The sequence below is a fragment of the Sinocyclocheilus grahami genome, unplaced genomic scaffold (assembly GCF_001515645.1).
Source record: "Sinocyclocheilus grahami isolate Dianchi unplaced genomic scaffold, SAMN03320097.WGS_v1.1 scaffold202.1, whole genome shotgun sequence".
NCBI classification, from domain to species: domain Eukaryota; kingdom Metazoa; phylum Chordata; class Actinopteri; order Cypriniformes; family Cyprinidae; genus Sinocyclocheilus; species Sinocyclocheilus grahami.
In genome coordinates this window covers 1,102,038-1,174,126 of record NW_015505381.1, presented here as the reverse complement: position 1 = coordinate 1,174,126, position 72,089 = coordinate 1,102,038, and the positions used below count along the sequence as shown (strand labels likewise).

Below are 72,089 nucleotides of genomic sequence, written 5' to 3'. Positions count from 1 at the left end.
AAAGATGCCACATGCACAAATGGACAGCAATTTAAAACTTGTTATTGAGTATACTGAGTAAATATTAGACTCATGAAGTTGCATAAAATGACCGTTTTAACCTCCTCCTTTTGGTTTGTTATAACTTTTCTCTTTTTTAAGTCGCTTTGGATGAAAGTATCTGCTGTCGTGGCAGTTTAACTCACTTTAACTCAATATTTATACCCTAATCAAATCCGGATACTTCTATCTCATCCAATAGTACTGCACATTCAACAAATGTGTCCTTTTAAGGTATCTATGTCCCCAAAGATGCATTTTAAGTATTTAATGCAAACCATCTTAGAAACTAGGATGTAAGGTCTGTAAAATAGAATTTCTTGTTTCACACTTTTCTTGAACCTTCGACCCTTGGACTGCTTTTAGTATATCAAAACAAATGATGAGGCATTTAGAGAGAAAAAAACACTCTTTGTAGAGTAAAGCAAATAAAACTAAGAATTGTCATATTAATTATATTTCAGATAAAAAGTCAAACTTCCTCCACACTGCTAAATGCATAAATATGATTTAATAGTGCAAATAATGCATAGATTAGTGGGTGTTCTGTTGGCATTATGTTAATGTGTTTATTAAAAATTGAATATGAAAAATAATTTAAAAAGACATTACATCAGATTTTTAACTAGATTTGTACATTTTTACACTGAATAAACAGGCTGTTATGGTCGGTTGCTATGTGGTTGCTGAGGTGTTGAGTGGTTTTTAGTGCATTGCTAAGGGTGTCTTGAAGGTTGTTAATCTAGTAAATTAATCGGGTTGTGATTAAAACAAGAACAATTACATTTATTTTTTAAGATGTTAATATAACTTAAAATTATTTTTTTAAATAAAATATTTAATCAGTGATAAAACAGTCACAGAAAATAAATGTTATAATGTTGACATCACAATGTTTTTTCTTCAGTATTGTAACATACAAAAAAAATTGTGTTGAAACAATTTTCAATTAAAAATTTTTAATACAAATTAATTACAAAGAAACAGCAATTAACACACTGAATTAAACAAGACATTTTTAAGTAGAAAGTCTGAAATATATTTTCTTAGAAAACATTTTATTAACAAAATCATTTTTACAGTGCAATTAGCAAAACAAATATTTTGAATTAGAAAAACTGAAATTGTATTTTCATGTCCAACTTTTAAAATATTTTTTATAGTGGAAGCTGAATTTTCATTTCATGCCATCTTTAATACTAATGCAAATAATTAATTTGTAATGCATTATTTTACATAATATTATACAATATTATTATGAGTTTTGTAGATGATGTTATGATGAACGTGCCAGAATAGGGTATTTTATATAAATAATACAAATAGAAATAATGGAATCTGAGGGTGCAAGAAATCTAAATATTGAGAAAATCGCCTTTAGAGTTGTCTAAATGAAGTTCTTAGCCATGCATATTCCCAATCAAAAATTAAGTTTTGATATATCTACGGTAGGAAATTTACAAAATATCTTCATGGAGCATGATCTTTACTTAATATCCTAATGATTTTTGGCATTAAAGAAAAATCTATAATTTTGACCCATACAATGTATTTTTGGCTATTGCTACAAATATATCCGTGCTTCTTAAGACTGGTTTTGTGGACCAGTGTCACATATCTAGGTCATGTGAACTACCTTACAAAAAAATGGATTTGAGCATTTCCCCAAATCTAGCCAAAGTACAAAAAACCCCCCTTAAAATGAGAAATGAGTGGTTGAACCCTTCAAAAACACATACAGACTGATCAGAGCGTTCTACAACTGTTCAGATCTGGATCTTTCCAGTCTCACTCAGCCCTGCTGACCTTTGACCCACAGTTGCTGGGATCATGCCCCTATGAGGGTGGCTGTGGGTTGAGTGGCGACAGGATCCCGCTATAGCTGTGCCGTCCTAAACACTTCCATATGAGCGTCCATCCTAAACCATGGGAAAAAGTAGCTTGGGTCAAAAAGTCCATCTAAACATTGTAAAATGTCTCTTTTTATTATTAGTAGGTCTTGCTGTGAAAAGCATCACGGCTACTACCGATTATGTTTTTAAACCCTTAACCCTAAGTATTCAGTTCTGGCGCATAATCTTTCCCACACAGACATTTCCCCCCACATTTCAATTGAATATTTCCCCCCACATTTCAATTGAATATTTCCATAGTATCACTATATAAGAAAGTGCAGTCATTTAATGCCTCATTAAAACGACTCTCAACAATCACTGGTTAAACTCTCATCATCTGTGCAGCCACTTTCAAAAAATAGCATCTTATATTACACGAAAAAAAAGAGGGAAAAAAGTCTCCCGAGGGGGAAGCAACCCCACCAGGACAGAACAATGGCGTTCCTCTCCTGAGTCCGTGATTGAATGCTGCCAGGATTCAAGTACAAACATTCCAGCGTACAAAGGGAGCAAAGCCAGGAGGGACGGGAACGGGGGAGAGGGGGAGCGCAGGTGAGGAGACAAGTCTGAACAACACCAGTGAGTGACAGTCTACTGTATCATATCTGATACGCACATTTCCAGTGCCTCAAAATGATCTACGTGATCAAAACTTGGCTGAAAAACCTGTTGTACGCAATCATGCCTTCCGTCATCTGACTGATAGTTTATCATTTTAGCAAGAGAAAGTGTAAAAACGTGGTTCATTGTATTTTGCTGTGAAATCTCATTATCAGTGAATTGCATTGCATTAAATGCTTTGAAACTATAGAGTTTTGATCATAAAATTAAGTATTTAACTACGATCTCACTAAGACATATGATTGATAGATTTAGAGTGAAATTTTTTTTTTATCTTTTAAGCATCTACTATATTGTTATAACAATCTCATTGATTTATATTACAAATAAAATTGAGGTGTTTTTCCTCAAGTTTAAACTCCTTGTTCTCACTATATCATACTATATGAGTCATAAAAGTTTGATGTATCAAATATGATACAAAGCATAAAACACATATGCAAACATTTTTATTTAAAAAAAAAACATCTTGCATAAAGTTTCAATATACTGTTTCATTTTTAATTTTCATTATTTCATTTGATATGTCACGCTGTACAGGGTTAAACATGCATATCTGAAATACATGATTGTAAGAGATATGTGAACTTGAAATGTCCACCAACAAACCACAAAAATGTTATTATGGGTAAAGGTGGAACAATAAATTAAACCGCATTAATATCTCCATGTTTCTCCAAGACAGCAATGAAAATAAATAGAATAGATAAATAAAGTGGTCTCCACTAGAGATAAACTGAAAATGGTTGTAAACCTAAAATTGTCTCTCTAAACACAATTCAAAATATGATCATTTCTCCTCAAACTCTCCCAAATCACTTGAGCTGCTATTCACATTCATTTATAGCTCTATACTCTAAATACCAAGTGTTTCGTTAGTGGCTATTTTTATTTCTCTTAAACATTTTTAAGAGAAACATCAAAGTTGATGAGCTCTTGAATGAGCAACCTCTGAGCAAATTCAAACAGACAAAACAACAGACGCCACAATAAAAGCAGCTGCACATGTTCGGCCTGCATGTTCTCCCAGCAGAATCCCCTGTGTTTTTTCAATCCGCTTGACAAAAGGCTTGATTATTAGGCAAACTGGTTAGCTGGGCAGCTTTTGTTGACTGGCAACATCCAACAGACTCTTTTGTGTGTTTCCATAGCTTTTCTTGGTATGCTTTGATGCAGTTCCCCTTTTGTAAAAATCCATACAACCTTACAAGTCATTCTCACAGGAGCAGAGAGACAGAACTGAAATCAGTAAACATGAAAAAACGGGGTGGACTGTTGAATTAGACTTATGTTTAAATACAAAGCAAATGTTACAGATAAGTGAGAGATGACTTATGCCATGACATTTAACACGTGGGTTATTTACAGAGATAATATGGAGTCTCTGTGACGCTGTTGGAAACACAAGGTATGCCTCACTGGAATGCCCTTTAGGGCGTCTCTCTCGCCCTCTGATGAGAGCAGTCACCTGACCGGCCCATGTGCACCGAGCTAAAGAAAGTAAACATGGGAATTTTTCAGGTGGTCAGGTGGACGTCTGTTTACATGGATATTTTCCCCTCGCTCTTATACTTCTATCTGAGAGAAGAATATCTTTTGTTCGTAATGGGGATTTGAATAGTTGATTCTTAAAATATCACATAAGGTCCACCCATTATTGAATATATGGTTACACCCAAACTTAAAGGAATCGCTCACCCAAAAATGGAAGTTTGCTGAAAAATGTATTCACCCTCAAGATATCCAAGATCCAGATGAGTTTGTTTCTTCATCAGAACAGATTTGGAGAAATGTAGCACTGCATCACTTGCTCACCAATGGATGCTCTGCAGTGAATGGGTGCCGTCAGAATGAGAGTCCAAACAGCTGATAAAAACATCACAATAATCCACACCACTCCAGTACATCAGTTAATGTCTTGTGAAGCAAAATGCTGCGTTTGTAAGAAACACATCCATCATTAAGACGTTCTAACTTCAACCATTGCTTCCGGAGAAAATACAAGTCCTCTCTCCATAAAGTCATCTGCTGGATGCAAAGATCAAGCACCGTTTACAAGCCAAAACAGTTCTAACAAATACGTCAGTGGATATTGACGTGAGAGGACAACAGGTGATGGACTTTTTCACTGGAGGAAGTATTATGGACTCATATTTTAGCCAGAAGTGACGGTTTAAAATTAAAATGCCTTGATGTATTTGTTTCTAACAAAACACAGTTTTTCCACTTCATAAGATGTTAATGGATGAACTGGAGTGGTGTGGAATATTATGCTTTTATCAGCTGTTTAGACTCTCATTCTGACGGCAGCCACTAAGTAAATTTTCTGCACATTTTCATTTTTGGGGGAACGATCTTGGCCAAATCATGTCAGTTTAAGAAGTACTAAAAGCAAGAAAATTCTACATTTATTACATCATTTCAAATGAAGCCAAAACTAGTATAAACCCAGAGAACAAGATTTTTCTTTGGTTCAGACAAAAGCCACATTTATGACTACAAGGATCAAGACTCCAACTCTACAATCTATAAATAAAAATAAAATTGGTTTCTGCGATGTTCCGCAGATGTTGCGGTTTGTTTTATTTTTGGGTCGCACAGATATTTCTTTATGTGGTTAAATGAGATCTCTATTAAACTTGTTTTCGTGTCATAAGAAAAATCAAATATTATATTATACATAAATATTCAAATAATGCTGCTATCAGAAATCTCTGCATGGCTTCTTGCTCCTTTGGATATTACTAAAAGAGAATAAAATAAAGTTTTAAAATAACTCTATTGCCTACCGGCATAAAACTTCAAGCAGGCCCTCAGTGTGGGAAGTGAATGAATGGTGCAATGCCTCCCCCTTACGGCCGTTACAAAAACACATCAAAATTACGTCAAAAAATGGCCTGTTTATACAGGATTACACAATCATGCAGTACTAGTTACAACACTGGATTGGCAGGTCATGTTTCATTCCAGTTTATTGGTGATTCAGAACAAATGCATTGTTTTAAAGAGGAAGCTCCTACCTTACGTAACACAGCTTTTATATAGGCAGGTAAAAATAAAAATTGCATGTTACTTGCATGATGAACATGTTTAAGCGTTGTAACTACTTTTGCATTATATCCTTTCAGTTGTTATAATGCATAATATTATTTGAATGACTAATTTCTTCAAATTAAAACTTAAAAATAATTTATATGAATTTATTATTCATTTCCTGTAGAAATAAGTGATTTAGTCCCTAAAGCAGCAGCAAGATGCAAAGCAAGACGTCCAAGACACCAAACGTCATGAACAATCCCCAAAAAGCCATTTTATTGAGAGATCAGATGACATCGCATCCTTGCATTGGTGATCAGAATTATTACTTGGCATTGTGTAAGTTTGCATATATCAGTGAAATCAAACCTGCGGTCTCTGGGATAGACCTTTGGCAACTTTCAAATGTAAACCAAACATAACAGTTATCCCAAAATCAAACAAAAACAAAGGAAACAGAGTAGTAAATCACAGAATGAGTCATGCTCCCATGATTCTTAGTCAGCACACGTTGTTCTGGAGAAAGAACAAACATCATAAATCCTCAATAACACAATAAAGTAGAATTGCTTTTAGATAACATCTTCATTACTGCTTTTTTTTTTATTTACTTAAAATAAATCACTTTTTTTTTTTTTTTTTTTTAAATGTACCCAATATCCATCTTTCGCACTGCTTCAATTTGCTTCATTAAAGGTAATTTTCAGGTGTACATCATCTCAGTCATGTGCGACATCTTGGGGATGTAAAGGTAATATTCCATGTATCCGGAAAGGTCCTCTATCGTGATGTCATCCACGTAGGCGCGGGCCTGTTCGGAACAAGAGCGAGGGGAGCTGGACATCCCAGTGGAAGTTCTGCTGTTAGGCGAACTGTCCTGCGGGCTGGGAAGCTTCCGCTCACATTCGGAGATCACATCTCGAAGGCCGGTGAATGAGTACACCTCGACCCCCTGCCAACCGGGACACCGGCATTCCTGCTGCCCACACGGGCACTGACCGGCCTCCTGCAACTTGGACAGAGTTTGAAAGTCAGATGGAACAGCATTACCTTTGCCCGCCTCCTGAGATCCCGGCCCACATCCTAAAGCGGGCCTGTTTTCGGGAGCGCTCTCGTCATCCGAGGGCATTCTGGGACTGAGGGGCGATTCCTGACCCTTTGGAGAAGGGAGGTGGGTTTCATAGCCGACGACACCGAATACAGTGGAGCACGGAGATGAGAATGCTACTTCGTTCTTGACAGCGCCGGTGTCGTCGGGCTCTGGCGGGGTCTTGTGTTTGAGCTGTCCAGGAGGGGGAGACATTTTGCTGCAGTAGGTGAACTTCGGAGGATGAAGGATTGGCGATTTTGATCGTCGCCGTCGCTGGCTTCTCACAACTCCTCTGGATGACTTTCTTGTGCATCTAAAGTAAAGAAAACAGGCTAAAATATTAGTATAAAGTATAGCAATGTGTGATTGTTGTAATCCTATAAAGTCTATTTGATACATGAATCTCAAAAGCCTTTACATGTTAAAAAAAATGCTGAAAAACTTAATGTACTACATGCCTTCTGTCATTTGATTGAGTTTATACTTTTTTTTAGCAAATAAAAGGCCTTTTAGCATAATTGTAAAACTGTCCATCTTCAGCACGTGCTTGAAAATCTTTACTGATTTTTATAAAGTAAACATAAGAATAACTTTTATATTGTTGGTAATATTCTGAGATGAACATTTACTGGACTTAAATCTCGTGGACTCAGTCATGATTGTATTGCACTGTATTATACGTTTTGAAACTACAGAGCTTTGATAATAAAAGTATTTAAATATAATCTTAAAAAAATCATACTGAAATAAAGAGAGACAACTGATGTGCATTTAATGCTAAGTAGTCAGATATACTATTCTACAGATATTCTAAAGATGTCATTGATTTACATTACAAGCTATTACAATTTCATCTTACTTTTTTGGCCTTATAAAGAACTTCATCTGCACAACTGCATATTTTTGCTCAGTTTAGGCCTTGGGAGTAACATTTTTCATTCATATTCTCACTATATAATATCATATGTGCCATAAAATCCTGATGTATCAAAAATGATGCTCAACGGAAAACGTAATCCTGTAAAACTGTTCCATTTAAAAGCAGAGTTTTCTGACTATTCTTTCTTATGTCAGGCTTTACAGGGTTAACTAGGTCAGAATCCTAAAGCGGTCCTCACCCAAGCCAGTTATCTTTCGTGGAGCTCATCTTGGATTTGGCTCCTTCCGGGGTGCTCCGAGCAACCAATCTGGAAGCCAAAGACTCAGAGACGCGGACTGCGGTTGTGGAACTGGAAAGGAATACAGTACGAAAAAAAAAAAAAGTGAGCATCCATTTCACTTGTCAGACAAACTAGCTGAAACAAAATCAAAAGACGACAAACCTTTCAGCATCCACACGCAGTTTCTTAAAAGCGGTCTGAAGTGTCTCTTCCTCACACTCCTTTCCTACTTTCTCCACAGCAGCCATTATGTTAGACAGCCTTAAAACTGAAACCAAAACCATAGAGAGTAATACAAGTGAGCAGCAATAGCAAACCCAAGTATAGTTATTATAACACTCAGTAACTTTATTTTAACCCACTCAGGTACGTTTAACCATTAACATAAGCTTCAAACTATTAGAAGAATATAATATAGAAAACCCGCAGTGGATGAAACTTTATTCGAGAATTTAGAATAACCTCTGCATAGAGGTTATAAAGAACTCATTGAGTATCATGTTATAAAATACAGACTTACAAGCACAACCTATTATTGTAATTTCCTTTATCATTCAAATGATCACAATGGAGTAGTTGACAAGTTGTGATTTATGTTATGAAACGCTGATCACATGAGCACTTCGCATTATGAAGCTTAGCTTAGCATTCTGTTCATCGCAGTCGGCGCGGTTTGCATTCTGTGTCTCTTTGCTCGACCAAAATATATAAGCAACAGAAACAGACCATTAGAGAAATATACTTACGGCCAAAGGACCCAAATCCGTGTAAACCCCGGACATACAGGAGTTTGTTTCTCCTGTTATGAGGGTCTGTGTTCACAAAGCTAACAGGCTAACGTTAGCCAGCCAGTGTATAGAGACGATATATGTGAGAAAACTCGCTTTAAACCGCCCGATGACGGGCATAACGCGATCTAGATATTACGTCTGTACGGTCAATAATCACAAATAATAGAAGAAATCAACAAATCATACACAATATTCTAGATTTTTCCCTCGCTAGTCTCTTGTTTACACTCGACCACTCAGACTCAGAGTGACTCTGCAACAACGCAGATCTTGATGACGTAGTACACGTACACATAAACGTCAGCAGATTACGAAAACGCTTATAGAAGCTTCTCGTGTTGTGCCCTCTATGGTTGTGCCTTTTAATTAATTCATTTTTTTTTAAATGATGCAATATATTTTGTCCAGATGTAATATTTTAATGTATTGTTTTATTATATTTTGTTCCATTAATAGATGGATCTCACATTAGATCTCATATTAATAATCTCGCTGGACATTCGTAATTCGTACACTAAAAAGTATAATCATTTAAAGTAGATATTATATAGATTGGTATCTGGGAAACAGATGGAAAATACAAGTATTTAAACAAATAAGCATTATTTAGTAATCGCAAAAGAAAAAAGAAAACACAAGACAATGCGGTCCTACATTTTCATTTCCCTTAATATAGCCTATTGTATGAACATTTTAATTAATTAATTAATTGATTGATTTTGTAAGTATTTAAAGAGGCCATATTCACAACTAAATTAAGTGAATTTCAATTTCCCTACTTTATTTTAGCAGCTTATACAGGTGCATCTCAATAAATTAGAATGTCGTGGAAAAGTTCATTTATTTCAGTAATTCAACTCAAATTGTGAAACTTGTGTATTAAATAAATTCAGTGCACACAGACTGAAGTAGTTTGCCTTTGGTTTTTAATTGTGATGATTTTGGTTCACATTTAACAAAAACCCACCAATTCACTATCTCAACAAATTAGAATATGGTGACATGCCAATCAGCTAATCAACTCAAAACACCTGCAAAGGTTTCCTGAGCCTTCAAAATGGTCTCTCAGTTTGGTTCACTAGGCTACACAATCATGGGGAAGACTGCTGATCTGACAGTTGTCCAGAAGAAAAAAAAATGCTAGGAAATGTATTTAAAAATTGTCCAACCTTTTCTCCCATTTTTAAAATAGGTAGCCTATTTTAACCCATTTACAAATACAGCCAGGGGCCAAAATAATAATAATAACAATAATACAAAAAATCTGGTATTATGTAAAAATGTAACTGACCACTAAACTATGACCACTGTATACAGTTTTTCCCCTGCTAACAGAAACAAGCACTGCACGCAGCTTAATGGCGTCCTCGAATTGTCTCGGGCGTCCTCGAATTGTCTCGGGCCTCCATATGCGCACCTTGCTAAGCCTGTTTGCACTTGAAAACAGATTGGAGTTGTGAAGAAGCCAGACACAAAGTGCATCATAACGATGGAATTTATAGCGAGGCTGCCATGGAAGAACTGATTGCATTACTGTACAAAAAAATATAACCAGATGCAAAGCACATCAAAACCAGATCCATGGGGAATGGAAAACGTTTGCTGAGTTCTTGTTTACTCTTTTCTCCACATGTGCATGAGTTTATGTTTGGAGAACGCCATAGGAAGCCCTAAAACCTCAGTGTCTGGTTCTGACCGTTAAATGTGGCAGATGTGTGCAGGATCTCACACACAGACCACGTCTTTTGCCACAAATACTTTACATAACAATTAAAAATGCATTTTTATCTTCCACTTTCCTTGTTCTTCTCTCCATGTTTGGGGTTGCTCTTGCAGCAAACGTAATGATGTCTGAAGAGAAATGGACCGTGTAATTCTAAGCCCAGCTTGTTCAACTGTTTAAATTGCAATGCCAAGACTTTTAAAGTCCTTCATAAATAAAACCATGTTTACACATACAGTTACTGGACAACATTTGCTGGACTATAAATATTATACAGTTTGTTAAGGCAAATATTTAGAAGTTAGAAAGTGGGACCTTTCCATGTACAGAACGAAAGAAAGAAAGATTTACATGTTATGTATGTACTAGGAAACTCCAGGTGTGAAAAACTTGTTGCATCTTTCCCAAAAAGACTCATGGCTGTATTAGATCAAAAGGGTGCTTCTACTAAATACTGAGCAAAGGGTCTGAATACTTAGGACCATGTGATATTTCAGTTTTTCTTTTTTAATAAATCTGCAAAAATATCAACAATTCTGTGTTTTTCTGTCAATATGGGGTGCTGTTTGTACATTAATTAGGAAAAAAATTAACTTAAATTATTTTAGCAAATGGCTGCAATATAACAAAGAGTGAAAAATTTAAGGGGGTCTGAATACTTTCCGTACCCACTGTATATATGTATATGTTTTTAATGCTTAGGCATTGTCAACTTTTAGTTTAAACTTATTTTATTTGTTTATTTGTTTATTTATAAGTTTTGTGTTATTCATTTACAGTCGGAGACTTTGAAATAATGTCTTATGATGTAAACTTATATACATGGGTTATATTATTATTTAAGTAGTGTTATATATAATGCCTTGGCAGCATCAAAATTACATTATTATTTACAAAATCTGGGACTTTGAAATGATCTCTTATCATGTAAACTTTTATATATTCTTTATATTATTATTTAGTTAAGTAATGTAATATGCTGCTTACAATGTTTTAACATTTGACAAGCTTTTCACCACAAATTAAACATCTTGAATATGTGGTTTTGTTATGGTTAATATTAGTGCTAGACTTTGTAAGATTGATACAGTGTAGCCTAATTAGTGACTTCCGTTTATACAATATTATATAGCTATTTAGATCGAGGACAGTGTGTTGTAGTTTGCAGCTGTGGCCTGCAGATGGCGCTGTAGTGCAAGTTAAACTCATTTGTCCTTGTGAAGAGGAATCTTGGCTTGTAATCTGTCATGTGTTGAAAAGATGATCTGTTCTCTGCAGTAATCAGGAACGAGGTTCTTCCTGCTCCAGAAAGTTCCTCACGTTATTGAATTTGATCCCATATATCACATTACATTGTTACGCACAATCAGGAATCCTGGGCTTCAGAATTACAGCTGATGGAGGACAGCTATGCCTAGCTTGAAAGATTGACACTAGCACAATCATTATGGGTCCCAATGAAGCGTTTCGAGGTTATCTGTTGTGTAATTTCCACGAGTCCAGGTAAGGACACACGCGGCATTGTGGAGCCCCTGAGCTTCCCGGATCCTTCATTCTAGTCGAAACGTTTGTGAAAACAAACTTAAGCTGTATAACCCATCATTTCTCAATTTATAGAAATGTCAAAGCATGGCGCATACAGACTCTATTCATGAACACAATGGCGGCCTTTTCTCCCAGAGCTGTTGTAGATTGTTCTGGTCAAAAGAGCCTAACCTCGAGTCTATTCTCTGGTCTTTAGATATTCTTTGGCTCACATCCCTCCTTCATTATAAATCTAGAGATTTTAAGAGATTTTTTCTAGCCTATAGTAATACCACACCTCTCCTTGCACAATTTGAGTTATCATTTACATCCAGTGTGCAAAGTTTTGAAAAACCCCTATCCTTATGTATGAGCACCAGTATAGTTTTTACTTCAGCAGGCATCGCTAATGAAATAAAACTGAAGCCCCAGGCACTGTATCCAGTTGGGCTAGTATGAGGTTCCTGTCTGTTACTCGGGTGTTAGTTTCTGCATACCTAATAAATTATTTATTAAAGACCTTCATTTTATAGAATTACAGAGCTCCAGGTAAATAAAGACAGGGAACAGTTACTATGAAAACATCAGAGCAAAAGAAAGTGACTTAACTGCGCTACATGGACAATTTCAACCAAACCTTCTGCCCTACCTATTCAGTTATACTATTTTTGGCTGCTGAGCTACTGGCTATGCGAAATGAATATTAAATGAAAGACTGCATTTTACAGGCATGTCCTCGACATAATCAAAATTCATAATTCACTTTTGACTGTTTTGTGCTTGTTTCCATTGGGAGAAATATTGATGGTCATGCTTTGCAGACAACAGGAATGGGAAAATATTCACTCTTGATCTGTCTGCTAAAGCTTGATTATGGCCTTCCAGTTGTTTTTAAAACGTATATGCATTTTTGAGAGACCTCTTTGAAATATTACCTGTATAATACTAGCTCAGCGCTGTCAGAATATGATCTGATATTAACAAAGCTGAATTTCCATTCTGTTCCATGCTTTCAACAAACATGCCAGTCACCAAGCCAATAATGTCTGTGTAAAGAGCAAATAAATATATCAATCAATCAATCAATCAATCAATACAATACAATCACCACAGAAATAGTCCATGACATGTTTTATTTTTTATATTTTTATTTTTTCCCTAAACTGATTTTGTTATATTTAATTCATTTATTCATAATATTTATTTAATTTAATTTATTTATTTATTATTGAGGTTGTAATGTTATGTCTCTGTCCTGGTTAAAGCATAATTGCAATAAAAAAGCCAGAAATCATTATTACCTGATCTTTCCATATGCAATAGCGCTCAAAACTCATTTAAAATGCAATTTGAGTATTATGTGTCTTGCTGTATCAAGTGTAAATCAAACTGGTTTATTAACATGCTGCGACAAAATCAAAGTTATACCACAAGTAATATTCTGCACAATTTCCATGCTATTAACATGACAAGCAATAAAAGATATATATATATATATATATATATATATATATATATATATATATATATATATATATATATATATATATATATATAAATAATAAATACAACATAACTAACCCTTAGTAAGAGCAAAGTTAGGTCACATGGTCACATTAACCTGTATATTGAATACTGGAGTATTTCCACTATTCTGTGCTATAGTGAACAAATGTTGGAATGTTCTCCAACCCTTCAAACAAGTGGCTCCTAAGAGCCCACACACCCACAGCTGCCGGTCAGACCTACGGGAACACGCTCCTGTACATGTGAGTGTGCACGCTGGGCTGGGGTGTAGCAGAAAGGCTTATTGACTCTGAAAGGGGACCTGCTTCCTGAGAGGAAAGAGATTCCCACAGGAATACACTGCCGCAAAGAGGAGGTACAAGGAAACGAGAGCCAGAGAGATGAGGTTCTGCTCTGGACTTAGATGTTTCTCCCTTGAAATCTCATTTCGGCCCACAGGAAAGGAAAATCACAAATGGGATCTCTAATATCTTGTTTCTCCTGGATAGAGTGGGCCCCAAAACGTATGCGGACACTTACCAGAAAATATCAGACCAAGTTTGCAATCAAAATCAGACATCTCAATAAGAATATTTCCCATCAAATTTTTCCAAGGCTAAAGAATCTTCACTGATATACACATTGATTTTAATACAGTGGCTTCTTTTCTGTACGTTAAAGCCTCGCTTTGTAACTTTTGTCCATCTAGCAGCTGAAGCATAAAACTACAAGTTACTCGCGGAGGAACATTGTTTAGGTATTTTGGTGAGTTGTGCTTCGGCTCCACTAGTCTGCGTGGATGAATCTGATGGCTTGAGTCACAGCTGTGCTCACTGCTAATGTTTCCAGATAAGGACACCAAAATTCTCCCAATAATCAAAGGAAGAAAATTAAAGAATCTGAAAATTGTCTTATGACCAGGTAAGTAGCTTATTTTCCATTGTTGTTTAGACATACTGAAATCAGTTTGTTACAAAACTTTGGCAACGCTTACATTAAACAGAAAGATTGCTATTCATATCAGATAAAGGTGTGAACCAGAACTATACAATTTCAAGGCTATTTATAGGCAAGCAGACCAATGTAGTTACTGGTTTAGAGAATGACACTGTCACCAACAAACACATTGTTTTGTAACCTAGTCAGTGCATGGCAAATGTGCAGCTATGTAAACTGTGTTGATTCATGTTTTATTACGGGTATTGTCGCTTATCCTTTTTGCTTTCAAACACTTCTCGATTCGAGGTTTTCTTTATTTATGAATATGACATAAACAAGCACTGTAGAATGATTAAAGTGCAATATGCAGTTTCCCGAGAAATCCGTCAGACAACTAAGGCAAAAAGTGAAAAACAAAACTAAACTAAAGATCATTATCAAAAAAGTTACTTAGTGTAGCTTTAACAACTGTCTCATTTCTTTATTTCTCCTCGGAAATTGACTTCTGTGAGATCTAGAAGAAACACCTGACACTTAAATGGGCTCTCCATTACCTCACCTGAGCTACAAAACAGAAAGCTCTTGTCATGATTACATGACAATGCTGACATTTACACCAGGTACGCTCTTTAACAAACCCTGATGCTGAGGATGCTGGAAAATGTTCTCATTCTGCATGAACAAAGCGGTGTTCTCTTCAAAGTTCTGGGCTTTCCGCCCATGTTTTTGATCCACTTGGATTTAAGGCATTCTGACAACATGGAACATTTGTGAGATTGCTGTACTAGGGAGCGATTCTGTTCCGGCTGGCGGAAGGATGCAAGGTCAGCTGGTTCCCCTTCAAGTCAGGCATCATTACAGACGTCCTGCGGAGGCAGAAGGGTTTTCTAGAACGGACCGTTTCCAGGTTCTCATGCAGTCACAACAGAGAGCTCACAAACTCCATTTTACTTAGAGAGCCATGTGATGTCAAATCAATGTACTGGATTTAATAAATGTTCACTTTTAATCGCATCTTTACCAAAGGCCAAGCATTACTTCATTCAAGTGTCCTCTAAAATGCTTTAAAGTGTACACTGAATTGCCATCAGAGTGGAAATGACCTTTTAAGGCTTTCTAGGTCTTGGTTAATGCCTCTTTCTTGTTGGTCTGGCAAATAAGCCTCATTCTTCGCTGTCTAGTCACCTAGTCTGTTTGAAAAATCTGCCAGACATCTGGAATCGGTCACTATACATGTCAGCTTGGCTAAGTCACATCTTGATGGTGGTCATCTAGGGGAATTTGGGTCATGCATACCTGTCACAGCTGATAAATGAAGATTATAAGATCTAATTGTATCATATCAGGCCAGTTGGTGCACAAGAATGAGTTAGGACGTCATTTTCACATAACTTAAGTTACCTGCTGAGGAAAGTTGCTGTTAATGAGAATAAAGCCTCACGAGGCTGTATATTAAAGTGATTTTACAGTCATAAAATCACTGTAATTCTTCCGTTAAAAAATATCTGAGGTCAGTAACTTTTTTTTGTGTTTTCGAAAGAAGTATGCTCACCAAGGCTGCATTTATTTGATCAAAAAAACAAAACAGTAATATTGTGAAATATTGTCGTTTAAAAGAACTGTTTCTATTTGTATATATTTTAAAATGTAATTTATTTTTGTGATGCAAAACTGAATTTTCAGCATCATTACACCAGTCTTCAGTGTCACATGATCCTTCAGAAATCATTCTCATATGCTAATTTGCTGCTCAGGAAACATTTCCGATTATTATCAATGTTCAAAACAGTTGTGCTGCTTCATATATTTCTGTGGAAAGCGTGATGCATTTTTTTCAGTATTCTTTGATGAATAGAAAATTCAAAAGAACATTATATAACAGTGATATCATATGTTTTTAAGGTCACCTTTTCCATTTAATACTGAATAAAAGTTTTTTTTTTTAATTGAATGGTAGTGTGTATTTATTTATTTAATTTAAATATTTTAGAAGTATTAAATGTTGTTACTCACTTAAAAAATATTTAGATATCAGACTTATTTGTGGTTTTTGAGTCAGAACTATCCATTCCATTATAAGCTTACATGTTTTGTTCTTGTGCGGTGTTCAGGAAAAAGAAATGTAGAGGTAAAATTCTGGGTTCATGTTGTCAAACATGGCAAATCCTTCAAAGCATTTATAATAATCAATTTCTTAAAGGGATAGTTCACCCAAAAATGAACATTTTATGTTTATTTGCTTACCCCCAGGGCATCCAAGATGAGAAACAAAGTCACCTACATCTTGGATGTCCTGGGGGTAAGCAGATAAACATCAAATTTTCATTTTTGGGTGAACTATCCCTTTAACCTCTTTGCAAAGTCTGTCTACTCTACCGTGCTCTACCTTGACGCACTAATTGGCCCCTGAACACAAAAGTCCCTGTGAACAATGAGTACAGACATAGTTTTCATATTTTTCTCATTTTCTCTGCCCAGGCACTGGCCTCTCGGACCTTAAAGGGCCTTTCTCAGAGCTGTAAAGGAGCTGTCAATCACAGGCCAGATCCTTTCACTGATTGGAGCAGAAGGCTGATCGGCGTGGAATGATGGGAGAGTGGTGATATATTAGACAAACGCTCGGCCAAAATAAACGGACAGATGTTTCTTTATGCTCAGAGGGAGTAGCATAGGAGACTTGATGCGCCACGTACACGTGCCCAAAGTTTAAGCCGCTCTGAGAGTTTCATTTCAAGCAGGAAGGCAAAGCTGAAAGAAATTTCCTTTTTATGGTATTGAATACAATCCTTCCTGTTACATAAGAGGTGTGAAGAACGGATATAGATAGAAGAATAGGTCACTTCATATCTCTTGTCTGCGAGCGGAATGGATTGATGTGAAAATAAATTCCAGGGGCCTGTTGGCAGTGGAGGACACATGATAAAGATTAGTTGATGTGCCGATGTGCCGGTCCCTCTCACACATATTTGCTTCAGTAATTAGGAGGTGGAGGAAACAAGCCAAAGACCTCTAAGACCCTTCAAAAATGTGCACACACACAGTTTCACACGTTTCAACACAATTTATGGGGTATGTTCTTAGCTTTCATCCTTTGAAGATGATCTTGAATGTGGCAGCAGTGCTGTATAATAGCCGCCTTGTGTAAAGTTATGTGCAGCGCTATGTAAAAGATACCAGAAGCAGTAAAGCAGAGTAAGTTTAGATAGAGGACATAATAATATGATAATGATAATATACAAGTCATACTGATAATCTTATTACATGCCAAAATACAGTACTGGTGTTCGTTATAGTGTAAAGTGGCAGGATCGAAAGCTCTGTACACAGTCACAAATGAATAGGAATAGCTTAAAAGTGCTAGATATTTTAAAATTATCTGTCTAAATCTGTGTTAGTGAGTTAGTGAACTCCTTTGCCGAGATAATCCATCCACCTCACAGGTGTGGCATATCAAGATGCTGATTAGACAGCATGATTATTGCACAGGTGGGCCTTAGGCTGGCCACAATAAAAGGCCACTCTAAAATGTGCAGTTTTACTGTATTGGGGGGTTCGGGGGTGGGTCCGAAAACAAGTCAGTATCTGGTGTGACCACCATTTGCCTCACGGAGTGCAGCACATCTCCTTCGCATAGAGTTGATCAGGTTGTTGATTGTGGCCTGTGGCCTGTGGAATGTTGGTCCACTCCTCTTCAATGGCTGTGCGAAGTTGCTGGATATTGGCAGGAACTGGAACACGTTGTCGTATACGCCGATCCAGAGCATCCCAAACATGCTCAATGGGTGACATGTCCGGTGAGATCCTTGCAACATGGGGCCGTGCATTATCATGCTGCAACATGAGGTGATGGTCGTGGATGAATGGCACAACAATGGGCCTCAGGATCTCGTCACGGTATCTCTGTGCATTCAAAATGCCATCAATAACATGCTCCTGTGTTCGTTGTCCATAACATACGCCTGCCCATACCATAACCCCACCGCCCCCATGGGCCACTCGATCCACAACATTGACATCAGCAAACCGCTCACCCACACGACGCCATACATGCTGTCTGCCATCTGCCCTGTACAGTGAAAACCGGGATCTTGGAGGTGAAGATGCTGGATGTGGAGGTCCTGGGCTGGTGTGGTTACACGTGGTCTGTGGTTGTGAGGCCGGTTGGATGTACTGCCAAATTCTCTGAAACGCCTTTGGAGACGGCTTATGGTAGAGATATTAACATTCAATTCACGGGCAACAGCTCTGGTGGACATTCCTGCAGTCAGCATGCCAATTGCATGCTCCCTCAAAACTTGCGACATCTGTGTTATTGTGCTGTGTGATAAAACTGCACATTTTAGAGTGGCCTTTTATTGTGGCCAACCTAAGGCACACCTGTGCATTAATCATGCTGTCTAATCAGCATCTTGATATGCCACACCTGTGAGGTGGATGATTATCTCGGCAAAGGAGAAGTGCTCACTAACACAGATTTAGACAGATTTGTGAACAATATTTGAGAGAAATAGGCCTTTTGTGTTCATAGAAAAAGTCTTAGATCTTTGAGTTCAGCTCATGAAAAACAGGGGCAAAAACAAAAGTGTTGCATTTATAATTTTGTTCAGTGTAGTAAGGATGCATTAAATTGATTAAAAAAGAAAGTAAAGACATTTATAATATTACAAAAGTTTTCTATTTCAAATAAATGCTGTTCTTTTGAACTCGTAAAAAAATCATATCACGTTTTAAAGTATCTTATGCTCACCAAGGCTGCATTTATATGATAAAAATGCAGTAAAGACACTAATATTATGAAATATTATTACAGTTGAAAATAACTTTTTTTATTTTAAAATACTGTAAAGTTTAATTTATTCCTGTGATCAAAGCTGAATTTTCAGCATCATTACTCCAGTCTTCAGTGTCACATGATCCTTCAGAAATCATTCTAATATGCTGATTTTCTGATTTCTTATCAATGTTAAAAACACCTGTGCTGCTTAAAATTTTGGTGGAATCTGAAACTATGAACAGCGAGTTCAAACGAGCAGCATTTATTTAAAACTGAAATATTTCATAACGTTATAAATGTCCTTACTGTCACTTTAGACCAATTTAATGCATCCTTGCTGAATAAAAATATTCATTTCTAAAAAATGTATTCTTACACACTTATACACTAGTTTATGCTGTGAATCCATTGATTTTAATGTGGATGTTGCACAGCAAGGCAGTATAAAATAAAAGTGTTTATTATAAATGATGCTCAGTTAGAATTTAAACGTTTGCTGCAACAACCTCTGACATGAGCATCTAGTGACCAATGAGAACTTCACAGAGGCAGGTCCAGTTTCATGAATCCAATGAACTGTATTCCATCTTTATTGCAGACCGACCCAGTTCTTTCCACAGCGCTAATACACAGATCTTGTGCATTCCTACATGTCAAACGCCCCGTCAGAGCTGTCTCTAGTGCGTAAGCTCCCTAAAGCTCTATGTGATTGCATGCTGCGAGAGTTTTTCTTGTTAGTGTAGGTGTTAACAAGACTAGAATGTGAGCCAGGACTGGACATAATCTGACATGAATATTTGTGTGTGTGTGTGTGTGTACTGGTTTATATATCCTGGTGGGGACTTAAACCTGACTACACACAGACTCATGGGGACTCGTGTCATGGTGGGGACCTAAATTGTGGTCCCACGGGTACAAAAGCTTATAAATCATACAGAATTAATGTTTTGAAAATCTAAAAATGCAGAAAGTTTCCTGTGAGGGGTAGGTTTAGGGGTAGGGTTGGTGTAGGGCAATAGAATATACGGTACAGTAGAAAAACCATTATGCCTATGGAGAGTCCCCACAAGGATAGCTGACCAGACGTGTGTGTGTGTGTGTGTGTGTTCTCAGCTCTGCATAAATAGATGAAAGTTCGTCCGTGTGAACTCCTGGTGAATGGTGTCTATGAGCGAGTTCGAGTCTGCGGTTCTCTCTGTTGTACAGTTTGTTTGAATGGGGGCGCTGTGCTCTGGTGTGTAAGTAAATGAGTATGAACTCCTGTAGATCAGCCCGTCCAATCGGATCAGGGATAAAGGCACTGTGATTGGTTGTCTCATCCATCTCCACTCGTCACTCAATATGGATACATCAGGAATGACACACAGCAGAGACCTGGCGGACCTGAGATAAATTAAGTATTAGAAGTATTAGATCTAGTGTGCAACAGTTTTTTTTTTCAACAAAGAACTTGTTAGCAGACAGCATTGGTTTTGCATGTTTTCTTTCCACTACAAAGAAGGCATGCTATGGAAGCAAAATGGCCCAAAATATCAAAATTGGCCAGGGCATGAAAAATAATAATTTTGCCTGTTGTGTTTTAGAAAGTCTTAATTTGCCTGTCCACACTTTAAGGCCTTGAAAAGGTCTTAAGTCAGAAAAGGAACTCTTTTAATTGATAAAGTCATGGCATTAAAGGGGTCATATGATGCTGCTAAAAAGAACAGTATTTTGTGTATTTGGTGTAATGAAATGTGTTTATGCGTTTAAGGTTCAAAAAACACATTATTTTCCACATACTTTACATTATTGTTTCTCCTCTATGCCCCGCCTTTCTGAAACGAGTCGATTTTTACAAAGCTCATCGGTCTGTAAAAGCGAGGTGTGCTGTGATTGGCCAGCTATCCAGTGCGTTGTGATTGGCCGAATACCTCAAGCGTGAGACGGAAATGTTACGCCCCTTGCCATATTGTGATGATGCCCTGTCAGTCCGGAGCGATGAGACAAAATCATGAAAACCCATTATAAACGAGGCATTCGTTGCATCCAGTGGGGACATAATTATGGATTATAATGACTTATACTGTCTTTTTACGCGTTGCGTTGCATCGCGCCGCGTAAACATAAAACCATGTCTGCATTTGTGATCGGAGAAATGACAAACAACAAGCCCTACTCTACACTGCCCAAAAAAACTCGCTTTAAATATATAAAATATAAAAACTCTTTAAATATAAAAGTCTACTCTTCAATGAGCAGAGGCCGGGGGCTAGCGTGAGGAATGGCGGGAGGGTTAGAGTGAGGAGAGGTGCGGGCTTGAGAACGGCTCGGCCGGCGATTTCAACGAAGGAGCGTCCGTAAGGACATGTGAATAAAAGTTACGCCTTCTTTCTTTGTGTGAACATTTGGGCGGCGTTATGCAAATCTTCCCACAGAGCGATGTAGGTATGTTGGGGCGTGTTAGAACGAGCCGTTTTAGGTAGGTGTGGCTGACTCTTAACTTTTATAAAGAATATCTCTTTGGATTTGAGACTTTAGTCTTTGCAACTTTACAGATCTTCTTTATGCACCAAGAGCTTGTAACACTCCAAAGAGAAAGGAAAAATTGAAATCGCATCATATGACCCCTTTAAATGTTGCATGCATTGCAAAAATAAAATATCATCCTCTGTATTTTTGTTTTCCAATATAAATATATAAACATCCTTAAATCAGTATGCATTTGTAAATGAGATGTAAATGTAACAAAATCAAAGAAGTGTGTCATGACAGTCTTATGCACACCCCTTCAAGTAAAGTGTTACCAGTTAATGCTTAAAACAAGAACAAATGTCTGTCAGTGGGAAATAAAAACTTGTTTACCCTTTGAATTTAGTTGTTTTCTGAGCCCAATGGCAGATATTTGTTCTTGTTTAAATAAAAAACTTACTCTATTTTGATCAATTTGTCATAAAACAAGACTTCTTGTGTCATTTAGCATCTCAAACATGTATTTTTATGATATAAGAATTTTTAGATATTTTCACTGGAAAACAAGACAGTAAGAACATCACTTTTTTTGTAGTGTGCTAATGCAACTCATTATGTTCTCCATAGACATGTACATTAAACATATTGCTATATTGTGTTTACACATTTAATTTATTACTTATACTTGGTCTTAAAAGTCCCCTTCATAAAACCCTTTTTTTTTTAAATAGTATTGAAATAAATAGTTGCAGTGACTCTTATATTATTGTAATTCAGTGCAATTGTCAAACTTTGACTGAAGTATTAATCCGATAAATGTTAAAGTCCTGTAACTTAAGATGACGGAAGTTACACCTCAATAATTTGCGGTCATTTCAGTTGCAGATCACTGCTGACCTTCTGACATCTGACACTTGACGACAGCTCAAAGAACCTCCCTAAAAGGACCTGAGAGAGACCATCGTTCCATTCTTGCCTGCTGAGACAGGAATGTCGCACCACGGCATCCCTGGAGCCTTGGCAAGATGGTCACAACGAACTAAAATGATTGCACAGGGAAATGTTTAATAGGAGTATGAAATTGGTTTTGTGTCTTGCAATGAACTTGCAGACATTTAGAACCTCATTGCAGTGTATAAAATAGACAGTTCGTGATTAGATAAGCCATGTTCAAAGCCACTTAAAAATATCTGCATGCCTGCATCCACACAGTTTATTTCAATATCAAATGGGTATGTTTTTAAAAAGACTCTACCAAATCATTGGTTTTGTTTTTGGGCTATATTTTGTTTCCGTAACGTCTTCTTTCAGATTAGTTGGAAGAAAACATCCAAAACACACATTTATGAGTACATAATATACTTTCCTTTTTTAGTCTTTCAGTTAATACATGTCTTTAAATGTCACAAATCTCCACTTCAACAACACCAACTGATTTATATAAAATCCCCAACGAGGGAGAAGAGAGAGAAATCAAGACGGAACACTGCTACTGAATACAGGCCACATTATAACAGTACAGAAGCCTTACTGCGAGATAAAGACCTCCATATGTTAAAGGAATTTACAACATCTGTGCCATCAGATTAGTTTTGTTGTAAAGTGGCGTTTTTGCCTGCCTCTAAACAGCACTTGAAAGTAAACAGCATACAGTGATGGTTTCCCTCCTGTTTAGTCTGAACAGCCTTTCTTTCATTTGTAGTCTCGACTGAGTTTTTTTTATTTTATTTATTCCATTCCTCTTCTGTGTGGTTGCAACCTTTGGTCTGCTGACCGGTTTCAGCAAGGTCATCTAGTTGTCTGGCTTTGTGTCGCAGGACTGTGGTAGATGCAGGGACCTCCACTATTGTGTTCTTACACACACCTACTTTAAAACACCCCCCCCCCCCCCCCCCCCCTAAATACAGTACATGGTGTTTTTTGTTTGTTTGTGTTTTCTGGCTGTTGACAGTATTTTCTGATTTAAAAAATATCCAAAATCCTCCGTACAAATGTTTAACTTTAATATGTCAACAAAATGAATTTTGAACCTGGCTTTATCCGATAATTTCTGGTTTGTTATTGATTTCCAAAAAAAAAAATACAAGAATGAATGAATGAATGTTCTCATATCTAAAAACCGTTAAATGTACTTCCTCACGGATTGATTCAGTATGAATAGTCATTATTTGTGACATTTGTGCTTTAATGTGTGATAGGACAAATGATGAGATCTGTGGTTTGCAACGGAAGATCTTGTGTTACACAGGACCTCCTGTGGTTTACAAGAAGAGGAAGTCATAAACTCAAAAGGGCAGCTTTTAAACTGCACATTTACAAAGCGCGTCATATTCAAACTCAAATAGCGCAAGTTTCCTGTTTAATGTGTTTGAACTGTTGAGGAATAACAAATAAATGTAGCAAAGCTGCTAGCTAAATTGCTTATCTGTTTACAGCATAGTGCAGTTTTATTAAGATTAGTATTTATTAATAATATATTTCAACAATTATAGCATGAAAAATAAATTAAAATTATTTTAGCTCTGCATATATTTGGTTTACATAATGCAACATAAGCATTGCATTGCTGTTTATCACTATATTTTCAATTGAATTACATGTGAATTTTTGAGATCATAGTTGTTTTTGTTTTTTTCACAATAGTTTTTGATTGTATGTAGTGTAACTATCTATTTGGTAGGGTAGCTTGACTGTCGCTTTATTTTAGCTTGCCAAACTACAAGCTACTCATGATGTAAGTATCTGCCTTATCACTGCACCAAAATATTATAAATGCCTACCTGAACATTGTCTCAGCCTGCATGTTACCAAACCAGACCTGTAAGTGTGGACCAAAGTTTTCTCCGTGAAGCTCCAACATGGCCACATGTCCTCCTCCGTTCAACTAAATCACCAAGGACACTTGTTAGTGTTGTTTAGGTAAGTAACCCATTTTTATTTAACATGCATCTCATAGAGTTTCATATTAAAGGGGTCATATGATGCTTTTTTTAAAGATCATTATTTGGTGTAACAGAATATGTTGACATGCTTTAATGTTCAAAAAACACATTATTTTTCAAATACTGTACATTATTGTAGGTCCTCTATGCCCCGCCTCTCTCAAACGCTTCATTTTCTACAAAGTCCCTCCTTCCGACAAGTGCAGTCTGCTCTGATTGGCCAGCTGACCCAGTGCATTGTGATTGGCCGAACACCGCAAGCACTCGTCGGAAATGTAAAGCCCTTTACCATAATCGCGAGCTTCATCTTTCAAAATAAATGTAAAGACAGAGCCCGAAAGGGGAACAGAGTCTCGTGACAGACAGTAATGAAGCTGCTATGTGTGCAGTACACAAGCCACGGTTAAGACAGCTGACTATACTGTGATGTGACCCCCTATCTCGCTCTCGATCTCTCTCGCTCGTTCGCACGCACACACACACACACGATGCGCAAAACTCCGCATTTGAACAGTCAATAGCAAATACTTAAACTAATAACAAAACAGTAGCTGATTCAGAAGCGCCAGATTGTCATAGCAAAGGCAGAATGTCCATAAAATGCATTGCTGTTCTGTTGTAAGTCATCTTAAAGATTCCTAAATGCATCTACTTTCGGAAGGCCAAATAAAGTGCTTTTGCTTTCGCCTAGAAACACACAGCATCTCCCTGACATGGCTGCTTCAACACTAACTGCGGTTACTGAAACCACACCTTCTTTCTTTGCGTGAACATTTGGGTGGGATTATGCAAATATTTCCACATAGTGAGGTAGATATGGGGGGGCGTGTTAGAACGAGCCGTTTTAGGGGGGCGTGGCAGAGTCTTAACTTTGATAAAGAATATCTCTGGTTTTGAGACTTTAGTCTTTGCAACTTCAGGGATCTTATCTACGCACAATCAGCTTGTAACTCTCCAAAGAGAAAGGAAAACTTGAAATCGCATCATATGACCCCTTTAAATTCAGCTCCTGTTGAAGAGATGTAATGAATCTGGCTGGATTTCTGACCTCTAGTCCGTTGATGACAGGTACAGGGCTGATGGTGGTCGGGTGACTGGTCAGACTCTCACTGAAGGTGTATTCAACCACCTCTGTTCCAATGATCGTCCAACAGGAGCCGTCATTCAGTAACACCTTATTACTTTCTTTAGGACACGGAGAGGCCTGTGAGTTTGGAATGACATGGGGGTGAGTAAATGATGACAGTTTTCATTTTGGGTTGAACTGTTGTTCATATTTAACTGTTACTGCCTGTGTTCACCTGGAACTGTATGATTTTTTCATTAGACAGGCACAGGTACATGTGGCTTCTGTCTCTGAACTGGAAAGCACATTTATGAAGCTGAGACACAGGCTCATCCACGTCTAGACATGCATGCTGCTTGTTCACTTTACGTATTACCTGCAAGGAAAGAAACAGAATCAGGTAACTATTCACACAGCTGACCATTTTGCTCTTTTGTACATTTAACATCCCCTTAAAGGAACAGTTTACCCTTATTCACTGAAGGAAGCATTGTTGAAGATTATGGACTCATATTTTGGCCAGAAGCAATGGTTTTACATTAAACATACAATTTTTGGCTTTACAAGACATTAATTGATGGACTAGAGTCATGTGGATTATTGTCATGTTTTTATCAGCTGTTTTGACTCTCATTTTGACTCAACAATTCCTTTAATAAAGAGCAACAATGAGCATCCACATTTTCTTAATCTTGGTTCCGAATATATTTATTTGCATTAATTTTCTTCCTAAGAGATTTAAATCTTTAAAAATAATAATAATAATAATAATTAATTATATTTATATAGAGCTTTTCTAGGCACTCAAAGCGCTTTACATTGTCAGGGGGTATCTCCTCATCCACCACCAGTGTGCAGCATCCACCTGGATGATGAGACGGCAGCCATAGTGCGCCAGAATGCCCTCCACACACCAGCTTATTGGTGGAGAGGAGACAGAGTGATGAAGCCAATCAGCAGATATGGGGATTGTTAGGAGGCCATGATGATCAGAGGCCAATGGGCAAATTTGGCCAGGATGCCGAGGTCACACCTCTACTCTTTTCGAAAGACATCCTAGGATTTTTAATGACCACAGAGAGTCAGGACGGTCTAATGTCTCATCCGAAGGACAGTGCTTGTTGACAGTATAGTGTCCCCGTCACTATACTGGGGCGTTAGGACCCACACAGACCACAGGGTGAGCACCCCTGCTGGCCTCACTAACACGTAAAAATGTAACTCTCATGATTTCTGGATTGTACAGAAATATTTGATCAACGTCATCAGCTACCAAGGTAGGTCTCTTATGAAAGGTTTATATGTTATAAAAAGGAAGTTTCTTTGTAGAGACAAAATGGGGTTTTACTTCCTTGCTGTTTTTCAGATTTGATATATTACACTTTAAAATTAAAGGTTATTTTTTTGTCAGTGATGGTTCCATAGATCCTTTCAATTGCACAAAAGGTTCTTAGTAGTGAAAAAAGTGTTCTTTAGATTATTTAAATGTTCTTCACACTATAAAAATGGTTCTTTTAAGAACAGTTCACTGAAAGGTTCTTTGGTAAAAGATTGTTTTTGTATAGCATTTTTTGCAACAAAAAAAAGAACCTTTTTGGAAACCTTTATATTTAAGAGTGTAATTGTAGAAAATTATCTCCATTTTTGTTCCCAGACTTCTGAAATTTGATACAAGCAGACTTAGCCATTAAAAAAATGAAAAAAAGATTCATCACCCTCCTATCATGCACCACTGCACCTGGTCCCTGCAGCACCTGTGTGTTGCACAATATGCTTGACTGTTCACTCTCCTCCGACACTAGAAATCCTGCTGCATGACGGCTTCAAATACATGCTTACAAACCAGTCAGCAAATTCAAACAACTAAAATAACACTGTGAAGGTCTATTCTGTTTGCTAGTCTGCATGAGGTAGTCTAAATGTGGTATTTAAACATCGTCCTTGGCATTTTGTTTAAGTACTCTATCAGCAAATTGTGACGCAGGTTGGTAGCAGCCAGGCTTCCAAAAAACACCACAGGAATGGAAACTTGAACAGAATTAACTTCAGAGACATGGGTGAAAAATATGGATCAACTTGCAGATTCAATTCAGAAAGTTTTTTTTTATATGTATATATATATAAAATGCATGCAGTTCTGTGTGGTATTGCTAGTAAAATAAACATTACACATTTTACCTTAATTTCAGCTTGGATATCTTTTAAAAAGATAATTTGACTAATTGAGAATCATGTAATAGAAACAAAATCAGTTTTATATTTGCATACTGTACCATTGGTGGCAGCACCACTCCTGAGTCAGTGCATACCAGCTGAACCACACAGCCGTAACAGATGTAGCTGTCACACACGGTGTATTCACTATGAGTGGCTTGCATCTCCTCCACTATAAAGAAAGAGAGTGAGGGGATGAGAAAGAAAAATAGACCTCACTCAGATTCGGCCTTGAGTGCTGTATTGGGGTTAAACCCATTTATGCTACATTTATTCCAGCTGTTGAGCACATGTTGCTGACATTTACAATTGGACCTTTTAGAAAAAAAATTTGTGAAATTTCTGGACAACTGATTTTACTCTCAAATGCAGCAAGGCGCTAAAGGCGTTTGTTAGAGTTTATTTACACTGGACGTCCAGCATAGAGTATTAAGCTATTTGGTCAGTTGTTTCTAAACTTGTTTGGGTTTCTTCTGTTTATTTAGCTACTGTGGTGAACAGTGGATTAGTCACTAGAACTGAGCGATAGGCAACAGCATATGCAAGGGTGAACCCGCTTTAATGGGAAAACTTCTGCAAAAGGAGTTCCCCATGTCATTAGTGTGAATTAGAAGTTGCTAGTATAATAAAACTGTTAGAATATGTTATGTTTACAGTATATGCGCAGATTTAGTTTTTCTCTGCACATAAATGCCCAAATTGCATGCAGTTATTACGATTACTTTCATGTTGTTAAATAAATGTTAGGAAACATTTTACAGTAAGGTCTTATTTGTTAACATTAGTTAATGCATAAACTAACAATGGTCAATATTGTTTTACAGGATTTATTAACCATTGTTAACATTAGTTAATAAAAATGTTCATGTTAGCTGACAGTGTATTAACTAAAGTTAACAAATATATTTGATCTATGTATTGGTAAATGCAGAGATTAACATGAACTGCTGTAGAAGAACTGTTTATTGTTAGTTTACTAATGTTAACAAATTAAGCCTTTTTGTAAATTGCTACCAAATGCCATCTAAAAAATGGGAACCCAGGATTTAAAAATATATAGTGTGAAATCTTGAAACCTGACTAGTACCCAGGATTCATTACTAACGTGTGAAAAGCTCATAGTTTATAGCTTTTGTCACTTAAAATATTTTTTTCCAGTTATGAGGATTAAGATAAAGAGGAATAAAGGCAGAATAACAGAAAAAGCACTGGATCTCAAACCTAACGTGACAGTGAAGGCCGTCCATTGTTTCGCGCTGGCAACAAAAGCCCCGTCTTCCACCGCCAGGTAACGTGTACTGACCGTCTGCGACCGCAAGCGGTTAAACAACGACACTTTTGAGCCTGATGAAATACACACTGCAGAAACAATCACATACTTTTTAGAAAGTTTCAACAGTTTTTTTTTAGTTTTTTTTTTACAATAACTGAACCAATAGGCAAACAAAAGAAACACCATTCATAATTTAAACCCTCACTGATCCTAAACATGCACATTCAGACTGACAAGCAGACAGCAAACACAAATGACGGGTATACTGTGACTAATGCCAGTCGGTTCTTTTCCTTAATCTTTGCTTCATTGTCCGTCTCTCCCACAGAACGGTGAGGAATTCAACGTCACTTGACAGCTGCTCTCAGATGTCAAGCGCCTCTTTCTTCCCCTTAGAAGCTCTCTGTGGATCCAGCAGTCAATGTCAACAGAATATGCCCACTTAGTGTGTGCTTTAGGATCAGAAGGTTAGAGGTCAAATGTCTGACTCCTGTGGCAATGGCTGCCGGGTGACACCAATTAGTGGCTTGACCCCACTTCTTTTACACAAAGACACGCAAACACACTTACCCAAACTTACAGGAGTTCTGTTTCGACACCGGTCGACCCTCTTTACGTAACGGCACTTAGTCAGAGTAGATGTCATATTTGATTTGACGCAAATGAAGGATAGCTGAACAGTCAATTCAATGGCTTGTTGGCAAATCAAAACAAAAACATTATTACCAAAAAATTCCATTTGGACAAAAAAATTTAAAAATTACCTAGAACCTTAAAACTGCACAACATACTGAACTGACTGTCCTTCTATTACTCGCATCATCAAATTCATTTGCATTGTTACGTATGGACATTAAAAATTGCACACACATGCACAGACTCACAGTCAGCGTTTTTCATGGACTGCCTCTTCTGTGATGGTTTGGAGATGACTTTAATGAGTCTGCTGTTAAATGTGCCAATTTCTTGCCCTCCACTGTGATACATGTGTAGCAGCAGACGAAAGTGCTTTCGTTTGTCCTTATCTGAGATATACAAGGTTTTTGCGCAGGCAAACATCTGAAAAACATAAACGAGTCAACTGTTAATATTTGCAAAAGTTTGCAAGTTTAAGGTTGGTACGATTTTTTTGTTGTTGCTGTTTTATTTTTTTTGTTGTTTTTTTAAGTTTCTTCTGCTCACCAAGGTAAGTGGTGAGCAAGATTACAGTAAAAACAGAGAAATATGTTTATGTAAATTAATCATTTTCAATTTGAATATATTGTCAAATTAAATTTATTCCTGTGATCAAAGCTGAATTTTCAGCATCATTACTCCTGTCTTCAGTGTCACATGATCCTTCAGAAATCATTCTAATATGCTGCTTTGCTGCTCAAGAAGCATTTGTGATTTTTATTAAGGTTGAACACAGTTGAAATCATTATAAATACATAGTTCAGTCATGAAACTCTAGATGGCGCAGGCTGATGGGTGTTAACATAACTGATGATATTCAGAGAGTTAAACGACTTGGCACAAGCTGATTGTTCATGCTGCATATGCAGCTAATGAGCTTACTACCTTGCATTTATATGGCTGGCTAGCATTCACTTGCAACACTGGTCATATCCATCACCATGCTAAAATGTTCCCAGAGTTGGTCTTGATTGAAATGCCTTTACTGTGACTTTTGGCCAAATTAATGCATCCATGCTGATTAATTTCTTACTGACCTCAAACTTTTAAATGGTAGTGTAATTGTTAATGGTATCTAAAGCGTGAGTTTATTTTGAGATCTTTGATTGCAGACTTTGGTATCTGAGCACAGTTGGAGACATTTTTGAGATCTCATCTCAAATCACATAAGATCACATAAATCTGACAAGTGAATAACCTTATCAAAAGTTCTTGTTGTTCTGGTGGTATATTCAAGAGATCTTATTTGTGAGTATTATTTTCTGTGGTCAGGAAGTTTAAAGATCATTCATCTTCATGTACAGCCATCTGCCCTCCTTACAGAAACCTGGTTGTAATCCAGGTAGAATAAACATATGATCCCATCTCCAAATCTAGCTGTACACACAGCAGTCATGTTCTCTCATAAACCCGACAAACTCTCTCCTCTTTGATCGCTGGGATTTGGCAATGTCTCACCCTCCTGTCTGTCTGCTCCTCAAAGCTCAGCTTGAAACTGTCTGTCCGTGGATCAGCGGAGCTGTCCAGACCCATGTAACCGAAAAGCCAACAACTGGACTCTCCTAGACCTGATGCTGTGTGAATACAAATGGAAAAATTACAGTGAATTACAAGGGTAAGGATGAAGATGTTCTCTCACAGCTCACTGACCTTTCAGCTGCTCCTGTCTGAGTCTCCATCCGTGTCCAGTGAGATACACGCAAGGAGGCGGACAGAAAAACCTATGAAAATGCACAAAACGATTATTTTTGGAACATGAAGAAAGAGGGTGTGCAGTAGTTGTACTTATAAATGAATATAATTATAATTTCAAAAACATCGTTTCGGAGGGAAATAATTAGCGTTTTATACAATACAGATTGTTTCAAAGTAGCTTTACATTAATAAACAGAAAAAATAACAGTACTACTGTTATAAAATGAATCAGTTATGAAACATTCAACTGTAAAGCAGCTCTACAGAAGACAATTGCATCATTCAGCTCAATTTAGTTTAGTTCAATATCTCTCAATGATTTCATTTATTAGTTTAATTAAGCTATACGCAGATGTACACACTGTAAAAAATGACCGTGAATTTAACGGTAAAAGACTGTAAAAATGCTACAGTAAAATCCTATTAAATGGTTAACGGTATATTCCCCTACTATATTCGGTGAAAAACTGTATTGGACATTAAATGTATTAGACATTAATTTTACGGTAGCATACTGTTTTTGGAAGTGAAAAAGTCCGTATAGTTTACAGTGAATAACCATAAATTGACATTCCCAGAATTCCCTGCGTTATATTTCAAATTTGATGTTTTTTTGTTGTTGAAATAACTGTTTCTTCTTAGTTTTTTCTTATCAGTTTTGTATATTAGAGCTGTATGTTACACCTAATGTTGTTAAATGAATGTTTATTGCATTATTTCAGTTTCATGTGTGTTACCAAGATGGTGTTTAGTGTTTGTGTGAATGACACTGTGCACCTTCTATAAATGTTATTATTTAAAAGCTGCTTGTGATGTGCTTTGGTTCTTCATGTGACTTTCTCATCACCACCTGCATTTGGTGGTTATCAGTACTTCAATAGGTTGGTATATTAACATTATATCAGTTCATGAAATTACGGTATTTAACTGTAAATTTAAGTTAAAACCATAAAACCTAAAATGTTGCTACCATATTTTTTACAGTAAAATTCCGGCAACCACAGCTGCCGTTTTTTTACCGTAAATTTTACGGAATTTTTTTTACAGTGCAGAAGCCAAGTTCATTAGTCAGTTCAATGATGATTTATTTCAGTGTTGCAATGTTAATGTCATTATTCAGCTGAATTCAGTTTTAAAAATCAGTTAATTAAGCACAGATGAAAATCATTTTTACCTCTTCTCATTGCCGTAAGACTTCTGAGCAACTTTGGCATGCAAGATGATCACTGATTGGTCAGGTCTGAATTGAAGATATTGCCTCACTGAATCTCTGTTTACTTTTGGCAACGAGGAGAAATTTTGATCCTCCCTAGTGATGCACAAAAATATTTATTTTAAACTTAGTGTTACAAAATGGTAAAACGGTGGTAAATCCAAACGCATCCTCTCCAAAATCATGCAATTTACTCTTTGAAGTCAACTATCTGTGCATTTCTCAGAGATCCAATCATGGAAAAGGTCTTTACCGGTTTCAACATAAATATTGTTATTATTTCAGAAAGTATTGAGGCAGTGGGACATTAACAGCTTTTTTGGCTATCCTTTATGTCTGTGGTAGACCTACTGCGCTTTCTGACATACAGCAACAAGCATCGTTAATGACTCAGTAATAGGTACGAGTTACAATAATAGATATTCTGACATAAAAATATAAGCAATTTTTATGTGGGTGGTTTTAATGTGTAGACTTCAGCAGAGGACAGGAACTTTCCAATTATTTTAAGAGGGAAAAAAATCACGACATGATACATTTAGGGCAATATATTTCAATATAAATCCTTTTTATTCTAATTTCCTTTTTAAATCCTTTTAGGGTAAATGCCAATGACACAGAAAGGGAACCTTGTAATATTTGTTCAAATAAGAAAACTTCTCCCTTTGTGTTCCACAGAAGAATAAAAATCTCATGGTCTCGCAATGACATATTGGTTAGTAAAAATTACAGGATTTTCTTCTTTTTTTTATCAAGCAACTCTCTATTCATCAATGAATCCTGAAAACATCACAGCTTCCTCAAAAATATTAAGCAGCACAACTGTTTTCAACACTGATAATAAAACCATAAAACCTAAAATGTTGCTACCATATTTTTTACAGTAAAATTCCGGCAACCACAGCTGCCGTTTTTTTACCGTAAATTTTACGGAATTTTTTTTACAGTGCAGAAGCCAAGTTCATTAGTCAGTTCAATGATGATTTATTTCAGTGTTGCAATGTTAATGTCATTATTCAGCTGAATTCAGTTTTAAAAATCAGTTAATTAAGCACAGATGAAAATCATTTTTACCTCTTCTCATTGCCGTAAGACTTCTGAGCAACTTTGGCATGCAAGATGATCACTGATTGGTCAGGTCTGAATTGAAGATATTGCCTCACTGAATCTCTGTTTACTTTTGGCAACGAGGAGAAATTTTGATCCTCCCTAGTGATGCACAAAAATATTTATTTTAAACTTAGTGTTACAAAATGGTAAAACGGTGGTAAATCCAAACGCATCCTCTCCAAAATCATGCAATTTACTCTTTGAAGTCAACTATCTGTGCATTTCTCAGAGATCCAATCATGGAAAAGGTCTTTACCGGTTTCAACATAAATATTGTTATTATTTCAGAAAGTATTGAGGCAGTGGGACATTAACAGCTTTTTTGGCTATCCTTTATGTCTGTGGTAGACCTACTGCGCTTTCTGACATACAGCAACAAGCATCGTTAATGACTCAGTAATAGGTACGAGTTACAATAATAGATATTCTGACATAAAAATATAAGCAATTTTTATGTGGGTGGTTTTAATGTGTAGACTTCAGCAGAGGACAGGAACTTTCCAATTATTTTAAGAGGGAAAAAAATCACGACATGATACATTTAGGGCAATATATTTCAATATAAATCCTTTTTATTCTAATTTCCTTTTTAAATCCTTTTAGGGTAAATGCCAATGACACAGAAAGGGAACCTTGTAATATTTGTTCAAATAAGAAAACTTCTCCCTTTGTGTTCCACAGAAGAATAAAAATCTCATGGTCTCGCAATGACATATTGGTTAGTAAAAATTACAGGATTTTCTTCTTTTTTTTATCAAGCAACTCTCTATTCATCAATGAATCCTGAAAACATCACAGCTTCCTCAAAAATATTAAGCAGCACAACTGTTTTCAACACTGATAATAATAATAATAATAATAATAATAATAAATGTTTCTTGAGCAGCAAGTCAGCATATTATTATGATTTCTAAAGGAGCATGTGACACTGAAGACTGCAATAATGATGCTGAAAATTCAGCTTTGCATCACAGGAATAAATTACATTACTGTATTTTTAATCAAATAATTGCAGCCTCGGTAAACATGAAACTTCTTTCAAAAGCATTAAAAACTTTGACTCTGAAAATTTGAACTTTGAACTTCATATGATCTGTTTGCAGTGACTCATTTTAAATAATTTTATTACTTACTCAATTCGAAACAGTTCTGGGAGTTTTAATTAAGACCCCAAGGACATAAATGTGATATTTCCCAGCAGAGTGAAGTGCTTTAATTGAAACTTACTTAATTCCCCAGGCTTAGGATGTTTCAGTCAGTCTGCCCAGATTTTGATTTGAGGTCTTCCCAGGAGGATACGGGGTCAGAGGGGCACTGATGCTATTTCCCACTTAGAGTGTGTTAGGATGAGGTCAAATGAGATCCCAGTGTTTGGCTTTTTTAAATTATTGCACACAAAACGTTTTAATACTTTGTATGGTTAGTTAACATGAAATATGCAGTTTAACATGCTGTACTTTTTCTAAAATTATTTTGAGTGTTTTTCTTCTAGTTACAGTCTACACACTTTCCATTTAAAAATTACACTTTCCCTTTATAGTAAGTCATGATACAGTTATTCGTTGACTACCCTAATACAGACCACATTCATATTTCACAGGAAGCCTATAAAGAAAATCGCATCACTGTAAATAAAATTTAGACTGATAAAGTCAGTTCTTTGTTCACTAATGGCACTTCAAGAGCTGGTGCATCAGTCGTGGACTAAAGCAGAACCGCAAGGAATTTCTGTAGGCTCACTGAAAGAAAGCGTTAATGTTCTCTCTCCTGCTGCAACCCCCCAAAGAAATCCTGCCTGCTCTTCCCATTCCGGACGGGGGTGGGATCTACATTTTAAACGTGCTCTGTAGATTTAATACCTGGCCAATGTCTTGACTGTTCACTCTATGCTTGAATAATAGCCTGGAGAGGTTACTACTCGCCTTAAAACACTGTTTGACTCTTTTAATAGGCTTTCTAAACCACTGCTGCGTCATTTTGTGGTAGTTTTGGATACCGTTGCTCTCTTCTACAGGAGAGACTGTTCCTGTGTCATTACCTGAGGTGAGTGAAGCACGCGTCTGATGTGTACAGGTGAGACACTTCTGTCGAGTCCACAATGGCCAACCCTGGAGAATTAGGAGGAAAATGCAGTGTTGCTTGAGATTTAATTGTTTCATTGACTAATTAAACAGTTTGTTTCACGACCTGGACAGTGACCTTCTAAAAAAAGAAACACATTTTGACGGGAAAAAAATTTAAAATAGCAGTCGTGAGACCGTTTAATGTAGTGAATGTGAGAAATGTGCTCAGCTGAGCATTTTTGGATTATTTTTAAACAATGTTTTTATGTTAAATGTTAACCTCAATAATAAAACAGACGCACTTTTCATTTAAATACTGCATAGTATAATATGCATGTTATATAAAATAATTTATTTATAATGCAATTATTTTTTTCGTTATAAAATTCATTTTGTTCTTCAAATAGGCTGTTTTTATCTAGGCAATTTTTGAGTATGATGACACTTTTTGGAATAAATGTCTGTCACGAGTTTTAATTAAAAATATACTTTATTTGATTAATATTTAATTCGTATGTGTAAACTATTTTAAAATGTTATGTGACCCGTGTTCAATATAAAGTGGCGTTGTTGTGGTCGCATCACATGGTCTTTTTTTTTCTACCCGCGAAAAGTGTATTTATTTAAAATACTGACATATTATTTCTGCTGTCTGTATATCGTGCACAGTATGTGAATTTTCTGTATCCATTAAATATTATAGTGTGTGATTTACTATCAAAGCATATTGTGGAAAAATGTCTCCCACAATGCAGTTCTCCTAAATTGGCCTTCCATTTTCAAGTGGAAGCTATGTCAGCTACCATTTTGAATAAATATATATATATACTATATGCTAAATATTTGTTCAGAAAGCAAAAATGCAATCTAGAAAAAGTTTAATTTAATTGCAACATTTTTTAATTTTGGGATGATGATCAAATGGCTAATTTAATCATGGAGCATCAATGCAGCATATACTAATTTTGAAAATGATTCATGAAATGATTCCAGAGCAATTCTTATAAAAACTATATTTTATTCTTCTGAATGTTCTATTAAAGCATCTGTGACAGTGCACAGTATATACTGTGCAGTCAGTAGGCCTAGTTAGTATTCCCTTCTAGACACAGCAAAGACTTGAACTAAACTAAATATAGATCAGCATGTAACAGACTGTCTGTGTCTCAAAACCTAGTGAGCCGCCAACCTAAACAGCATATTTGGGCATCATGCTTTCCGCAGTGCTATCTAGATAGGCAGCTCACCATGTTTTGGGGACACAGCCACATGCTTTAGGTGCGCAGTGGTTGGCTGGAGGCAAAATGCTATTAGTAGTAAAGCATCACATCTGCTTTCAATCCCACTTTAACAAGAAGCTGCTGTTAGTTCATCTAACTGTGCTCGGAAGCTGTCAGTCAATCGGTTGGTCTGTCTGTGCCCCATGTCAAGCTGAGAGAAATGTTTACCCCATGGAGATCCCTTTGGGTGAGAGCTGCAATCCGGGAAGCTTTTGTCTTTTTTTTTCCAGTCAAAAAATGATAATTTTTTCCCCCTTAATTGTTAAAGCTCAGAGATTGATGAAACCCATGATGAATAAGGTCATATTTTATCCCAAAGCCAAAAAATATATATATAATTTGTTTAAAGAATATTAAGCTTATCTAGTATTTGTTAATTATTTTAGTATTACTTTATTAGCCCCTTGCATTTCATGCTAATTAATACTATGTTCTTTAAACTGTAAATTTAGTTTTTGTTGTCCTGCCTTTAAATTATGCTGATATATGATTTATGCTGAGAATCAGATAGTTGTTTTAATGCTTTATACTAATGATAATTCGTTTTTTTAATAAATATCTACAAATATTATATAATATAAATGACAAATACATATTCTTTTATTTTACTTGTTTTATTTTTAACTGTTTAATTGTCAGCTAAATGTTGGAATATTGCACATTTTAGATTTTATATTTAAGAATCCCCAGCATTGTTAATGTGGTTCTCTTTTATTAATTTTATTTATTTTTAATAAATTAAAAACAAATATGATATAATTATATAAATTACATAATATAAACAAATACATATTTTATTTATTTTATGATTAACTTAAATTGTCAGGAAAGTGATAGCATACTGCAAATCATAAATATCAAAATAGACTTTCTAATGCAAAATATAATTTGTTTTCATTTAATTTATATCTTAAAATAATGACCACCATTAAATAGTTCTTTTATTTATTTTTCATTCAATCTCAATAATTAAAATACATAATTAATATAATATAAATAAAAAGTAAAGGTTTTTTTTGTTTAAAGAATGCTCACCATTGTTAAAATGGTTATCTTTGATTTTTGATTTTTTTTTAATTAATAAATACAATATTATGTAATAAATATTCATATTAATTCATAGTATACATTTAATATATTTAGTTTGAAAAAATGCCCACCATTGTTAACATAGTCCTCTTTTATTAGTTTTATAAATTGTAATAATGTAAAATGTAAATTGAAATAATGTAAAATGTAATTAAAAAACATATTATATTATAAATATGATATAATATGAATAAAAAATACATAAATTTCATTTACTTAAAACACTGGCCACCATTGTTACCATATTTGTCGCACTGACCTGTTTCTCTGTCTCCTTTCCTTTGGTCCTGCATGGCGTTCAGGTGTACAACAGCCACTTTGAAATCTTCATAAACTCTTCTATAGTGCCAGACACTCCACTGCTGTTCATGCCAACTAGTTTTACTTTATTCCGTCCTTTCGCAATAGTGTAACTGTCAGAGTCCTGTTGTAAGAGGACTTCTCCATCTCCATTTCTAATAACTGTGTTATCAGCCTCATAGGAGTATTTGTACATCTATATGTGTGTTTGTTTTCAGAGATAGTCACCTGTACTCAGGTGCTGAATTCTCACGCCTCCCTCCACGTGGCAAGCAGTTGAACACAGAATGAGGTGTAAAGTCCAAATAGAAATGAATGTGGGTGACATTTAGTGCAGATGTTGATTATTTTGTGGGAGTAAAACGTGGACACGTGGGCTTTTAAGTTACGACCTTGAATAACAAGCAAACAGGAATCATGGTTGATGAGGATAAGTGATTTTACACAAGTTGGTAGTGATGTGGTCACATGGAATTTGCATTATTTCCAGATGCAGGACCTGAAATTGTGAAATATGGAGGGTGTGTGTTCATTAAATCAGCAAACACATTTACAAGGGGCTGCATGTTCTTCAAAGCCAGTTGAATGGAAACAATTTATCAGTAAAATATCAGTACATACAAATGGATTGGAATAACAGCACCTCTTTGTATGCCTGCTAGACGTGCTCCATAATATAGTGCAGTTAAATATGACATTGGCTGCCATCCAAAAGCCAGTAATGATGCTATATTCTCTTAAACATACCTCTTAAATCTTCTGAATCTGCTTATATGATGAGTGTGACCATACAGTGCTGAAATAATCAAAGCCGAGTTAATGGCCTCGGCAGCTCGTACGCACACACTCAAAGCCTAATGTACACATATAGCACAGAGGATTCATTGTATTAGCACACAAGGGACTGAAGTCTGCCGTTAACCTGGATGCCACTGAAACCGACAGTCGTGTGCAGAGTCTTTATCAAGGCTGAGAGAAACCACAAACCAGTCCTGGACTCCTGGTCATAGAGGTCATGTTGCTCATGCTGAGAGAAGTAGAGTAGTATAGAGGGATGCATGTGTGATATCTTTTCTTTTTTCATTTTTGAATTTGAAAGAGGTTAATTCACCCTGAAAATAACATTCTGTGGTTATTTACTTACGTTATATTGTAAAGGGGTCATATGATGCTTTTTTAAAGATCATTATTTTGTGTATTTGGTGTAACAGAACACCATTTCATGTAACACTCCAAAGAGAAAGGAAAACTTGAAATCGCATCATATGACACCTTTAAATCAGTTTGATTTTAATCTTCCAGATTGAGCAAAAATGAAACCTCCTAGTCCTTTGAAGCCATACTATGGACCAAAATGATTACATTTTGCCCTGTAGAAGATCTTGTAGAAGATTTGTGAATACTCTTATGTTAACAATTGAGAGTATTCACCTCAAAAGTGTAATGTACTGTTGAAAAAGTTTGGGGTCGGTATGATTTTTTCCCCTATGTTTTTATTGTCTCTTATGCTCACCAATGCTACATTTATTTGGTCAAACTTACAGTAAAAATGGCAAAATTGTGAAATATTATTAATACTGTTTTCTATTTTAATATATTTTTAAATTGTAATTTATTCATGTAATGCAAAGCTGAATTTTCAGCATAATTACTCCAGTCTTCGGTGTCACATGATCCTCCAGAAATCATTTCAATGTTTAAAACCAGTTTTGCTGCTTAATGTTTATAGAAACTCTGAATTGTTTGAAATTAAATATTTTGTAGCATTATACTGTAAATGCAATTACTGTCATTTTTATTCAATTTAATATGTCACTGCTGAATAAGTTTCAATTTCTTTAAAAAAAAAAATCTTAATGACCCCAAACTTTTGGCCTTAAAAAGGGATTTGAGAGCTATGTCCAAAAAAAAGTATATTCATTGCATTAAGCTTTCATATGACTTCAGAAGTTGCAAATGTATATTTGCAATATAGTGCATGTTGTATAGACAACCTTTATGGTACTTTACATGGTGTTGATTGACATGAGGGTAGATAAAAGATGACAGATATTCATTTTTGGGTTAATTATTCCCGCAAGCATATCAGCTTCAACTGCAATGTGTGTACAGCTGAAATGCTGTTTTTAATTGAATAGTGAATAGAAAAGCAGTAATCTGTCAGGCTGTTTATCTGCCGAATTCAAAGACAACAATTCATGCCAAACCATGACACACTCCTCCATTCTGTGGCCTACTGATAGTGATAACCCTTATCAGGCCTTTGGAGAAGCAAATCCCTTTTTGAAAGCCAAAGTGACTGACAGCACGCCGTTTACAACGCCAACGTCCCAGACGCTGTTGTTTTCCAGCTATTACTTCACACAGCGTTTGAACTCAGTGCCTATGGTGATGTGATCGGCCCAAAAGTCTATTTACTCTTCCATGTTAATGGCCTGTTTAGAACTGCTGCTGTGGACCATCTGTTTGGTGTCGCGTTTTATTGCGAGCTCAGACTGGAATGTATGGCTGCTTTTAAAGCACAAATTTCCCTTGACCTGCAATTTTTCTCTTTCTTTCTTTTCTCCACCTACAGCCAGTGGGATTTTTGCAGTAAGATTGGGCCTTTGTCAACGAAACATGACACGTGCGTTGGTGTACGTCGGTGTACTAATAGGCATAATAGCTGCGACGGAAGCAAGACCTAAATCAGGTTGGTTAAACCGCCGTCATAACACTTAAAAATCAATCTTGGCAGTAAGTTTTACATGCAAAACTAAAACAAAATATAAGCATGAACGGCATAGGTCCAATATGCAAATTGTCTTTATAATTTGAATATTAGGTTTCTAAATGTCTCTTGAATGGTTTCCTGCTCTTGGCAGCCAATAATTAACCACACAAAGCACATAGTAATAACATCATGTTTGTCCTCACAGAGTTGGTGAACTTCTATTTTAATATGTTCTGAGTAAATTTTTCTTTTAATTTGGGTAATTTTGTTCATGGTTACCCATCTTCCAAGTTTGGACCCAAATGGGGTTTGATTAGATGGCATTGGATGCATTTTCTCCTCCCTCTTAAAAAAAAAATGTAAACGTATAGGCTTTGCTATCTAAATTATGCATGATATCGTTTTTTTGCATTTTGCTTCTGTAACCCTATCAGAACAGATCTGCAGACATTTTTTTTGTATAATACCAATAAATGCATTCAAAATAGGCCAAACTGCCCACTTCATTGAGACTTGAGTGGTCTGTTTTTAAACTGTAGCTTCCATGTCTGTTTATGACGTTTTCAAAACTTTTAAATTTCAGTAAAACATGGCCCTGATATTGGAAAACACTGTACACTCTTAAAAATAAAGGAGGTTCTACCATTGAAGAACCATTTTTGGTTTCCCAAAGAAACTTTAAGTAACAGTTCTTAAAAATTAACAATTTTTCCTTAGTGTAATTTTAATAATCTAAAAAAAACCTTTTCCATTATAAAGAACCTTTTATGCAATTGAAAGTTTCCATGGATGTTAAAGGTTCTCCAAAGAACCATCTATGCCAATAAAAAACATTTGTTTTGAGAAAACCATTATTTGGTTCCCAAAGGGCATTTCATTAAACATTTCTTAAAAGATCCATTTTTGTTTGAAGAGTAATTTAAACCTTTTTCTACAATAAAGAACCTTTTGTGTAATGTAAAGTTTCAATGGCTGTTAAAGGTTCTTTATGGAACCATTGATGGCAATAAATAACCCTAGTGTACTTATTTTCGTAAATCAGTATTGTCATTGTGTGTTTTTCCTTTTTTTCTTCCATTTTTTACAGCCGAACCGAAGTGTAAATCTGGCCCGGTCGACCTTGTGTTCATCATCGATGGCTCGCGCAGCGTTCGTGCCCATGAGTTTGAGACAATGCGCAAGTTCATGATAGACATCATCCATGAGCTGGACATTGGCCTGGAAGCTACAAGAGTTGGTGTGGTCCAATACTCCAGTCAAGTCCAGAACGTGTTCTCCCTCAAAGCCTTCAACAAGCCTGCTCAGATGGTCAAAGCCATTAACCAGATCATTCCATTGGCACAGGGCACCATGACTGGCCTGGCCATCCGCTATGCCATGAACGTAGCCTTCTCTGCTGAAGAAGGTGCCCGTCCCAACGTCCCCCACGTAGCGGTTATCGTGACAGACGGCCGTCCTCAGGACCGTGTGGCTGAAGTGGCAGCTGCTGCGAGGGAGTCTGGGCTTGAGATCTACGCCATTGGTGTCGCCAGGGCTGATATGACCTCACTGCGAGCTATGGCATCTCCACCGTTTGAGGATCACGTGTTCCTGGTGGAGAGCTTTGACCTCATTCACCAGTTTGGCCTTCAGTTCCAAGACAAGCTTTGTGGTAAAGTGTTTCTCCATTTGATATATGCTCCACATTAGAGAAAGGAACTAGTCATAAAAGTTGAACTTTTTAGGATTCTTTTCTAAAAGGTTCTAACCTCAAACCTCAACTCAAAGGTGTAATTTCTTCTTAGCAATAACAAAGGATGTACCCTAACATGCAAATATTTTAGGGTCTGTTAATATTGTTAACGATTTTGAAAAAGTCTCCTGTGCTCACCAAGGCTACATTTATTTGAGAAAAATCAAGTAAAATCAGTAATATTTCACAATATTACTGATTTTACTTGATTTTTCTCAAATAAGGAAAAAAAAAAAAAATTCTATTTGAATATATTTTAAAATATAAATTATTCCAAATTATGATGCAAAGCTGAATTTTCAGCATCATTACTGCAGTCATTACTCCAGTCTTCAGCATCACATGACCATTCAGAAATCATTCTAATATGCTGATTTAGTTAATTAAAAAATAAAAGAAAAATAAACTTTTTTATTATCAACAATGTTGAAAACAGTTGTGCTGCTTAATATTTTTATTTTCTAGGAATCTATGATGAATAGACAGTTCAAAAGAATAGCATTTTTTAAATAATCTTTTGCAACTTTATAAATATCTTTACTGTCACTTTTGAATGATCAATTTAATGATGAATTTAATGCATTAAATTATCCTATATACATTTTAAGATAAGTAATTCAAAAGGAAAATAAAATAATAAATAATAAATAATAAATAATAATAAAACTAATTAAAAAATAATCTTTATAAAAGATTGTATCTTAAATATAGGTAATTAATCACAATCTTAATTTTTATTATTTTGTCAACAACAATTGTATGCCATTTTATAGTTGAGTATCATCAGCATAACAGTGGAAACTAATCCAGTATTTTCTAATAATATTACCAAGGGGCAGCATGTATATTGAAAATAGCAGAGGACCTAGGACAGATCCTTGTGGCACTACATACTTTACTGGTGATAATTGAGATGACTCCCCGTTTAAAGCAATGTTAGCGAGATTAGCGGCAAACACACTGGTGAATGCTAACGGGCTATAAGCTAATAGCGGGAAAATCAAAATAAAACTAGTGATAACAAGGCACTTTGATTGTTTTTGTTGTAGAATACGATAGGGGATATATTCACACATTACAGAAACGAAAATGATGGTGTATAAAATTGATTTCAAGATAAAAAATAGACAATAAAGAATTAACTTGGAGCTCAAACTCAAAACACGCGGCAGCAGCAAATAGTCTATACATAAATCTTATGTTGACTAAGCACATGAATGCTGTTTCTTTTACATCCTGTGGACACAATGATTTAGCATTTCTTGCTTTCTCAGTACTCATGTGTAAATTGGATTTGCAGGGATGGACTTGTGTCTGGAGTCTGATCATGGCTGTGAGCACATCTGTGAGAGCTCGCCTGGCTCCTACCACTGTCTGTGTCTGCCTGGATACACGCTCGACGAGGACGGCAAGATCTGTACACGTGCGTAGCCTTGCAAATGACACATCATCATAGAAGTATGACACAATAATAATTCCAGCGGAGCTAAACAGGTGTGTGTTTGCTTTGCAGCCATTGATCTATGTGCTGAAGGGAAATATGATTGTGATCAGATCTGTATCGCTTCACCTGGGTCGTTCACATGTGACTGTAACACGGGATACATGCTCAACGATGACAAGAGAACCTGCACAAGTCAGTGACACACAAGTGATATCTGTGTAACAATTTAAGTGAAGTTTGAACTTCTATTTTTGTAGAATAACAGACAAAGGTTATGTTCGGAATAGCATACTACCATCCTATTCATACTATTTTAGCAATACGCATTATACGTAGTGAACACAGTATGCAAATGTTCTGTATGCATGGAATATTTAAACTGAGTTTGCTAAAATGTGCAGTATACAACATATTCTGTGCAGTATGCAGTAGTGTGTGTACACTATAGTATTCCATTTTGAACATAACCAAAGGAACTTACTGTTCTGCTAGTGTACAGCACAGTATATTGTGCCTCAGCACATAGTATGCTTGCTTGTACATTTAAACGCAAACGTAAAGATCCCGTGAAATTAGTTGATAAGCATTTTTCCCTCATGACATATTTTTCCATTGAATCCAGTTTTTATTTTAATGTTATTTAAATACTATTACAGTATTTATTAATATTTTGATTTAGCTTTAATTTTTATAATTTCTGTTTTCTTTAAATTTTAAATTTAAATTTTCTTCAATTTTTAGTAATTTTGTTATGTACTTTCATAATTTTTATTAGTTTTGTAAAATATTTTTATTTAGCTTTAATTTATATTTATTTTAGTTTTCTTATTTTTAGTACTTCAGCTTAATCTTATTTTAATTAACTTTAATTCACCAAACAAGTGATCCTACTTTATATTAAGTGGCCTTAACTACTATGTACTTACATTTGAAGGAATCATTTGGTACAATGCACTTATTGTGTACATACATGTTTTTACATTGTACTTATATTTAAAAAAATACACGTATGTAATTATATCTGTAATCAATTTCTGCAATTACTAAACTAAAACCCAGAAAGCTCCCGTCCTGATTTCAGGGGATCTTTAACACCTGATTTACTCACCTATAAATCTTCTCTCACTGTTCTCTGCCTGTTTCAGTGATCGATTACTGCTCATTTGGGAATGATAGCTGCGAGCATCAGTGTGTGAGTGTGCTCAATGGCTTTAATTGTCGCTGTAACGAAGGATACTCACTCAACGATGACCTGAAAACCTGCACAAGTTAGTGAGATCAATTCCATGCAACTTACAACGCTTTTTAAAATATAAAAAAGTATATGCTGTGTAGTATTGCAATGGAATTCCATTCAGCTTATACCATATGAATACAGAGCAGGTGATGTAAAACAAGCAGAAATAATAAATGTTTGCATAGTAGCTGTATGCAAGTATCGCCAAATGCAAACATTAATACACAGCAATGAATTTTGCATGTTTTACCATCACCAAAGTCTCATGCTTCTGTCTGCCTGTTCCAGTGATCGACTACTGTTCATTTGGGAATGATAGCTGTGAGCACGAGTGTGTGAGTGTGCTTCAGAGCTTTTATTGCCACTGCCATGAAGGATACACACTCAATGAGGATGAAACAACGTGCACAAGTTAGTGAGGCCCACAGATACACATACAATTCACATATGGAGGACTCACAAATACCCACAACACTACAAGCCTATAATTACATGCCAGACACAGACATTCTCCTAACTAACATTTTTCAAACACATGGAAGAGTTTCTAATGCAAAGACAAAATTCGCAATGTCATTACAGTTTCCTCTTGGCTGCATTATGCTGCTATAAAACACACTTGCGCTACTTATCTATTTCCTCCTGTGACCAGCTGGTTTATCTATTAAGCCACTGAACAAAAACTGTGTTTTAGTGTTTGAGCTTCTAGTTCTGTGCAGTTTTTATAGCAAATAGGAAAAACATATCCAAATAGTTGAGCGTTTATAAGCAGTATGGGGAAGCTGCTTCACATCGAGTGGCTTTTAGATTAGCAAGTCAGTTACCAATTCAAGAACAAGCTACTTTGTTAAATGCTGCAAGCTACTTGCAAAAAAATAGCTGTTAAGACTATTATTAGTAGTTATCTGGCACTAAACATTTGTAAGGAATACAGTATCTTAAAGGGGTCAAATGATGCGATTTCAATTTTTCCTTTCTCTTTGGAGTGTTACAAGCTCTTGGTGCATAAAGAAGATCTGTAAAGTTGCAAAGACTAAAGTCTCAAATCCAAAGAGATATTCTTTATAAAAGTTAAGTCAGCCACACCTACCTAAAATGGCTCGTTCTAACACGCCCCCACATGTCTACGTCACTATGTCGGAAGATTTGCATAACGCCGCCCAAATGTTCACGCAAAGAAAGAAGGCGTAACTTTTATTCTCACTGTAGTATTGCTGCTGCCGCCATATCCTGAAGACGCTGTGTTCTTCGTTGTGAAAGCGAAACTACTTTGTTTGGCCTTCCAAAAGAGGACGATATCCGCTTCGTCATGCCTAGAGCTGATCCGTGCTGGTCGCTGATGGAATACAACAGTATGGTGAGGGGCGTAACATTTCCGTCTCACGCTTGAGGTATTCGGCCAATCACAACGCACTGGATAGCTGGCCAATCACAGCACACCTCGCTTTTTCAGACCGATGAGATTTGTAAAAATCAACTCGTTTCAAAAAGGCGGGGCATAGAGGAGAAACAATAATGTACAGTATGTGGTTTTTTTTTTACTTTAAACCGCATAAACACATTTCATTACACCAAATACACAAAATAATGTTCTTTTTAGCAGCATCATATGACCCCTTAAAAAAAACTGTAATTTAGCCTTTTTACCATGTTGTACTGCTATTTGTTAGCACAAGTAACTTTTACTTATAATGCTTAGCAAGCTGCAGTTTCAAATTAATAAGAGTACTGTCCGCTACTCTTTATATATGCTACTAGCAAAAAGTAGCTAACTCAGTTAAAACTAATAGTAGTTATCTGGCGCAAAACCATTTGTAAGTAATGCCTTAAAAATCTGTGATTTAGCATTTTTCCATGCTACTCTGCTATTTGTTAGCACAAGTAGCATGTTTTTGTTACTGTAGCTTAGCAAGCGGCAGTAAATTACTGTACACAAGCTACTATTTGTTAGCTATGCTTCAAGCTACTCACAAAAAGTAGCTAGCTCACCTGTTAGTAGTAGTTATCTGGCACAAAACTGTGATTTAGCATTTTTCCTGATACACTACTGTTTGTTAGTAAAACTAGCTTGTTGCTGGAAAAATACACTGTTTTGAAGGTAGCTAAGCTACTGTCATGCTACTGAAAATGTAGTTAATTAATAGCATTGCTGACTTAACCTAGTTATTCTCTAGCACTGCTAAGCAGACTCATGCATATAGTTTTAGCAGCTTAAATGATCTGAAACAAGATAAACACAGCTTGTAGTTTACTTTGATGTGGTTTGCTCTTCCTGCTTGGCCAAAGCTTTTCTCTCACTGTTCTCTGCCTGTTTCAGTGATCGACTACTGCTCATTTGGGAATGATAGCTGCGAGCACGAGTGTGTGAGTGTGCTCAATGGCTTTAACTGCCGTTGTAACGATGGATACTCACTCAACGCTGACATGAAGACCTGCACAAGTTAGTGAAGTCCATCGTCAGTTTGTGCATTTACAGATTCAAAAGGAATTCCCTTAAAATCAAGTTTACTTCACATTTTTCTCAATTGTTTACCATCAGAACTGGGTCCATCCATGCTAAATTGTTAAGATGCTAGTTTGAATATCAACAGATGTGGATCCTATTGGGTTTAATAGTATAATATCCTTCCTCTCGTTGCTCTCTGTTCTCTCTCAAAGCACTGAAAGCTCTGTAAGGGATTTCAGATGTTTGTCCACAGTTGGGAATTGGGATTGGGAATTAGGCCACACAGCCTCTCTTAGAAAACCGCATCCTTTTGTTTTTCCCTACAAAACAGCACATAAATGTCTCAATCAGAGCATGTGATGGCCAAAACAAGTTCTTAACCTTAAGCATGGAGAATAATTGAGAAACTATTGGAAGGAGACTTGATTTAAAGTATCTAAACGCTGTAGCACAAAGGTTATATATAACAATTAATTGGAATATTTGTCATATTTGAATTATGATCCATCTAATCCATATTTAGTGATTGATTACTGCTCATTTGGGAATGATAGCTGTGAGCACCAGTGCGTGAGTGTCCTGAAAGGCTTTCACTGCGTTTGTAATGATGGATACACACTCAACGATGACAAGAAGACCTGTACAAGTTAGTGACGGGAGAACATCCTTTTGCTTACAATCAATTTGCACATTCCTAAAAATCAATTTCACTGCTATTTTCTCAATTGTTTACCATCAATATTTAGGGCCATCGATTGCTAAGCTGGTAAGAGATTTTCAGAGAGATGGAGTGTTTCCAGTTTTAACACTTTGTGCGTTCAAGGCAATTTGGAAAGACTGTATTTAGAAGACACCAACATCACCACACAATTGTAATTTTGAGTGGGAAATTTTCTAAGTTTTGTTGTAGTGAGAAAACATGTCAGCCACAATGGAGCAACTATATCAATGTTAAATTTTTCAAAACTACAATACAACTATACACAAAAAGCCCTACTGTCATATTAATGGTAGACGATTGAGAAAATGTTGGGAAGAATTTGGAAGAAGCAAAGAAACTTTACTTTAAAACACCCAAATTTTAGGAATTAATGAAATACTATATTCGGTACAACATGTCATATCTTTGAATTCTAATACATCTAATTCATATTTAGTGATCGATTACTGTTCATTTGGGAATGATAGCTGCGAGCACAAGTGTGTGAGTATCCTGAAAGGCTTTCACTGCCTCTGTAATGATGGATACACACTCAACGATGACAAGAAGACCTGCACAAGTTAGTAAAGGCTTACAATCAATTTATGCATTAACTTAAATGTAATTTCTCTGCTTTTTCCTCAGTTGTTTAGTATCAATATTTGGGTCATCCATTGCTAAACTTATAACAACTTTTCTAAATGGTGGAGTGTTTCCAGTCTTTAAGGGTTTCTGAATTTAACTCCAACAGACTTGGGGCCCAGTAAGAGCTGTGGTTTTATTTTCAATGGCCAAAGACAAGTTCTCCTCCATATTCATAAACAATAACTGAGAAAATTTGAGAACTACAGACAGTATATAAAAGAAAAATGTTTATCCTGTTTGGTCATGTTCTTTAAATCCATCTAATCCATATTTAGTGATTGATTACTGCTCATTTGGGAACGATAGCTGCGAGCACCAGTGTGAGAGTATCCTGAAAGGCTTTCACTGCATTTGTAATGATGGATACTCACTCAATGATGACATGAAGACCTGTACAAGTTAGTGAAGGCCAGATGTTAAAACTATACACCTACACACATCGGAGTATCCATAACCCCAATTTGATACTTAAAGGGGTCATATGATGCGATTTCAATTTTTCCTTTCTCTTTGGAGTGTTACAAGCTTTTGGTGCATAAAGAAGATCTGTAAAGTTGCAAAGACTAAAGTCCCAAATCCAAAGAGATATTCTTTATAAAAGTTAAGAGTCAACCACGCATACCTAAAACGTCTGGTTCTAACACGGCCCCACATGTCTACGTCATGATGTGGGAAAAGAGGCATAACGCCGCCCAAAAGTTCACGCAAAGAAAGAAGGCGTAACTTTTATTCTCGCTGTAGTATTGTTGCTGCCGCCGCTGCCATGTCGTGAAGGCGCGGTGTGTTTCATTGTGAAAGTGAAACTAGTTTGTTTGGCCTTCCAAAAGAGGACGATATCCGCTTCGTCAGGCCTAGAGCTGATCCGTGCTGGTCGCTGAGGAAATACATCACCTTCGCTGTGGATCGCTGGATCGGCTGTCACCGTGGACGAAGCGGAGTCCAGCCCGGGGTCGTCACATGTGGTTGCCGCAAGCCCGCCCGCCGCCGCTTACTCAAGCCGGCATCTGCTCACTCTAGGCCGCCTTGTGTCACACTGTGTTTCGTTGTGAAAGCGAAACTACTTTGTTTGGCCTCCACTGATGATTCAAACTGAGTTTTGAGCAGTGTAGAGCAGTGCTAGTTGTTTGTCGTTTCTCAGATCACAAATGCAGACATGGTTTTATGTTTACTCGGCGCGATGCAATGCAACGAGTAAAAAGACAGTATAAGTCATTATAATCCGTAATTACGTCCACACTGGATGCAACAAATGCCTCCTTTATAATGGGTTTTAATGTTTTTGTCTCGTCGCTCCAGCCGGGACAAGACATCACAATATGGCAAGGGGCGTAACATTTCCGTCACATGCTTGAGGTATTCGGCCAATCACAATGCACTGGATAGCTGGCCAATCAGAGCACACCTCGCTTTTCAGACCGATGAGCTTTGTAAAAATCTACGCGTTTCAGAAAGGCGGGGCATAGAGGAGAAACAATAATGTACAGTATGTGGAAAATAATGTGTTTTTTAACCTTAAACCGCATAAACACATTGCATTACACCAAATACACAAAATAATGTTCTTTTTAGCAGCATCATATGACCCCTTTAAGTACAAAAGCAAAGTATTCAATATCCTTTATGAATCCATGCTTAACTAAAAAAACATCCATAAAATCTCAGTAGAGAAATAAACATAATAGCATTTTTACAAGTTTCCTTTCTATGCTTCTTCCTCTTACAAAACATTTTTCTCTTTGCCAACTACTTTGGCTGCTCGTCTTACTCCAAATTTTGAGCTTCTCTGCTTCTTTCTGCCTGTTCCAGTGATCGACTACTGCTCATTTGGGAATGATAGCTGCGAGCACAAGTGTGTGAGTGTGCTCAATGGCTTTAACTGCCGTTGTAATGAAGGATACTCACTCAATGATGACCTGAAGACCTGCACAAGTTAGTGAGGGCGACATGTCAAACTCCACACATATGTACTATTATGCACACCTTGCTTTTGTTAGCTTTTGTGAAAGCCCATTTCCGCTTCAGAGTAAAAAATTAAATGGATAAATTGAGGTATACACTACCGTTCAAAATATTTTTTTTTTTTGAAAGATGATACTTTTATTCAGCAAGGATGCATTAAATTGATCCAAAGTGATAGTTAAGGCATTTATAAAATTTCTATTTTAGATGTTCCTTTGAACTTTCTATCCACCAAAGAATCTTAAAAATATATCAGTTTCCACAAAAATATGAATCAGCAACATTAATAATAATCTGAAATGTTTCTTGAGCAGCAAATCAACATATTGGAATGATTTCTGAAGGATCACGTAAAGATTGGAGTAATGATGCTAAAAATTCAGCTTTGATCACCGGAATAAATCACATTTTAAAATATATTCAAATCAAAAACAGTTCATTTAAATTGTAATAACATTTCATATAATTACAGTTTTTACTATATTTTTGATCTAATAAATGCAGTCTTGGTGAGCATGAGTGACTTCTTCCAAAAACATAAAAAAATATTACCAACCACAAACTTTTGAACATAATCCTACATTTGAAATAAATAAGATCAAAATTGGGAGATTTAAAGTCGCACTTGTGAAAATTAAAGTCATAAAGGTATTATTACTTATATTATTTTTTATTTTGTGAGACAGCAATTGACTTCCACAAGTTTTGCTGGTCAACAGCATCCAGCATCAAACCAGTACTAACAGCAAGGACAAAACATACAAAAATATCACAAGGGCAATAAAACAACCACAAAATAAACACATCTGTTACATTATGAACTCTACATCCTATCCCTTTTGGACCAGCTGGTTTAACCATTAACTACTTCCTAAGCGTTTCACGTCAAAATAAGGACAGTACCTTAAGGGTGCTTGTCTCTCCATAATTTGAGACACAACTTGTGAACTGTTTTCACTGTTTTCTGCTTTTCTAAAGTGTGTTTCCTGCTATTCTCTGCCTGTTCCAGTGATCGATTACTGTTCATTTGGGAATGATAGCTGTGAGCATGAGTGTGTGAGTGTCCTGAAAGGCTTTCACTGCCGTTGTAAAGATGGATACACTCTCAGTGACGACAAGAAGACCTGCACAAGTTAGTGAGAGTAACTGATCGACACACATACTGTTCCAGATCCATACACACAACGCTAATCATGCTTGCTTACTCTGTTTGACTTGGCATCAGGCTCTTTAAATTATTCAGCTCTTATAATGTTGTTTATTAATTGTTGTAATTTTCTTAAAATGGACAGTTACCTTATGCTCTTCTAAAACCTTAGTTTTAAGAGAACCTATATGTTGTTGGTTGATCTTGCATGTCTTGTGTTCGGGTCAAAATTGATGTGTTCATGGATGATTTTGGAGTCATTTCAATTATGAGTTTGAAATTTAACCTGTTCAGAATAGTTAACATGTCATATTTAATCAATTTTTGAAGCAGTATATAGGAGGTTTTGCACCATTTATTCACTAAAACACTATTGCCTTTGTTTTTGTCTCTTAGTGATTGATTACTGTTCATTTGGGAATCACAGCTGTGATCATCACTGTGTTAGTGTGCTCAATGGCTTCTACTGTCGCTGCAACGTGGGATACACTCTTCAGGAGGATGGAAAGACCTGCCAGTGTATGTGTGAAGCTTATATGTATGAATGAAATGATATAGCAGAAATAAGTTTCATTCACATTTTTTGGAATTTTATTTTATAAAGCTTACAAACAGATGCTTGTAGTGCATTACCATTCAAGAGTTTAGGGTTAAATGTTTTTGAAATATTTTTTTTTTTTGCTCACCAAGGCTGCATTTATTTGATCCAAAATACAACAAAAACTGTGATATTGTGAAATATTTTTTACAACTTAAAATAAATGTTTTCTATTTGAATATATTTTAAAATCTGATTTATTCCTGTGATGCAAAGCTGAATTTTCAGAATCGTTCCTCCAGTCTTCAGTGTCACATGATCCTTCAGAAATCATTCTAATATGCATAATATAATATTATTATGAAGTTGAAAATATTTTACTTTATATTTATATTTTCTTTACTGTCACTGTTGATCAACTTAATGCATCCTTGCTGAAGAAAAGTATTCATTTTCATTATGTAAATGACGTTCCTTTTCTGACTTACCTCATAAATCCCTTTCATGTTTGTTTTCATTGTGGTTTATGACATGCTCTTCATGTTTTGGTCTTCTGCAGCGGATAACTTGTGTAACACAGTGGAACATGGTTGTGAATACCAGTGTGTGAGCACTCCGGGATCATACCACTGCATTTGTCCTGAGGGCCATGTGCTACAGGACGACGGCAAGAGCTGCGGAAGTAATGCACGCTTTCATTCAGACGGCCCTTATTACAGCTGAGATTATCCAAAACTTTTGTTTTAAAAGGGGAAATGCCTAAACCTGAATTCCTAAAGCTGCAAACTATAGATTGGTGTCTTCATAAACTGCATGCATTCTGTTGCTAGAGGTGAAGTGTGCAATTTTTTCAGTGTTAAAATACTTTGTTATATCTCAGTTTAACATTCAGAGACGTCTACATGTTAGCTGTACTATTGCTCATATACATTTTTTCTAAACCCCCAAGGCTAAATATAAAAGAAGTATTTTTTTTTGCACAGGAAAGCAAATATGAAAATGGAACTTATTTTTATAGCTGTTTTGTGGCCCAAATTAGACACTTCGTCTTTGAAAATAAAAAAAATGACCCACCTTCTCTGCTGTTTGTTCATTTCTCTTGCCCTCTCTAAGCCTGTCGATCCTCCAACATCGACCTGGTCCTCCTCATCGACGGTTCCAAGAGCGTGCGGCCGCAGAACTTTGAGCTTGTCAAGCAGTTTGTTAACCAGGTGGTGGATCAGCTGGACGTCTCCCCTAAAGGAACACGTGTGGGTCTCGTCCAGTACTCAAGCCGAGTGCGGACAGAGTTTCCGCTCAGCATGTATCAGACAAAAGAAGAGATCAAAAAGGCTGTGATGAATGTGGAATACATGGAGAAGGGGACCATGACAGGCTTGGCTCTTAAACACATGGTGGAGAATAGCTTCTCTGAGGCTGATGGAGCCCGTCCTGCTGAGAAGAACATCCCACGGGTCGGCCTGGTCTTCACCGACGGGCGATCGCAGGATGATATTCAGGAGTGGGCCAAGAAGGCCAAGGATGCTGGTATTGTTACTTAAGGGCTGAAAATATAAGTGGTATTCAAAATAAAAGTGGCACTCAAATTGTGGTATAAATTGCTTTAAAATAAACACGTTTCTTTAATTTTGCAAAATTTTTAAAAATGTATCAAATAAATAAATAAATTTAGCCTAGTCTAGCTTTTGAACATTATTTTTATTTTTATTTTGTATTATTATTTTTATTTTTACATTATTATTATTGCTAGAAAAGATTGAAAGAAATTAAATCAGTTTTTTAAATATAATCTAATATGTCCCAAACTGTCCAAAATTGCAAACCTGAATCAATAGATAAAATAAATAAATAAAATAAAAATATATATTTACAGTTTTAAAAATCTGCATTTGTAGACAAGTTGTAATCTAAGAAAAAAAATCTTTGTAATATAAATAAATTTTTCACGTAGTTTTTATTGTAAATATTTTATTCAGTTTCATATTTTTAAATGTATTTATTTATTGCATTTTTTATTTAAAACATTGTTAAAATATTTATAAAATAAAACAATAGTTTATTGCCAGAAAATGTTGAAAAAGCTCAAATAGATTGTTAATCCCAAATTTCCCAAACATCCAACATTTTCCAAAAATGGCAAACCTCTTGTAAAATGAATAGCTAGTTAAGCATCTTCTCACTGAGCTTTTTACTGAAAAAGAAAAAAGTGCTTATTTTTATGACCCATTGTTTGATGTGTGTCTTGCATGTTGCAGGTATCACCATGTATGCTGTTGGTGTGGGTAAAGCCGTGGAGGATGAGCTGAGAGAGATTGCCTCTGAGCCCATGGAAAAACACTTCTTCTACACCGCCGACTTCACTGCCATCAGCCAGATCGCTGACAACCTCAAACTCAATGTCTGTGCAGGTGCGTTTGAAAGACTGAGAACACATATACCATACCTGAATCATCTGTTAGATGGCACACAGTATTTTGTTCAACAGCGCCATCTACAGCCTGAGGTAAACACACGCATGCAATGTTCACATAAGGAGGTGACAACGAAAGGAATATATAGCCTGTATAGAATTTAAGGAAATTATTGATAATGAATATACTGAACATTTCTTTCATTCTCACATTTAATGCCTAATTTTTCAGCTGAGAGTCAAGGAGAGATCGAGGTTAAGGACCCCTGCGCTTGTGAAAGTCTTGTGGAGTTCCAGCAGGTTACGATGTCCACCCTAGACCAGCTCAACCAGAAACATATCCTTTATATATTCATCAGTACAGATCCTTTAAACAACGTGCTTTCTTTTCAGCACATGCAACTACACCATGCAGCATTGCAGCGTAACTCATCCAGACTCCAAACTTTCTCCGGTATAACCTGAGAGTTAACGCATTATTACAACAAGCTAAGGGGTTTAACAGAAGCCCCTCTGTACAGAAAGAGCCCACATTGTGTCCGTTGGTCTGATCTGTTCCAGACTGGCCCCTCTGGTTTGGCTCCTCACATAAACCTCTGTGACCCACATGCTTCAATGGCTCTTTGTTTCAGATCTCTCACTCAGCATCATTCATCAAAGCTCAAAAGAGCCCTTGTCCCGCATCTGAGGCCAGAAACAGATGTTTCTGAACTACTAGATGCAGATGCACGTCTCCACTGGATCCTTTTAACTAGAATTTGATGATTCTGATTACAAAGGAAGGATGTTGCTTCTTGGCTCTCATCATAGTTTAAGAACAGATCTTGCTGATGGGAATCATTTACAGTTGGATCTAGTGGTTAGAGTGCATTGCTGAGATACTTTGAGCTCATTTGTGACCCTGGACCACAAAACCAGTCATAAGGGTCAATTTTTCGAAATTGAGTTGAATAAAGCTGAATAAATAAGCTTTCCATTGATGTATGGTTTGTTATGATAGGACAATATTTGTACAACTATTTGAAAATCTGGAATCTGAGGGTGCAACAAAATCTAAATATTGAGAAAATCGGCTTTAAAGTTGTCCAAATGAAGATCTTAGCAATACATATTACTAATTAAAAATTAAGTTTTAATATATTTACATAAGGAAATTGACAAAATATCTTCATGGAACATGATCTTTACTTAATATCCTAATGATTTTTGGTATAAAGGAAAAATCTATAATTTTGACCCATACAATGTATTTTTGGCTATTGCTACAAATATACCCCAGCGACTTAAGACTGCTTTTGTGCTCCAGGGTCACATTTGTTAAAGCGATGCCATTCTCAATCCAATTCCCACTTGATTTTCTTATCAGAGAGGCCAAAAAGCCATGTCATTTACTGTTTTTGGTGTGTAAATATGTAAATCAGCGCTGCGGTGATTATGCATTTTTGTAGGCCATCCCAGAAGTTAGCATTACTCTGGTCCAAGTAGGATTTTTCCATTGGCTTTTGGATTATTGCGGAAAATAAGCTGTGTGGCCAACAAAAGTGTGATTCTTGCACATGTTGTTTTTCATGATAATCTCCACAAATGAACACAACTTTTATGAATTTGGGAGCCTAAATGCAATCGGCAGAAGTACAAAGCTAAGCGTAGGCTATTAACAAACTACGCCACGTCACACAACTTCAACGCCACCATCTGAGCAACTCTTTCAGTCTTGATACAAAAAAGTTTTTCCCTGAAAGTTTGGGTTAGAATAGTGTGAAAGAGTGCAGTTATAAACAAAACAAGGCTGTGAGAAAATGAGTTTACCCCATACACTAATGTAATATATGTACATATATTAAATTTCCATATATGTAATAAGTTTTCATTTGAAATAAAACTTATTTTCTATTGGAAATTGGAACAATTTCATATATGCTATATCTAGCGCATACAAATATGTCTGTGTAATACATTTTTGGACATATACATCATGTACATGATAAAACTCGTCAATACATGTTGATATTACATAAGTAATAGACATGAAATTTAAAAATGGATTACAAAAACATACAAACTGACAGATATTTTGTATATACTGTATATTGTTTTATTAAAATTGTGTATATAAAATATATATATTGTTAGCATATATGGTTGCTACATATAATAGCATAAAAATCATATATACTGTAGATATTGCTGATTTCATATATGTGAACCTGGCATAAGTAGCACGGGTATATTTGTAGCAATAGCCAAAAATACATTGTATGGATCAAAATTATAAAAAAAAATGTATGCCAAAAATCATTAGGATTTTAAGTAAAGATCATGTTCCATGAAGATATTTTATAAATTTCCTACCGTAAATATATCAAAACTTTATTTTTGATTAGTAATATGCTTTTAACTTAATTTGGACAACTTTAAATGCGATTTTTCTCAATATACTTTTTTTTTTTGCACCCTCAGATTTCAGATTTTCAAATAGGTGTATCTCGGCCAAATATTGTCCTATCCTAACAAACCATACATCAATGGAAAGCTTATTTATTCATTTTCGAAAAATTTACACTTATGACTGGTTTTGTGGTCCAGGGTCACATATAATCATATATAGATATTATTAACATATTCAAGTTTATTTATTTATTTGTTTAGCGCTTTTCACGATGCAAATGAAAATGAAAGATTCTACATTATATTTAGTCATAAAATGATGTGTTCAACCCAAGCATATGTACATGTACACATTTTACTATGGGGATTTTATGTATGTTATCAAATTAAATCTTCATCTACCCATCAGAGAATGTACATGTATGAATGTGAAAATGATATATCACCTTATAGGTAACATATATGACAATATCACTCTTGATATAGGGCAATATACGTCATATAGGTCATATATTACATTTCTGTATGGGCCTATTTGATGTGATGGCTTAATGTCCACAACAACCTCTGTAGTCCCATTTAGCCACTTGTTTGGAACCATCTCGTTCAAAACCACAAGGGTATTACTGACATATTTTATGTCATAGAAAAACATGAACATATCTTGTGCTTGACCTTATTTTAGGAATTTGACCAAAAACCCATTTTAAAAAAAACCCTAAGTGTGGCTGATTGATCATTTTTTATAGTATATTTCCTTAACTGTGTTTCACTGTCAGCTATGACAAAGCGATTGGAAGTTCTAGAGAGCCAGCTGCTCACAAGAAAATGAGAGAGCGCTTCACACAACAGCGCAGATGAGGACGGGGCCCGCTGGGTGTGAAGGGTCCCACTGTCACAAGATCTACAGGTGTAGACGCCTGAGGCATGAGGCCCACTATTTCCGGTGCCATTTTTGAACATGGCTGATATTGTTCCCTATTTATACATGATCTGTATTGTATGATTTATAGAGAGGTATGTATTTATGGCAAATGTGATATTAGCTTTTATACACTAAAAAGGGAAATTAAGTGTTTGGTACCACTCTGAAATATTGTCATCTTTATTATTATTTGCATAATTTTTGGCACCAAATTTATGCACAATGTGTGACCATGGATCTGTAAAACCTTTACATTTAGTCAATTAGCAGACACTTTTATCCAAAGCGACTTACAAATGAGGACAATGGAAGCAATCAAAATCAACAAAAGAGCAATGATATGCCTTTATGCACAAATGTATTACAAATGAAAAAACAATTAGTTACAAATTGTTCTGTTGTACAGTTGTAGAATCATTACAGAGAAAATACTAATACCAAAGAGACAAACACACGCACTCTGTCATATTACCAAAGCTGTTCCCTGTCAATGTTGTGCATGAATATTTGAAATAATCAGAGGAACATGTCTGATAATTGTTAAATGTTTAACTGGACTGCAAACAGATTTTGGACTCAAGAATGACCTAAATGGTTTGTTAACACTAAAATGAGATTTGAAAAATTGTGTAAACAGTGCCCCTTAAGATTGTAGTTTTTATGTTTTTATTGAATACAGAATCCAGTTATGATACCTCAGAGTACTCTGGCCTCAGGTTTTTATGTTTTCTAGATGTTTGCAAAAAAAAACAAATGGCCCCATTATAAGGCTCTTATATGTGATTTTGTGTACTTTTTGGATATTTCCTAATAACACTCTTTTTTTAAAACGTTCAAAGCGTGTCTGTATTCTTTCACAGTGTGAAATAAAGATGTTTTCAGACTGCTCTCAAGATGCCTCAATAAATATTCTACTATAATATACAGTATAATGAATCTACTATCTCCAGTCATATACTAATATCTACTATATTACATATTAAAATATAATGAAACGTATAATGAATGTAATGAAACAAGACTTTCACAATAATATATATATATATATATCAATGAAAATCATATATAATAATGTTTATTATTTAAATAAATAGGATTTAATTTTCACTAATACATAGAAATGGCAAGTAAATCATTGAGTTAAATGTAAAATTTTGAGGGAGAAAAAACGAAATAATATTTTCTCCTAAAACTTACTTCAATAATCTTTGTTTTATTTAAGCTTTAACAATCATTTTTACAGTGTACTTGAATATGACATATACATCCACAAACTTAGCAGACTTAGTAATTGATTCATATTTACATCAGCCACAGCGTAATCCAAGAGACCATTAGCGTTGACATTTCAAAACAAAATCTCTCGATGCCAGCAGACCTTTAAACATCGAAAATAATCTCTCTTATGTTCCATGATCTTTTCTGCATCTCTCCACAGACGTGCTAATCCCTCCCAGGGATGCGAGCTTCAGAACAACAAGTGCTTTGCCCTTTTACCTGCAGACCTCTGGGGCCCGAGACTCTCGAGTCTCTCGTGCCAGCACTCTTGCTCAGTCTAGGCTCAGTGGAGGTCGTGAAATGTCAGAGATTCCCGCTAGCCTCGGTGAAAGTGTGTTAATTACCACAAACATGCTGCAGCTCAGATGTTCAGTACTTAGATGTCGAAAGGACAAATGTCTTGTTATCTCAACAAAGGTCCCTTTTGTGAATTATTGCCTTTTTAGGAACACAAACACATGTTGAGGAAAAGGGCACGGTTTTCCAGAAAGGCTGGAGTTAATTGTTTGTTTGTTTTTTTTGACAGATGTGTGATGTGAAGAGAAGGTGATGTAAGTTTACAGCCTTATTGGGATGCTAACTTTATTTAACTTACAAAATACATTTAAAGTCAAGATGCTTCCGTTCTACATTTTTTTAATGCTCACCAAGGCTGCATTCATATGACCAAAAATACAGTAAAAACTGTAATATTGTGAAATGTTATTACAATTTAAAATAGCAGTTGTCTATTTTAATATATTTAAAAATGTATTTTATTCCTGTGATTAAGGCTGAATTTTCAACATAATTTCTCCAGTCTTCAGTGTCACATGATCCTTCAGAAATTCTATTCTAATATACTGATTTGCTGCTCAAGAAACATTTCTTAATATTATCAACATTAAAAATAGTTGTTGCTTAATATTTTTTGGGAAAACATGATCCATTTTTTCAGGACCCTTTCACAAAAATAGAAAAATTCAAATGAATTGCATTTATTTAAAGCATTTTTTGTAACAATGCATAAGTTTTTTTACTGTCACCTTTGATCAATTTAATGCATCCTTGCTGAATAAATGTATTACGCCCCAGAAAAAAAAAAATTACCCCAAAGTATTTACATATCGCTAAAATATTGTATTATTTACGATGAATTTAAATGTATTAAACTTTATGAGGACAAACAAGACAGTAGCAATGTAAGGTGCAATGTAACTCTTTGATTTTACATTGAAGGTTTTTTTTTATCAATAAAAACTACAATAAGAAAAAGGGTCAAAGGTCATGACTCATGGTCCTCTGAATGTTATAAATGGCTTTTTAAAGATCTAAAGAGATAAAGATGTTCAAAGTCTTAATCATGGTACTTTCTTTGTCACATCAAACTTTTTCTTTATTATTTTTCATATGGACAAAGGATGTTTGCTCCTGAATCTTAGAATCTTAAATCAATTGATGTGTAAGAAAGATTTATAAGAATTTATAAGAATAATGACAGGCTGCAAACCCAAAAGTGCACTGAGACTGAAATGTGTTTGCATGCCGTACCGCTATATTAAATAAAATAAAACCTTAAAATGTGGAAAATTATATCGAATATTTACCGGCCTTTTGAAATTCGGATCATTAGAATGATTATTATTCTCAATATTAATGAAACGCTTATTTATTTATACTACATTATTTTTTACTATGTATTTACTTTATCTACTACAAAATAAGTCATTTACTGTATGTCACTCACTTACTTTTACTGTATGTTGCTTGTCTTTTAGCAAAATCATGTATGGCTACTTTTTAATGCCTGTCAGTGGAAAAAGAGCAATCACAGCATCTACCAACACTGAAAAATGCTATAACCATATTTTCAGGTCAAAAGATTGTCCTGGTCATGCCCATCAGAAAGTATATTTCTCTAAAGCAGAGATGCCCAAACCAGGACCCGTGGCCCATGATGACCTTTGATAGGAATAAACATGCCATTGAAACATATCTTCATTTCTAATTTATAATTTTGTTTCAAATATTTTTTAATTTTTGCAATAAAATTAACAGAATATAAGTGAATTTGATTAATTTTTATTTTTAAATTTTAAATTTTATTATAATACAGTTGGATATAAAGCAGCATTTAATTTCGACCTACAGCCCTCAATCAAGTTCAGTGTTTGTCCCTTCGTAGTAAAACATTTGAACACCTCTGTGCTAAAGGAAATACTTGGTTTGAGTTCTTCTGACATCACATGAGCAGTTCTTTAGGATTGCAAAGGTAAGAGCAACCTCTCTTCCCAAGACACAAATAACATGGTGTAAAATGAGGTTTCTCGTCGGCTTCCTTCAGACAAGACTGAAGCGGCTGCAGAGATATTGCTTCATTGCTTACTTCATTCACATGGTGTTCAACGACATGATTCAGCTGATGATTGCAGTCATCCTTCACGTTTTAAGCTACACTGTGTTTACTCTCAATATCTTTTTCTGCTGTGTTTTATGGATCAGCGTTATATTCACAACTCTCAACACACCGCTGAATCTCGCTACCATGGCTATAGAGTGCTATATAGCCATATGCAACCTTTTATGTCACGCTCAGATCTGTACCGTGCGTAAAACGTACATTCTTATCAGTCTGATCCGGGTCCTGAATGCCATTCAGATTCTTCCAGACCTGTTCATCCTGTTGGCTACAAAACCTCTAACCTTTTTTTACAGCAGAATCCCCTGTGTCAGAGATTATGTGCCTTCGTTGCCCTTATTTGGTCCTTCCGGTTCCTGTCCCCATTTAGTTCTATTAGTTCCAGGTGTTCCTTGTTATTAGTTATCCTCCTCACCTGTCTGCCCCTCGTTATCTGCCCTATTTGAGATCTAGCCCGTTCTGTTCTCTCTCGTCTGGAATTGTATATGTCTACCATTGCTACGTGTGTTTTCCTGGTTCCCTTGATGTCATTAAAGACTATATGTTTGAATTCCACTCCTCGTCTTCTCACTCCTTCATCTCCGTGCTCCTCACAGTAGCGCACTGTGACAGAATTCCAGACCTAAAAGAAAAGTAAGCAAGCCTGCCGGCTGCTCCGAAGTCAAGGCTGCCGGCCGTTCCTCAGTCAAGCCTGCCGGCTGCGGCATTCCCAAGCCCATCAGCAGTTCCTCAGTCAAGCCCGCCGGCCGTTCCGAAGTCAAGCCCACCGGCCATGGCATTCTCAAGCCCGTCGGCCGCCACAGTGTCAAGTCTGCCGACCACGCCTTTCTCCCCGAACCTAAAAGGGAATCTAAGGAGAAGAAGGCAGTTGGTTCTAGTCCCTAGGCTCTCTCCAGTGTCTGCTTCAGCTCCAGAGCTCACTCCAGTGTCGGCTCCAGCCCCAGAGCTCGCTCCAATGTCAGCTCCTCGAAAGCGCCTTGCTGTGCCTGCTCCTCCAGAGCACCCTCCAGTGCCAGCTTCTTGTAAGTGCTTCCCAGTCCCTGAATCCAGCCCAGAGTGGGCTCCTGTCCCAGAGTTTAGCCCAGTAAGGGCTCCTGTCCCGAGTTTAGCCCAGAGAAGGCTCCAGTTCTCATGTGGAGCCCAAGGAGGGCTCCAGTCCCCAAGTCAAGCACAAGGAGGGCCACTGTTCCCAAGTTAGGCCTACGGAGGGCCTCTAAAGACGATATTCTCCCCAAGGATTTTTGTTTGGGGGGGCGGGGGGGTAGTATGGGTCCATCCGTTGTGGCTGGGCCGAGTGGCAAGGCCAAGGCCACGGAGGCCGTACAGCCATGGCCTTCTGAGTTCCCTGCTCTGCCGTGGCCTCCTGAGCTGTCTGATCCGCCATGGCCTTTTGACCTGCCTGCTCCGTCATGGCTCCCCGAGCTGCCTGCTCCACCAGGGCTACCCGAGCTCCCTGTTCCACAATGGCCTCCTGAACTGCCTGCTCCGCCATGGCGCCCCGAGCTCCCTGCTCCGCCATGGCCCCTGAGCTCCCTGTGCCGCCATGGCACCCTGGACTGCCTGATCAACCCTAGAGGTATTCCCCGTGTCCCAGTCCTGCACCAGCCTCCAATTTTAATAGTACTCAAAGATAACCTGAGGAAATACAAAATGCAGTTTTGAAATAATGATTTCATTTATTAATGAAAAGCTGTTCAAACCTGTCTGGCACTACGTGAAAAAGTAATTGCCCCCTAAATCTAATAACTGGTGAAGTGATTTCTTGATTCAACAGGTCTGGCAGTAATCAGGCCTGTGTGTGGCTAGTGAAATTTAACTCAGCTTTCTAAAATAATGTGGTTAATCACAGTTCTTTCATGATTTAACAGGAGGGGCAATTAATTTCACGTAGGGCCAGGTAGGTTTGGACAGCTTTTTTCTCTTAATAAATGAAATCATTATTTAAAAACTGCATTTTGTATTTACTTGCATTTTCTTTGTGTAATATAAAAATTTATTTGATGATCTGAATCATTCAAGTGTGACAAATATGCAAAAAAATTTAAAAACAGGAAGGGGCAAAGACTTTTTCACACCACTGTATATATAAATTTAATATAATAATCATTTATATCATTAATTTTTCAACAAATTTAATGAACTGTTTTAAGGAAATGCCATCAGTTATATCAAATAAAGAAAAACCCCACAAGCTTAGTGAAATGTATATGGGAAAAAATAAGAATTGGGACATATACAGTGTGATGGCCTTAAAAAATGCCCCCTAAAACTGGGGCTATTCTGATATATCCTATTTCAAATTGTTTTCTCTATATTTTCCCTTGTGACATAACTGACATCATCAGCTACAATCAGAGTGTAGGAGCATTTAAAAAGCTGTCATGTCTTTACAGTACTGGTGCTTACCAAACAGGCACGAGTGCTGGACAGGGGTGAGTTCTGCGGTCTGAGTTACTAGTAACTAGAAAAGGTTATTTTTCTATTCATTTGTTCTATTTCTATTCATTCTGTGCTAACTATGAATAATAGTTCTGTAGTGCTGACAGCTTGACCGGAAAATGTTATGGCTCCCAATTGATGATTTTTTTTCCCTTTACAGCCTTCAACGACTGCACTGGTGGAATCTATTGTTTTGCTTTATCGTTCCTTTTTTTTTTTTTACTGTACTGTTATTTTATAATGAAAAGCACTGTGATCTGGAAAAGCAATTGTTGCTTCATTTTTATAGCTGATCTATACATATTAATTCATTGCAAGTATGTTAAAATTGGTTTATGTGAGTATTTGTGTATCATACAAACATCTTATAGGGATATCTTTGCTTTTTAAATATGTTTGCTATCCCATAAACATGTGATAAAATTAATAATGAAGGTTTTAATGTTATACTATAGGTTTTTCGGTGGTTGATTCTTAAATTGTCAGTCATAAAAAAGTCAGTCATAAAAAATATTTATATTTAATTGATGCTTTTATCCAAAGTGGCTTACAACTGCATTCGAGATATGAGCTTAATCAGATCTATATACTGTATTTACTATAATATTACAAACTGTATTACATACTGTGTAGATAGACAGACAGATAGGTAGATCTAATAAAGTGTGTATCTCGAATGCATTGTAAGCCACTTTGGATAAAATCATGTAACAAAATATACAACATATTTGTTTTAGTTTTTTAAAACTTTTAAACTGATAGGCAAGCTTATTGTGCATTTACATCACTTTTTCCTCTTTTAAGGCCTGCGTGATGAATTCAACAGCAGGCCAGCAACTCCTCATGAGAGACACGTTTACCATGGCCTTCATTAAGAACTTCATCGTGGTCCTGGTGTGGCTCCTCCTCAGCTACATCAATGGCAGCGTCGTGGCCACCTTCTTCAGACATCAGATCTTTTACGAAGACCCTCGCTATATTCTTTTCGTACACATGGTGATTAATGACGCAGTGCAGCTCACTGTAACCATCGCTTTGTTTGTGGTCAGCTACATCTTGTACACTATCAGTGTAGGAGTGTGTTGTTTCTTTATCCTGGTGGCTGTGTTCACCACCCGCAGCACGCCTGTCAACCTGGCCGGCATGGCGATGGAGCGTTATATCGCGATCTGCTATCCTCTGCGTCATGCACAGATCTGCACCGTGCGCCGCGCGTACATGCTCATAGCGACCATTTGGTTAGTATCCATGCTTCCTGACATCACTGACCTTTTCGTGACTTTAGCCACAGAGCCTTTGAGTTTCTTCCAAACTAATGTTTTTTGTCTCAGGCAGAATGTGTTCAAAGACCCTGTGCTGCTGTACAAACGCAATGCGTTCGACGGTATTTATTTCTCGCTGGTGTTCCTCACGCTGCTGTGCACATATCTGCGGATCGTGTTTGCGGCCCGCGCGCTCTCCACTGAGAGAACTTCCGCCAACCGCGCGACCAACACTATCTTGCTTCACGGGGTTCAGTTGCTGATGTGCATGCTGTCCTACTTGTCTCCCAGCGTGGAGGGCATACTGAACATCATCTTTCCAGGACACATCCTGGAAATACGTTTCGTCAACTATCTAATTGTCTATATTTTGCCACGCTTTTTGAGTCCAATCATATACGGTGTGCGGGATAAAAAGTTCCGCAAGTATCTGAGGAGGTATTTTGTGTGTGGTCTCACTAGAATAGACACGAGAGTAGAGTGTAAAGATGAGGAAGATTAAAAGGATCTGTAACAATTTTCCTAATATTATAACGTGCCAAGGGTTTGGAATCATAGTCTGATCTGTGACAAATTGTGCTTCTGAAAATGTGTAGTTTTAAATGACTCCCCACCTTTGGTTTACAAATGTTTCGTTTTAAATCATTCTCCACGTTTTGTTTACCACAGATATGCAGAAATGTTTTACTCCTAATGAGTTTGAATAAATGCTAGCTTTTTAAAGTGTTAAGTACAGACCACCATTGATTTAAAAGTATGGAATTGTGCTATATAATCATTTACATGTCTATCTATCTATATCTATCTATCTATCTATCTATCTATCAGTTGGTTGGTACACTAAAAAATGGAAAAATATAAATTAACTGGTTTTTATTCAAGTCAGAAATATTATTTACAGTTTTTCTCAGTCACTTTGGTGCATTTCTCAGCTCAGAAATGAAATTCTCAAAACTACTTGGTCAACCACCACATTATCTAGTCACTTGTGCACATCATAAAAGCAGCTTCTCATTCTTTTGAACATGTTGCGATTGCTTTGGTACATTCATGCAATTGATTATGTACATTTATCTGCGGTTTCCTACATTATCAGTTGCTAATGCCATGTTGCTCAAAATGTATTATAATAGTTCTCTGTGCAATAGCCTTTCCCCTCAAAACATCCAGTCATTAGTTCATCGTATAAGTCACTAAATGCAAAATGGTTCATCTAGTTGTCATAAACTGTCAAGCACATTTTTTACACATTATTATTAGACTTTTTGTAAATTTGGCATGAATTGTGAAAGTGAATCTTGACTTTCACTAATGAAGAGAATGTAGATCAACCAATGATAAACCATTTCTCTGAAATAGCTCATAGGTTCATCTCCTGAATCTTCAGTTGGAGAACATATAGACAGAGGGCAACACAAGAGTTACAACTTCTGACAATGGACTTTCTAATTTTATTTTCATCTTTGTGCCCATATTTCTTTTTCATTTTCTATACCACAATGACATTGTAATGTGTTTTTTTATTTTTTGGTCAGACTACTAGTAAAAGTGTAACTGGGAATTCTATCCAGTCTCTTTCAATCAATATCCCACATACAGTAATGTGTAAATTTGCACTTATGAAATGGATATTTGGCATACATAAGCATATGGCATACTGTTCAATACAGTAACTGTCATCCAAAATGTTGCCTTAGTTTACATCAGGCAATACTAACACTGTTATATTGACAACATGACTAAGCATTTTGACTATCTTGTTTGTGAACAATGACACAAGGTCTTTTCATTCTGATGGCACTGATATGTTCATTGACATAAATACTTACTTTTGAGAGATGAACTAAAGATTTTGAGAAAGTTACAGGCTTTTGCAGGTAATCCATTGTGTGGCGCTGTTTGTACGAATTGTTTTGAGAAATGCACATAGTTTTTTGCAAATATTAAGAATGATTTGAGGAATGCACCAAAGCGACTGAGAAAAACTGTAACTGAATCACTGAATCAAGATAAACACATCAATTTATACAAACAAAATGTTATGGTTTAAATCAGATGGAAATAACCCCCCGCCTTTCTGAAACGTGTTGATTTTTACAAAGCTCATCGGTCTGAAAAGCGAGGTGTGCTGTGATTGGCCAGCTATCCAGTGCGCTGTAATTGGCTGAATACCTCAAGTGTGTGACGGAAATGTTACGCCCCTTACCATACTGTGATGCCGTGTCCCGGCGCTACGAGACAAAACCAGTAACATTTATTATAAACGAGGCATTTGTTACATCCTGTGGGGACATAATTACTGATTATAATGACTTATGCTGTCTTTTTACGCGTTGCGTTGCGTATCGCGTAAACATAAAACCATGTCTGCATTTGTGATCGGAGAAATGACAAACAACAAGTGCTACTCTACACTGCTCAAAACTCGCGTTTGAATCGTCAGTGGCAAATTCTTTAAATATGAAAACTTACTTACAGGCAGAAGCACCAGACTGTACTTGCAAAGTTGGAATTGCCCCACTTTATAGAAACATTGTAGGCTACTGTCTCAGGAAACAGTCCTCGTCCTCCATAAAATGCGCTGGACACATCTGAATATTTGGGTTGTACTGTTCTGGAACAGTGTTGTAAATACAACTTAACCACTGATTTCTAGTTGTGTTCTCTTTTGGAAGACCAAACAAAGTAGTTTCGCTTTCACAACGAAACACACAGCGTCTTCACGACATGGCGACGGCAACAACAATACTACAGTCAGAATCAAAGTTACGCCTTCTTTCTTTGCATGAACATTTGGACGGTGTTATGCAAATCTTCCCACATCGTGACGTAGACATGTTGGGGCGTGTTAGAACGAGCCGTTTTAGGTAGGCGTGGTTGACTCTTAACGTTTATAAAGAATATTTCTTTGGATTTGAGACTTTAGTCTTTGCAACTTTACAGATCTTCTTTATGCACCAAGAGCTTGTAACACTTCAAAGAGAAAGGAAAAATTTAAATCGCATCATATGACCCCTTTAAGGTTGCAGGGTAACGTTTTTTACAGTGTAATTAAGCATTGTTTTTATTATTTTAAATAGAATATGTAAAAAAAATTAACTTTACTTTAAATTAATTAAATTAAACTTTAAATTAATGGTAACACTTTATAATAACTTTCATTAATAAATCATTAACAAACATTATGTAATGCTTAACGGATCATTAGTTAATATATTCACATATCTAAATGTGAAATAATGTGCTTGTTAATGTTTACTAATAAATGTATTAAACATTACCTAATAATTAACATTTCATGTAAATGATATTGCTTACAAATGCCATTAATCTTCTAATTCATTTGATCATGCACATCTTGAAAATCTACAAATGATTGTAACAGATGTTATACAATGATTAAAAGCTGTTGTTAATGTACAACACTCTTCCTGCTGTTGAGGTGTGATGCGGGTAAGGTTAGGGACAGGTTTGGTGGTATGGCATGATGAAGAGGATGGAGTGTGGATGACTGACCGAGTGCTACCAAGCTAGCGTGTGCACCCGCTATGCTGATAGCGGCATAAACTGGGACAGGATGGGTGAGTAAAAATTTTATAAAAATTGTATAAAAATGTAATATGTGTGTGCGTGTACATATATGAGTGCCAGTGCCGCCACTTGCAGCGATGAAGAAGGTCACTTCTTCACACTAATGTAATTTAGGTCAATGCATTTCAGAGTGGCCAAACTCTCTCTTTCCCTCCCTCCCTTTCTTCTTTCTTTCTCTTTCCCTCCCTCCCTCCCTCCCTCCCTCCCTTTCTTTCTCCCCCCCACCTCATTTACATCTCAGATGAGCATATAAACTACTCAGATTTGTATTTCAGCTTGATCAGCCATCAAGATCTTTGGAAGGAAAGCAACTACAGACAACAACTTCAGTCAAAAGTCATTCTTCCAAAGAAAACGCAAAGAAGCACAATGAACTCTTCTGTGCAACTCTATAATCTACAAGAAAGATATGCAGATGCTTTTGCAAAAATATTTACAATCATTTTTCTTGCGGTCATAATTATCTCCATCAATGGAGTGTTTGTATACATATTCTTTAGGAGTTCAATTTTCTACAATGATCCAAGATACATATTATATATTCACTTGGTTATCAATGATATGCTCATGGTTTGTTTATCTGTAACTCTTTTTGTGATGAGTTTTGCATGGCAAAATGTACCATTCCCATTCTGTGTCACCCTGCTAATAGTAGCTGCAACTACTCATAAGAACACTCCTCTGACTTTGGCCGGTATGGCCATTGAGCGTTACATCGCCATCTGCAAGCCACTGCATCACCATCAGATCTGCACAGTGCGCAGGACCTACCTCCTCATCTCTCTGATTTGGGGTGTGGGAGTCATACCTGGATTGAACGACTTGATTGTCATTGTAATTGTTCGTCCTTTATCTGTCTTTAAAACAGTTGCTCTCTGTAGTTCAGCAACTCTTTATAACACACCATACCATGCAGAACTCAGCAAATGTACACTTGGGCTTTATACATCTGTTGTGTGGTTAATTCTTGTATTCACATATTGTCAAGTGCTGATTGCAGCTAGAAGGGCCTCTTGTTACAGACTTTTCATTAAGACCCTAAAGAATAATATCAACTTGTGGAAAATGGGCATCCTATGACCCCTTTAAATGGAAATAAACTCAATATAACACATCTCCAAATCTCAGATTACAAAAAAACACTTTGTAAAGATAAGATCAGTCCAAAAATGATGAGTGCTATGCATACATAGAGAAACACTAGGGACTAAACAATATACAGTAACTAGACACTGGTGTGACACCTGAGGGCAAATCAAAAAGCATTGTAACAGTAGGACAAAAACAGGAAGCTGAACTGGAAACAGTTCAAAACGAACAATAATTCAAACAAAACTCAAACCCAAAACAGATGTTACAGTACGTACAAATGTATGTATTTGTACATAAATGGGACTTCAACCAAGGCTGGAGGAAACAGCTGATCACTTTATGCTTTAATGTGTTTAGTAGGCTACATTAATTTAAGAGTGAGATATATTTCTAAATTACAAGAAATGAATGCTGTTGTATAAGATTTTGTTTCATTTCATTATTGACTGCCATAAAAACTGAAAGCCATTCAATGATTCAAAATCAGATTTAATAAGAAATGTACTGAAATCTAACAGTGAAAACTATACAGTGATTTTGACAGCATGGCTTATTTCTGAGAGTTTATATATCACACGGAAAAGGGATGGAGGGAAAGAGAAAAAGATAGTTTAATTACAGTATATTGCTCTCCTGGTGTAAATACATACATGTAAACCCACACACGTGTGTGTGTGTGTGTGTGTGTGTGTGTGTGTGTGTTGGCATGTATGTATTTACACCAGGAGAGCAATATACTGTAATTAAACTCTCTCTCTCCCTCCATCCCTCCCTCCCTCCCTCCCTCTTTTGTGGTCTTTTTTCTCCCCTCATTTACATCTCAATTGAGTATATAAACTGGTCTGTTCCCATCTGGAGTCAAAACTATTTACTAAGCAAACTGAAGAGGTAATTTCACTCTTTCAACAATGTCTTTAATTTGTTTTATTTACAGTATATTCATTATAGCTTATAATTGTTAACTTGCTAAATGTTTTTAATCTTTTTATTTTCTATAAGAGATGAAAAACTTGAAAAATCTTCAGGATAAAGAATATCATATTCGAGCTTCATGTACTTTTGACAGTCATCAAGATCACTGGAAGGAACTAAACAACAACAACAGTCTTTTTTACCAAGAAAAGGATTATCACTTATAATAATCAGTAAATTGTACACAAGCGCAAAAGGACAATGAACTCTACAATGTTTCTGTACAGTGTACAAGAAAAATATGCAGATGCGTTTGCAAAGAATTTGACCATTGTTCTTCTTGGGATCATAATTATGTCCATAAATG

The 72,089-nt window shown here is 36.3% G+C and overlaps 6 protein-coding genes across 6 annotated transcripts in view; 4 read left to right on the top strand and 2 right to left on the bottom strand.

Moving 5' to 3' along the window:
• Positions 1-6,216: 6,216 nt before the first annotated feature.
• On the bottom strand, positions 6,217-8,899 carry LOC107595420 (oxidative stress-responsive serine-rich protein 1-like). The gene is made up of 4 exons (XM_016285823.1): positions 8,588-8,899; positions 8,004-8,109; positions 7,800-7,910; positions 6,217-6,994 (listed from the first exon to the last, which is right to left on the bottom strand). The coding sequence occupies exons 2-4, from the start codon at positions 8,087-8,089 to the stop codon at positions 6,295-6,297; spliced, it is 897 nt and encodes a 298-aa protein (XP_016141309.1). The 5' UTR covers positions 8,090-8,109; positions 8,588-8,899; the 3' UTR covers positions 6,217-6,294.
• Positions 8,900-20,166: 11,267 nt separating this feature from the next.
• LOC107595446 (recombining binding protein suppressor of hairless-like protein) lies at positions 20,167-34,117 on the bottom strand. The gene is made up of 12 exons (XM_016285850.1): positions 34,089-34,117; positions 33,699-33,833; positions 32,586-32,720; positions 31,367-31,437; positions 31,175-31,290; positions 29,926-30,100; positions 28,990-29,127; positions 27,828-27,940; positions 25,790-25,930; positions 25,537-25,692; positions 24,327-24,430; positions 20,167-20,481 (listed from the first exon to the last, which is right to left on the bottom strand). Exons 1-12 carry the CDS (start codon positions 34,115-34,117, stop codon positions 20,208-20,210), a joined length of 1,587 nt encoding a protein of 528 aa, XP_016141336.1. The 3' UTR covers positions 20,167-20,207.
• Positions 34,118-35,554: 1,437 nt separating this feature from the next.
• matn4 (matrilin 4) lies at positions 35,555-59,058 on the top strand. Its single transcript, XM_016285869.1, has 19 exons — positions 35,555-35,777; positions 41,042-41,158; positions 42,267-42,830; positions 44,212-44,334; positions 44,425-44,547; positions 45,501-45,623; positions 45,881-46,003; positions 47,910-48,032; positions 48,562-48,684; positions 49,196-49,318; positions 49,659-49,781; positions 51,190-51,312; positions 52,352-52,474; positions 52,886-53,008; positions 53,587-53,709; positions 54,141-54,554; positions 55,283-55,435; positions 55,670-55,774; positions 58,599-59,058. Exons 2-19 carry the CDS (start codon positions 41,086-41,088, stop codon positions 58,655-58,657), a joined length of 2,844 nt encoding a protein of 947 aa, XP_016141355.1. The 5' UTR covers positions 35,555-35,777; positions 41,042-41,085; the 3' UTR covers positions 58,658-59,058.
• A 6,620-nt stretch (positions 59,059-65,678) lies between these two features.
• or90a1 (odorant receptor, family 90, subfamily A, member 1) lies at positions 65,679-66,629 on the top strand. The gene has a single exon (XM_016285849.1). It carries the CDS (start codon positions 65,679-65,681, stop codon positions 66,627-66,629), a length of 951 nt encoding a protein of 316 aa, XP_016141335.1.
• Positions 66,630-70,087: 3,458 nt separating this feature from the next.
• On the top strand, positions 70,088-71,902 carry LOC107595444 (olfactory receptor 1D5-like). The gene is made up of 2 exons (XM_016285848.1): positions 70,088-70,733; positions 71,877-71,902. Exons 1-2 carry the CDS (start codon positions 70,088-70,090, stop codon positions 71,900-71,902), a joined length of 672 nt encoding a protein of 223 aa, XP_016141334.1.
• An 81-nt stretch (positions 71,903-71,983) lies between these two features.
• LOC107595443 (olfactory receptor 4K1-like) overlaps positions 71,984-72,089 on the top strand; it is a 980-nt gene continuing 874 nt past the window's right edge. The window contains exon 1 of the mRNA XM_016285847.1: positions 71,984-72,089. This exon is cut by the window's right edge and continues 674 nt beyond it. Coding sequence (XP_016141333.1) covers positions 71,984-72,089 — 106 coding nt within the window.

Excerpts from the sequence above, each read along its gene's own strand:
- LOC107595420 (XM_016285823.1), bottom strand. The coding sequence starts at position 8,089 with ATGGCTGCTGTGGAGAAAGTAGGAAAGGAGTGTGAGGAAGAGACACTT. Across the intron at positions 7,911-8,003 it reads CTGCGTGTGGATGCTGAAAG|TTCCACAACCGCAGTCCGCG; the intron begins GTTTGTCGTCTT and ends ATTCCTTTCCAG. Across the intron at positions 6,995-7,799 it reads ACGAAAGATAACTGGCTTGG|ATGCACAAGAAAGTCATCCA; the intron begins GTGAGGACCGCT and ends TCTTTACTTTAG.
- LOC107595446 (XM_016285850.1), bottom strand. The coding sequence starts at position 34,117 with ATGCTTGTTGCTGTATGTCAGAAAGCGCA. Across the intron at positions 31,291-31,366 it reads CAGACAGGAGCAGCTGAAAG|CATCAGGTCTAGGAGAGTCC; the intron begins GTCAGTGAGCTG and ends GTATTCACACAG. Across the intron at positions 25,693-25,789 it reads AAAAAATCATACAGTTCCAG|GCCTCTCCGTGTCCTAAAGA; the intron begins GTGAACACAGGC and ends CCAAACTCACAG.
- matn4 (XM_016285869.1), top strand. The coding sequence starts at position 41,086 with ATGACACGTGCGTTGGTGTACGTCGGTGTACTAATAGGCATAATAGCT. Across the intron at positions 42,831-44,211 it reads GTTCCAAGACAAGCTTTGTG|GGATGGACTTGTGTCTGGAG; the intron begins GTAAAGTGTTTC and ends TTGGATTTGCAG. Across the intron at positions 53,009-53,586 it reads GGATGGAAAGACCTGCCAGT|CGGATAACTTGTGTAACACA; the intron begins GTATGTGTGAAG and ends GGTCTTCTGCAG.
- or90a1 (XM_016285849.1), top strand. The coding sequence starts at position 65,679 with ATGAATTCAACAGCAGGCCAGCAACTCCTCATGAGAGACACGTTTACC.
- LOC107595444 (XM_016285848.1), top strand. The coding sequence starts at position 70,088 with ATGAACTCTTCTGTGCAACTCTATAATCTACAAGAAAGATATGCAGAT. Across the intron at positions 70,734-71,876 it reads TGCAGCTAGAAGGGCCTCTT|TCATCAAGATCACTGGAAGG; the intron begins GTTACAGACTTT and ends TACTTTTGACAG.